General features: G+C 56.9%; 1 protein-coding gene across 1 annotated transcript; it reads left to right on the top strand.

Annotated features, from left to right (window-relative positions):
- The first annotated feature begins 6,668 nt into the window (after positions 1 to 6,668).
- On the top strand, positions 6,669 to 32,582 carry RIPK4 (receptor interacting serine/threonine kinase 4). The gene is made up of 8 exons (XM_008145690.3): positions 6,669 to 6,875; positions 16,880 to 17,171; positions 22,322 to 22,470; positions 24,312 to 24,361; positions 26,297 to 26,455; positions 27,258 to 27,361; positions 28,854 to 29,115; positions 30,185 to 32,582. Exons 1-8 carry the CDS (start codon positions 6,694 to 6,696, stop codon positions 31,342 to 31,344), a joined length of 2,358 nt encoding a protein of 785 aa, XP_008143912.2. The 5' UTR covers positions 6,669 to 6,693; the 3' UTR covers positions 31,345 to 32,582.
- The last annotated feature ends 32,170 nt before the right edge of the window (positions 32,583 to 64,752 follow it).

Here is a 64,752-nt window from a genome sequence, read left to right as displayed (position 1 = left end):
CAGCTGGAAGGCCCTGATCAGCCCTGATTGCCGGCCAGGCCTAGGGACCCTACCTGTGCACAAATTTCATGCACCGGGCCTCTAGTCTATAATAATAAAAGCGTAATATGCTAATTAGACCGGATGTCCTTCCAGACGACCTTCCGGACAAAGCCAGGGCTATGAGGGAAGCCTGGGTCCCGGGAGCCAGAGGGAAGCCGGCGCCGGAAGCCAGGGGAAGGAAGGCTTACTCTTGCACAAATTCCATGCATCGGGCCTCTAGTATGGTAATACTATGCTTAACTTTTTGAGGAACTGCCAACTGTTTCCCCATAAACACTTTTTAAGTTGTTTAATCCTAACTAACTCAATAAAGGAAGCTGTTGAGCATTCCTTTGGGCCTAGGGACACTGGGAAGATTACCGACATACCAACGGTGCCCTGTGTGGGAGGGGGCGTTTGGAAACCGCTTAGGGATCACTTGCTGTACCACCCAGGCACCACGGGGGGCGCTCTGGAGGCAACGCAAGCAGGCCTCTCCCTGGAGTAACTGAACCACCAGTGTTTTGAGGTGTCAGCAGAGAGGGGGTGGCATGGAGGTGGAGTGGATCAGTGCTGCTTTAGACAAGTCACCTGGGAAGCCGAGGTGAGGCAGTGGCATTGCTGCCTGGGGGTGGTCAATGATGAAGCTGGACAGGTGGGTGGGGTGGGGTCATACAAGCGCCTCTGCCCCCATGGGGCCCAGAGTGGAGGAGCCCCCAATGAACCCGATAATACAACAAGCACATGCTCCTGAGCCTGTAACAGAGGGATTTGACTGAGTCTGAGACTTCAGGGGGAGACAGAGAGATTTGCTGAGTGGGAGTAAGCCGATCATCAGCTGAACTTTCCAGACAGACAGGACAGCTTGTGCAAAGGCCCTGGGGAGCCTGAGTCAGAGGACCTGCGAGAAGCAGGGTGGGAGGGGCGGCCAGGAAACCTAGAGCAGCAGAGACGGGAGGATGAAGATAGAGAGACAGGCCCATTTCACCCTGAATGCGGTCAGATCTGTGTTTGACCCAGGCTGGAAATGACTGTGACTTAGGCCAGGGGCAGGCATGTGAGATGGAGTCCAGCAAGAGATTCCAAGGAGGGAAGAGCTGGTGTCTCGGTGACCAGACTGGTGACATTTTCGCCAGGGAAGGGTACAGATTGAGGCCAACGTGCCACATGTCTAAAATGTTTAAAGTTCTAAATCAAGCTAACAAAATCCTATATAATAAAAGCATAGTGTGCAAATTGTCCCCTCGTCCGGGAGGTCATCTGGGAGTTCAACCAGGGGGTGGGGCCAGCCGGGGGAAGAGAGGGAGTACTCGGCCGGTGGTGTTGGCAGGTGGCCAGGGGAGGGGCAGGAGGCCCTGGCCGGCAGCCAGCAGCCAGCAGTCACTAGGGACCCTACCAGTGCACAAATTTCGTGCACTGAGCCTCTAGTGTTAAATAAAAATGCATTCTGTCCTCCTGTTTTGACAAACACAACCTCACAACAACTTGGGAGCCAGACTCCAACTGGAATTCTCTGATTCCAGGTCCACTCGTGGGCATCCCAGCTCCATGTGGCAGCTCCACCCATGTCCCCTGCAAACGGCTTCCTCTGGCCACACCTTGGGCCTTGGGGTACTCACCCCAGCAGTGGGGTCACCCTTTGGATGATGAACCCAGGGAAGGGTTGGAATTGGGGCTAGGAATTCCAAGGTCACAGGTTCCTAGAGCGTGATCCAGGACAGTGAGCACCTCGTGGCCCTGTGTGGATGGGGAGGACTAGACTGGAGCCCTTGGAGTGTGGCCAGGGCAGGCCCGCCTCTTGTCCAGGTCTGGGGTGGGGCTGTTGGCTGTAGACTGGATCTCATGGGATGGAGTGTTTATGAGGTACTGCAGATGCTTTGGGGTTCCTGGCCTTCAGAATAGAAGATGGCTTATGCACAAAGATGGGGGGTGGGGGAGGGTCTCTGGAAAGAACTAGTTTGGGGATAAAAAACATAGGCTCCTCTCAAAAGTGTTAAGGAGCTGTTGAGACATCCATGTTGAATTTTGGGGTCTGGTGCTCAGAGGAGAGATCTGGCCTGGAGATATAAAGGTGGAGTCTTTGTTGAGTAGATGGAAACTGAGGCAGAGGCCTGGACAAGATGACCCCGGGGCAGAGTGGAAAGCAGCATGAGGAAGCAGGGGGCCTGGATTAAACACTCCCAGACCAGGACATGCAGATGAGGGGCAGAGGACCATAGAGCCAAGTATCACTCAACAACCACCTGCTCCGTGCTCTGTACAGCCATACTGTAAAAGCAATTCAACAACCACCTGCTCCGTGCTCTGTACAGCCATACTGTAAAAGCCATTCAACAAGCACCTGCTCCGTGCTCTGTACAGCCATACTGTAAAAGCAATTCCACAAGCACCTGCTCCGTGCTCTGTACAGCCATACTGTAACAGCAATTCAACAGCACCTGCTCTGTGCTCTGTACAGCCATACTGTAAAAGCCATTCAACAGCACCTGCTCTGTGCTCTGTACAGCCATACTGTAAAAGCCATTCAACAGCACCTGCTCCGTGCTCTGTACAGCCATACTGTAAAAGCAATTCCACAAGCACCTGCTCAGTGCCACGGCTGCAGGAGACCCGGAGCTTCCAGACGTGTGTCTCCAGGGCAGGGAACAAATGATCTTACAGGACGACACCCAGGGGGGGCAGATAGGGGACCACTGGGGCCCGAGAAGTGTCTCTGAAAAGGGAGGTTTGTGTTAAATATTTGCTTGAGAAAAGCAGAAGGTGGAACCAGTCCTTCCAACCCTCCCAAAACCGCCCCTCCCCCTTCCGCATTATAACTCCCCCAATACCAGGGGTGTTTCTGGAAATCCCTGCCAGGGACCAGGCTTCTGGTGCCCTGTTCTCTCAAGTCACTTTTTTCAGAATTAATGAGTGCAGACTCGCAGCACTGAACAAGGTATGTCCTTTGAGCAAATAACATTCAAATCAGGCAGGAATTTCTCAAAAGCAGTCTTGCGAGTTGCAGTAGGACAGTCCTTCCAGGACAGGGCTGGACCTGGAGGAGCGGCGGGCAGGGCGGGGCGGAGCCTGAAGAGGGGCGGGGCCTGGGGCGGAGGCGGGGCCTGAGGCAGAGGAAGGGCGGGGCCTGAGGAGGGGCGGGGCCTGAGGAGGGGGCGGGGCGCGAGCCGGCCGGGCCTCCACCGCGCAGTCGGGTGGGCTGATCCGGCGGGGGACCTGCAGGCACCGGCGTCATTACAGGCCCGGGAAGTCGGTCCGTCCTGGACTGGCTGCAGGGCCTACGTGACCATTCGCCCAGAGGCTGTGCCGGGACGCGCTGCTCCGGGAACCCTGAAGGGGACAGACGGGTCCCCCTTCACGCAGCAGCACACCCACCAGAAGGACAACCGGCGCTATCATCCCCGGGGGCCCGCCAAGCGCGCTGTCTCCTTGGAGCCCACGCCGTCCTGTGCAGGGACCCCGGCCCCCCATTTCAAGGACCCGCAAACTCGCCCATGGTCATGGTGCCGGGACCCCCACCCCCCCGCCGAGGAGGGTCCTCGCACCCGCCTTCCCCGTGGCCTGCGGGGCCGGGCCGGTCCCCACGCGGGGCGTAGAGGCTGCTCCCGCCCTCGCTGCTCCCAGGGCAGCGCGCGGAGCTGAAGGGCTGCGTGGAAAGGGGACACCCGCCCGCGCCGGGCACGCCCGGAGCCTCGGACAGCAGAGGCGCCCATCGCCATGCGCTGTCCCAGGGCGCGAGGCAGGAGGAAGCGGGTTTAGAAATTTGTAGGGAAAATGCCCGCAGAAGCCCAGGGGCCGGCATTCCCCCCTGCCGGGCCTCCCCTCCTCGCCCGCGCACCCCGCGGGGTAGCTGTCTCTCCTCTGAGCGTCTGGCCCCAACTCACCTGGCCCCGAGCCCCTGTGGGGTCCCCATCTGTCCTGACTACCTCGCACCGCCCATCCTGGCACTGGTCAGACGGGGTCGCATTCATTCATCCTCACCCTGGCCACCTCCCTCATCCGAGATTCAGAACTTGCACTATTACTCACCTAATATTTTCCTTTCACTGGGTCAACTTTTGTTTTTACCTAAAATGTATTAAAAGTGAAACTATGCTTTGATGAAAGCTTTCCATTCACACTGTAGTGAGCTCAATTATTTCAGAGAATATGCATGCTTACAAAATCATGTATACGTTTTTTGTTTATTAAGAAAATTGCTACAGCTCATTCAGATGGAAACTTCAATTTAATATCCAGTTTGTTTTATTTAGTATTCTGATAAGATTTATTGTATGTTAAAGGTAACATTGAAAGCTTTAAATTTTAATTTGTATGGGCCTAATCTCATACATAAACTGCTGTTAAGATTTATTTTTTTTAAAAGGTTACAAATAGTGAAACATCTTCACTTCAAAAATGACAGATCTTTATATTTTGTGTCTTTTAAATTATTTCAACTAAGTTATTTGCTGTGTCCATTTTAAATCTTTTCACCTACTTTGTCATTGCTGCTTGCTATGCTTCTATTAAATATTGCACAACAAAATAAGACTAAATCTTTTCTTCTCTTTTGACACTTTAATCTCATAAGTTAATGTAATACCAAGTGTTCTCTGTCAACCATAGGCCGGCATCTTCTATCGATTCCTTGGGGTTTCTTAGGTGGCCATAGAGAACTAACCATGAAGATTTAACCCCTGGGATTATAAAATAAATAATGCTAAAATAGCCATTAAAATATTACCACTGGGAGTTACTTCCATACTTGGAAAATACACCTTACCTGCCAATGACCAGTGACCATTAGCATAAATAACAATGACTGCTATAATCCCAGAGGGTTTAACCCTGCCTGATTTCACAGTCCCTGCAAGGACTTCCTTTTCCTTTGAGAGATTAGGAAACTGACCCTCACAGTGGGCTGAGTGGTCCTGGTGAGGAACATGGCCAAGTCTGGAGGAGGGGCCTGGCCAGTCCACCCAGCCCTGACCGTGATCTTTGTCCGGTGACCTTTGTCCCCTCTCCGACTGCAGTTGGGAGCTGGCTCTGGAGGCCTCTGTATGTATATCTGGTTCCCTGGCCCCAGAGCCCAATGCTGAGCCTACAACAGATAATTCATAAATATTTGTCAAGTGAAGCAGGCAGATGGTTAAATAAACGAAATTGGTGTGTCTTCTTACCAGGCTGGCGTGCACTGTTAGTCACCGATGCTTCTGAGACTGTTGAGTCTACAGGGCGTCTAGAGAAAAGTGCCCGGAGCTGAATCCAGGAAACAGCTCAAATGACTCATTTTCTAGTCCATTCATTTCCCCCCACTGAAATAGTGACGTTTACTGTCAAGTTATTTTTATATATTCAAAATCCCAATGATTTTTAAAATGTTGGTTTAAATGTTGGTCCCATTTGCTACAAACAAGCTTGAAATAACCACTGGGCACTCCAGTCTCAAGGAGGTCCGTTTTGATACCAAGATGATGTGGAAAAGGACGTGGCAGCCTGTTCTTCCTGAAAGGCCTGGGAACAAGCCCTGCCCTGTTCCCACCAATGAGTCCTCTCCGAAGGGAAGTCCCGGCTGTTTACAAAGCAGAAATGGGGCTCCATTATTGGCTGTGAAATAAGATGATCACGTGCCCAGTGGAAGGTAAGGGCTAGGATCAACCTCTGCTTTTCAGGTGACTAACGCAAAAATACAGTTAATATCATTAAAATGCTGCCTCTTTTATCTCCCCATCCTGCCCTCATAATTCATCTCTGTCGGCTAAGAATAAGCCTTTGCTCACCATACAGTCCTACAGGAATGAGTGGTTTTTAGCTGTGAACGTTTGCAATCACACTTCTCGACCTCTGACCCAGATGTCTTTTCAAGAGAGGGGTATATTCAGGCTGAGATTCCTCCTCCCCCGCACCACCAAAGGTGGAAAACATCTTTCCTTTTAAAGTGATTTGTTCTACGTAAAAAAGACACCGTTTTCTAGGAAAGGACGGGGAACTAACTCCTGCTGTCTTTGGAGCATTAGATTTGCTGTTGGAGCAATTACTAAAAAAAAAAAAAAAATTTACTTCCGAAGTGAAAACTTTGGCGTAAAAATAAAGCAACACATGCGTCCCCACGAATTATGCTGAGTGGAAAAAGCCAATTCCCAAAGACCCCACACTAGATGACTTCTGTGTGCAAATACAACATATTTTAAAATATCACCTTTTTAGAAATAGAGGAAAGATTAGTGAGAGCTAGGGCTTGGGAGTTCGGTTATAAAGGGACCACGGGAGTCCTTGCCTGATGGAATGTTCTATGTAAAGACACGAACCTACGCAGGTGATGACATTGTATAGAAGTTCATACACGCAAAAGAGGATGGGGAAATTTTAATAGGATCGGTGGATTGTACCGGAGTCAATATCTTGGTTATAATATATCTTTTCCTCTTTTTTGCAGTTTTGCGATGTGATAGCACTGGGGGGAAAACTGAATTATTACCTACCTCTGCCTGAATGATCTAAAAACTCAGTCTCTGCGCGCCCAGCCTTTTCCCACGTCCGTCCCTCGGTGGGGCTGCAGGGACAGGGCTGCAGGGGCGGGGCCGGCGAGGGCGGGGCTCGCGGCGGAAGTGACGTCAGGGGCGGGGCGCGCACCTGAGCACCTGGGCTGCGGCCGAGGCTCGGGCGGCTCGGGTTGGAGGCGAGAGGCGAGCGATGGAGGGCGACAGCGAGAGCCCTTGGGCCCTGGGGCTGCTGCGCACCTTCGACGCGGGCGAGTTCGCGGGCTGGGAGAAGGTCGGCTCGGGCGGCTTCGGGCAGGTGTACAAGGTGCGCCACGTCCACTGGAAGACGTGGCTCGCCATCAAGTGCTCGCCGAGTCTGCACGTCGACGACAGGTCAGCGGCCCGGGCGGGGGCGCCGCGGCGCCGGGGCGGGCGCCAGGGCAGGACTTGGGGTTGGGGTGCTTGGGTTCCCGGGGTCCCCTTCTCTCCACCTGCGTCGCTTACGGAGCAGCCTCGAGGGGGAAGTGGGGCGGGGGGGAACCGAGCGCCGGGCGAAGCCGTAAAGCCCCGCCGTGTCCGCGCGGGGTGCCTGCCCACAGTGGGCAGGTGTGGGGAGCTCCGGTCTCATTACGCACGCCGGTCCCCGAGCTGCGGCTCCGGGGAGCGGCTTCGTGAGCCCGCGTTTGCCCGGAACGTTGTCAAGTGCCCGGCGGGGCTCCCTGGCGTCCCGTGAAGCCCCGCATTTTTAGGGTCCGGAGCTCGACTTGCGCCGGGACCCGCTTCCCTGGGAGGCGCGTCCGGCCCTCCCGGGACCCGCCTGGCGCTGCGGTCTGCGCCCGGCTTAGCAAAATTGCCGTGTGGGGCTCTGGGCTTTGTGAGTTCGTTAGACTCCGTTTGACTCACGTACTAATTTACGCTGGAGCACAAATTGGTGTAAGACGGTAATTATTTCGGTCGGAAGCACCGGCTCGGCTGGGTCCTGGGCTGGGCCGGGCTTCCTGGGCGCCTGGGCCTGGCGGTGCGGCCGCCCCAGTTCCAGTTGGTGTGTCCATGGGGGGTCTGCAGAATTTGGGGGCGTAGGGGTGACGGGGGCGGGGGGCGGTCTTGAGAAGCAGCTCGTGTGTTTTATTTTCTTCTTCTCCATTTGCGTTTGCATTTTAATGATTTATATGCAGGCTTCAGCTGAGTCCATTTAAATACGTGACTTAACCTTGTGTTGCGGGTGTGCGCAGTAGGTCCTTTTGCTGCGGTGAAGTTGGCGCTCTCTGTGGAAGTTGTGTTTGCATTGCGTGTGGAGATCCCCCTTATACACTGAGCCGGGGACCCAGGAGACTCAGAAAAGCAGCGCCTTTTCACCCGCACCTCGCACCTCGCCTTTGCCGGCCCAGAGGCCTGGCTTCCGATCCTCCGCTTACCGGGGTGCTGGGGCCTCGTTTCACCTTAGGATGGTGGTGATGTTGCGGGTGACTGTGTGTCACTAAGGGACACAGACTGTAGTGTGTGCTTCCCCGGGGCCCGGTGCGCTCGCAGACTTTGTGTTTTCATCCTGGCCTTGGAGATAGATAATACAGTAGATCGGGGGCCTTTAGCTGAACACCTCTAACGCAGTGTTTTCTGGAAACTTCAGTAGAGGGGTGACATAAAAATACCTCACTGGGAGGGTCGGGGGCTTGTGAGGCTGTCTGTGCATGCTCTTTTCCCCTCGCTGTGCTGCAGTCCTGGGAACGGCTCAGGCCGGGAGGGGCGCTGTGGTTATTTTGACGACATGCAAACCCCACTTTGAATGCCAGCCAGTGGTTCGATCCCGAAAGGCAAGGCCCTCCCCCTCAGGGTGTTGGTACGCTCCTGGGGGCATCTGTCTGATGGCGTCTTCTGGTCCAAGTGTTGCATTCATCAGCGAGGGTTTTACCACCCGCTTCTGGTATTGGAGGAGGCAGATGCGTCAGCCTGCCTCCCAGGATGTGTTACCTCCAGCCCCTGGCCCTTGTTTCTCGGGTGGCCCTGCCGGAGGTGGGCTTTCTCCACGTGAAGCGGGTCGCGCAGGCTCCTGCATAGCCTGGTGGAAAAGTGTTTTGTCCTTTAACTGTAGCCTGCCCTGCCCTGCCCTAACCAGGCAGGTGGTGGCATGTCGAGGTCAGCATCGCCCCGCAGGAAGCGTGCACCGCCTGCACTCCGCCACGCCGAGCCGGCTGCCGCCGCTCTGTCTCTGCGGCACAGGTTTGAGCTCTCCAACTGAGAAGATGCCCAAACCCTTGCTCTTGGCCAGGAAAATTCTGGCTGAATTTACTGGATTCCGCCTGAGCCTCTCCTTGGGATTTGTGTCTCTCACGCTGCCGGGCAGCTCCAAGGGTCGGGAACCTGTTTTCTGCCAAGCGCCATTTGGATATGTATGACATCATTTGAGAGCCGTACAAAATTATCAACTTAACAGTGAGCCTGCTACATGTGGTCAAACATTAATTAACTCACCCGAATGCCTGGGCAGGGCCAGGCCCAGCGATATACGGCCCACGGGCCAGACGTCCCCGCCCCTGAGCGAGACCTTCTCATTGTTTCGTTAGGATTGGCAGGTTGTCCCCGTTGCTTTTTAAAAATATCATTTATTTATTTTCGGTTAATCCTCGCCTTAGGGTATTTTCCCTTTAATTTTTAGAGGGAGTGGAAGGGAGGGAGAGAGACAGAGAGAAACATCGATGTGTGAGAGACACATTGATTGTACCCCAATCGGGGCCAAGGATTGAGCCTGCAATCGAGGTACATGCCCTTGACCAGGAATTGAACCGTCACCCCCTCAGTCCTTAGACCTTATTGCCTTTATTTAAAAAAATATATATTTTTATTGATTTCAGAGAGGAAGGGAGAAGGAGAGAGCGATAAAACATCATTGATGAGAGAGAATCATTGATCGGCTACCTGCTGCCTGCCCCCCCACCTGCATGCGGGGATTGAACCCGCAACCGGGCCATGTGCTCTCGCCGGGAATAGAGCCATGGCCTCCTGGTTCATAGGTCCACGCTCAACTATTGAGCCACACCGGCCGGGCCTCAGTGCCTTTTTGATGAGCTGCCTCCCACCCGCACCCTGCTATGTGCGAGCTGTTCCCGAGTAGGAAACAGGCTTTTCCTGGGTGCAGCCCCGGCCCTGTACTCCTCTGGGCTACGGCTTGACTCACCTGTTTGAAGGGCAGCACCTCTAGCTCCTGCCAAGGGGGCCTGGGTGCTGGGTTGCAGCCCCCTCAGGAGCTCCCCACGAATAATCTAAAATGGGCCCCGTACACGGAGGGCAGGGAGAGGCTGGAGGGACAAGGGAGACCACTCCAGATGGGGCAGGGGCAGGTTTCACGTGAAACAAGGGACAGTGCAGCTTGTCTTGGGTGACTTCAAGACAAGTCGTTGTCAGCACCTGCCCCCCAAATCTTAAAAGGGAATGCAGAGGCCGTATGGAGTCAGTCAGGAGCCCTGGTCTTCTTGATGGCCTCCCCTAGCTCTGGGCCTTCCCTTCCCCTCCACGTGTTACATCAGGACCCACCACAGGTGCCGGTGTGGGCCAGGCTGGTTTTCACTGGCTGCTTGTACCTCCAGGCAGGCTGGGGTCTCCTGGCTGCACCTTCATACCACCCCTTAGCGGCCAGGCGTCCTCAGACTACGGCCCGCGGGCCACATGCGGGTGTTTTTGCCGTTTTGTTTTTGTACTTCAAAATAAGATATGTGCAGTGTGCATAGGAATTTGTTCATAGTGGTTTTTTTTAAACTATAGTCCGGCCCTCCAACGGTCTGAGGGACAGCGAACTGGCCCCCTGTTTAAAAAGTTTGAGGACCCCTGCCTTAGCCCTCAGCCACCGCAGGGCCTGATCCCCAGCAGCGCCCTGGGCTCCACAGAGCAGCAGAGGCCCCAGCCCTGGGAGCCTGCACTTCATTACGGGAAGGTGGGGGCTGCCCAGACCCAGACACCCCTCGGAGGGGGGGGACTGGCGGGGAGGGGGCAGGTGGTGCGTCCTAGATCCGTGTTTCCTGCTCCTTAGGGCTGACCGTCTTTAGGGGGCCCTGGGCGCCTGGGTAGAGTCTGGGGATGGGGGTGTTTCCATTAGACCAGAAGTGGTGACTCCAGGGGCCCCTTCCTCCAGCCCAGCCCTCAGGCCAGGAGGAAGCCCTGAGTAAGGGAGCGCCTGGCTGGGCACCGGCCCAGCAGCTAATGCTCCATGGGCACCGGCTCGTCAGGGCGAGCCCGAGCAGCCCCCGGGTCTGTAAGTACAGGGCCGACAAGCCGGCAAGCCCGTTTCTTGTCAGCTTTAAAAATAGCAGTGTGGGAACCCTGGCAGGCTCCCTGGGAAAGGAATCGGGTTGGTGCGAGGCGAGAAAGCCGTGCTGGGAGCGTCAGCTAACGAGTGATGACAGCCTTTTCCCGCTGCCTTTTCCCAAACCTGGTTCCAGGTCCCCCCCTCCGAGGAGCGCTTTGTTAGGGAACACTTTTCACCTCCCCCGTCCCGGCCCGTCTTCCCGGAGCCTTGACTGCTTCTCCGCCCGGGGAGGGCCCAGGGCCGCCCCGTCCCCGTTCCCAGGAAGGGAGGGAAGCCGCAGGAGGCCTTTGGTCTAGGCCAGTGGTCGGCAAACCCATTAGTCCACAGAGCCAAATATCAGCAGTACAACGATGGAAATTTCTTCTGAGAGCCACATTTTTAAACTTAAACTTCTTCTAACGCCACTTCTTCAAAATAGTCTCGCCCAGGCTGTGGTATTTTGTGGAAGAGCCACACTCAAGGGGCCAAAGAGCCGCATGTGGCTCGCGAGCCACCGTTTGCCGACCACGGGGCTTGGGGATTCCTGAGCGTGGAGGCTTCTCCGGCCAGCGTCTTAGAAATGATCCGCCTGATCTTACTGCTCTTTCTCTCCACCCAGTTCCCTTCTTGGGATTGGTGGTGGTGGTGGTGGTGGTGGTGGTGGTGGTGGTGGTGGGCTACGCTTTGACTAGCTCTAAATGAGGAAAAAAAAAAAGGAATTAATGTAATTGCTGTTGAGAAAGGATCTTTAACCCGTCGAAGCTCAACTGGGTTCTGTTAATGCCCAGAGAGTTTCCATCCAGGACCAAGGGGGATCCTGGGGGTGGGGGATGGAAGTTGCAATCCTTCCCCAAATGGCGAAGGAGGAGACGCTTTGAAATGATTACGGGAGAGAAACACGACGCCGGTCCTCCTGAGCCGTGCCTAACCGGCGCCGGGCCTCCTGAGCCGTGCCTAACCGGCGCCGGGCCTCCTGAGCCGTGCCTAACGGATGCCGGGCCTCCTGAGCAGCACAGGTTTCAGGGGGTTTTACGTGAGACCGATGTCAGTGGATTCGGGTGGCGCGGGACTTCACTCCCAGCAGGGAAGAATGGGGTGACCCTGACCGAGGCTTGGCACCGTGGAGGTTGGGGCACTCCTCGGCCCCGCCCAGCTTTGGGGCCTAGGGACTGTCCTGAAAAATCCCTTGGGGTCCTAGAATAATCGTAATAACAACAATAGAGCTACGGTTCCTTTCGTGTTGTCCACCTGACCCAGAAGCAGTGCTTTGAGGGAAAGCGGTTAAAGAATAATGGCTGTGGACAGGAAACAATTGGTGGTTTCTTTCCGTAGGAGGGTCCCTTTTTCCATCCTTTCCAGCGGCTCCCCCAGGCCCCTTTCAGGCTTATTGAGTTGCAAATGTCGCTTAGACACCCGATCCGATCCCATCCCATCCGGGAAGGGCTGTAGCTTCCCTAGGCTGGGGGTGGTCCTTGGGGCTTCCCAGCAGGGGTGGGGTGCCCCAGGAGCAACTGAAGGAAGACCTAGAGCGTGGGGCCATTTGGATTTGGGTTTGGTAGTTACTGAAATATGAACGGGATGAGCTTTTTTGGGGTTGATCCTTTAGGGGGTGCTGGCCAGCCCTCCTCCCAGGCCTGTGCCCCCCGCTGACCTCTGAGGCCCCTGGAACCTGCTGCTGGGCGGTCCCGGCTCCTCTTCCTCGGCTGCCCCGAGAAGGTGATCCCTGCCTGGAAACTGTGGCTTCGTTTGCAGGAGACCTGGTTTTCTCTGCAGCAGTGTCCCGTGTCGTTTGTGCCTGGATTCCAAAGAGGACACGGGCTCTCTGAGAACGTTCTAGCTCTGATCCGCCTTCTGGAGCAAACCGGCAGTGGCTCTATTTGAGTTTTTGAAACTGCGGTGAACGGGGTCTCAGTCTGGTGAAGGGCCGGGGCGAGAGCCACGAACTGGCTGAACTCGAGGTGGGAGGGAGGAGTGATGTGTTAATGAGCTCAGCGATCAGAAGCCACCCGGGTTTTAGGTTTTAAGCCCTTTGGGCAAATGGAAGAAATCGTTCTTTGCAGAGTGGCTGGGAGCTTTTGCTCCATCAGACCTTCAGCCTTTGGATAGTTGGCGTTGCCCTCACACGGGTTTGCTCTCCGTCGGGTTTGGCAGAGGGGACTCATGTAAGCATGTCTGTGATGGTGGGAAATGGTCCTCCGCGGGGCCAGCCTGCGGACACCTGCGCTCCAGACCCGCCCGGTGCCCTGGAAGCGGGTCTCCGCATCCTGCAGCGGGGCCCGTGCCAGTGCCCGTGGGCACGGGGCCCCAGGAAGGGCCCACCAGGAAATAGGAGCAGACGGGTCACAGAGCCGGTTCTTTTTTTTTTTTTATTTAATGTATTTTATTGATTTTTTACAGAGAGGAAGGGAGAAGGATAGAGAGTTAGAAACATCGATGAGAGAGAAACACCGATCAGCTGCCTCCTGCACACCCCGTACTGCGGATGTGCCCGCAACCAAGGCACATGCCCTTGACCGGAATCGAACCTGGGACCTTTCAGTCCGCAGGCTGACACTCTATGCAGTTAGGGCAGAGCTGGTTCTTAACGAAGGGAGGGAGTAGCAGCACATGCAGACCCCCAGCTGCACAGCAGGGAGTGCGTGTCCTTAGCGGTGTCGTGGGGCCAGTGTCGTGTAGATAACAAACCTCCCCGCCCCGCCCCCCCCCCGGGCGGAGAAAGGAGCCGGCTCAGGGGTGTCGTTTTCTCTCTCCTTCTTAAGTGACCAGCTTCCTTTTAAATGATGCTTGACCTTCGTGCCAGTCCTTCCCCCTTTCAGATGGCACAGGGTTAGGGGTGGGTGTCTGTGTCACCCCCAAGCCTGGCTCTGTGCTAGGCCGCAGGGAGGGGCTGGCTGGCCCGGGCCAGGCAGGGACCCTACTGAGGTCCTGCCAAAGTGGGGGAGCAGCTCACAGCCCTGCCCGGGGGCCCCGCAAGCTGGCAGGGCCCTCTGTGGACGTCTTGCTCTCCATGAACTGGCTGGGTCTGTGATGTGAGCAGAGCGCTAAGGACGCACGTCAGGCTGAACTCTGTTCTGTTTTGTAGCGATGTCATGGTGCACTCCCCATTCGTGCTGCACTTGTTTCTAAGGCCAGTGGGGTTCTTCTCCACTCCAGAGCCTGTTAAACACCAAACTCTCGACCCCTCCATCCCCCCCTTCCCCCCTCGGCTGCTGCATCATACATGGGGAACCCCAGGAGATCAGGGTGGCCCTTGCTGCCTCGCTCCCCGACATCCAGTCAGTCTTGGAGTCTGAAGGATTCTCCCCAGCCTGGGATTGGAGCAGGTCGCCGCCCATCTGAGTCCCTCATGAGCCCTCGCTGCCCTTCCCCCGCTCTGGTCAGGGGCCACCTCTATAAAGTCTCCCCTGGGCCCTGCACCTCCTCTTCACAGTGCTCCGGTTCTCAGCCATGATTCTTGATCTGGTGTCATTTTCCATCTTCTCCCTGGAAGGTGAGCCTGGTGAAGGCCGGGAAGGGCTCTCTTTATCATCAGTTCTAATACAGAGGAGGTGCTCAGCAATTACTAGTCAGTAAGTGCATTTTAATTAGAGACGGATTAAAGTTCAAGGAAGTGCTGGGCGTGTTTAAGTGGGTGACTCCAGACTCGTGGCTCATTTTAAATTTGGCTGACAAAGCATTGACTTGGTCTGTGCCGGGGTTCTCAGACGGCACCGTCGGCACTTGTGTCTTGGGGGCTGACCTGTGCCTTGAAGGGTGCTGAGCAGCATCCCTGGCGGCCTGCGCCCACTGGATGCCAGGATCAGCCCCCATTTGTGACACCCAGATGTCTCCAGAGAGTGCCCATGGTCCCCTGCGGGCGAGGTCGTCCCTGGGTGAGCATCACAGGTCTGCACACAGGGATCCTTCCCCAGACCCCACCACGCAGCCCCTTGGCGTGTGCTCCCGGGCGCTCTCATGGGGCTCGGCTCCCAGCGGGTTTGGACAGGTGGGCGGGCAGAGGGGCTGAGCTCCTGCCGAGCCCCGGGGCCTGAATGGGAGTGTCCCCGGGAGAGCTGAGTGCCGGCTGAGCTCGGGTGCTGCAGCCTTTGGTAAACAGTGTGATCCTGGCCCCTCCTTGCTGGCCGCCTCCTCCCTGGGCAGTGCTTTCCTAACTGTCGGGGACGCCTGGGAGCGTGTGGTGGTCCCAAAGGGGCGGCAGATCCATAAGAAACGGACTCTCCAGCAGGACCCTGTAGTAGGCCAGGGAGTGGGGAGGGGGCAGGTGACGGGCAGGTGCAGCCAAGCTCTGGAAGAGCCTGTGGTGGGAACTAGCCTGTTTTGGGTTAGGGGCAGGGCTGCTTGTATTGGAGTCTGCATTCTGGGGGGTCCTCGAGGCCGCCCCAGCCTGCTGCCTGCGTGCTCCCAGCTCCGCGTGGCACGTCTGGGCTTGTGGTTCTGGGCTTTTTCCTTAGGAGCGTATTGGGAAGGCGGGCTCCCCAGCACCCACCCAGGACCCATTCTCCAGGACCTGGGCTTGGGAACCCCCAACCTGCATCACCTGTGGTCAAGCCCTGTCCTCGTAGGATTTGGCCTCTTTCCTGGATGCGCTCTGAGCCTTTGACCTAAAATGCTAACACCCACCAAGGCCTGGGAGCTAGTCTGAAACTCCGCAGGCTGCTCCAGGCAGTGACCTTAGCCCAGGGGTTGCACACCTTCTGGAAGGCCTGGAGAGTCAGTGTTTCGGGCTACGTAGGCCGCGGGGTCTGTGTCGCAACTGCTCACCTCTGCCTGGGGTGCGCATGCAGCCACAGCCACATGAATGGTGAGACTGCCTTCCGGGAAGACGAGCAGGCTCTGGACAGCTGTTTGGCAGATTCTCAAAAGGCTAAACATAGAACCACCACATGACCCAACAGTTCACTCCTAGATGTGTATCCGAAGTGAAAGCCGGCACTCGAACAGATACTTGTCCATCACGCCTTCCCAGCAGCGTTAGTCACTGTAGCCCGGGGCGGGGAGCCTTTTCCTGCCAAGGGCCATTGGGATATTTATAACACCCTTCCCAGGCCACACAGAATTACCAGCTTAAAAACGAGCCTGCTGTCGTTGGTCAAACGTTTAATTACGTCACCCTCCGTGCCTCGGCAGGGCCGGACCAAATGATCTCGCCAGGCCTCCTACGGCCCGCGGGCCTGATGTTCCCCATCCCTGCAATAGCCGAAAGGCGGGCACCACACGGGGGTCCATCCGTAGGGGAGTGGATCGACGCGATGGGGGTGTTCCTGCGATGGAATATCATGCAGCCATGAAAAGAGTGGAGTTTTGGTATGCGCCACAGCACAGGTGGACCTCAGTTGAAAGCATTGTGATTAGTGAAACAGGCCCAGTTACTGAAATACTGTATGATTCCACTGCTGAGGTCCCTAGAGTAGGCAAACTCCTAGAGACAGAAAGCAGGGAAGTGGTTGGCAGGGTGGGTGCTGGGAGGAAGTGTTACGTTGCATGGGTGCAGAATTTCTTCTGGGGATAATGCAAAAGTTTTGCGTGTAGATAGTGGTGAGAGTTGTACAGCATGGCTACTGTATGTGATGCCTTTGTGTTATACGCCTATGAATGGTTAAAACAACACAGAGTATATTGTGTATATTTTACTATACATTTAAAAAATGGTTTACAAAAAGTGGTTCTTGGGCAGCATTCTGCAGCCCCTGCTTTAGACGGATGTGCCATTGGTTTAAGTTTGGGGTTGGACTTAGGAATAGCTGGGCCACCTAAATGGCTGGCCTCAACAAAAAAGGTGGGATAGATTCTTCATGTGGGTAGTTTGTTGCAGCTTTCAGTGGAGCCTAAACTTCTCCTCCCTCGTCCAACAGAAGGGATTCCCAGCACCCACCTCCTCCCTCGGTCCCGGCGCGGGCACTGGCTCCGTGCTGCCTGTGGCTTTCCGATAATAATCAGGTGTGCTGGGATAGCTGAAGGTCTTGGGCAGCCCAGCACTTAATCCCGCCACATTAAAGCGAGCTCCTGTGCATGTGTTAGTAATCTGTCAGCTCTGTGGACCTGCTTCTTTCTCTGGCCGCGGTGCTCTGTGCGGTGGCCAGGTGACCAGCGTGCGTTGCTCATGCCATTGACCCTTTTTCAGGGAGCGCTTGGAGCTCTTGGAAGAAGCCAAGAAGATGGAGATGGCCAAGTTCCGATACATCCTGCCTGTGTACGGCATTTGCCGCGATCCTGTTGGCCTGGTCATGGAGTTCATGGAGACGGGCTCCCTGGAGAAGCTGCTGGCCTCGGAGCCGTTGCCGTGGGACCTGCGCTTCCGCATCATCCACGAGACGGCGGTGGGCATGAACTTCCTGCACTGCATGTCCCCGCCGCTGCTGCACCTGGACCTCAAGCCCGCAAACATCCTGCTGGACGCGCACTACCACGTCAAGGTAGGGCCTCCCGTGGGGCCTGGGGTGAGGCGGTGAGTGCCGGAAGAGCGCAGGGGGACTCGGGGTTCGGGGGAACCTTCGGGCAGTGTGAGGGCGGACGAGGATGTGGTCCTCGTGGAAGAGAGCATGAGCAGAGAGGCCTCTCTTAGCCCGAGGATGTCTGGAATCCCCTGTCTTGTCATGGCTGGTGTGAGTGGACTCAACACGGGTCACACCCCCAAATCCTGGAACCTGGCTCTAAATTCTGCACACCCCGGCAAAAGAGATTGTGGATTTGCGGATCTGGTCTTAGTGGATGTCCTCTAGGAAATGGGGTGAGAGATCGGGGCGTGGGGGGGTTGGCCATCTCTGTGTGAGATGTAGTTTCAGGCTGTACCCCCTCGCTGGTTGCAGGGGCGGGCGGAGGGGATGAGGGGTGCTCTGAGATGGAGCTGCAGTCCTGGCACGGGGCTCTGATGGGGCTCATTCTGTTCTAGTGACGTGAGGCCTGTGAGGGCTGCTCTTTTTCATTCTGTTTCTGGTGAGCTTATAAAACAAAAGTAGGAAGAAGAGCAGAACTAGAACCCAGAGGCCAGCCACCTGGAGTTGGTAGTCAGGTGACGAATGTGCCTGATTCAGCAGGAGTCACAGAGAAGCTGCCACTCGAGCCTTTCGGGGTGCCCTGGGCGTGGAAGCAGCAGCGACACCTCGCTCTCCCTGTCACGGAGACAAGTCCACGCAGGCTCCACCCCACTCCCGGCTCAGCCATCCTAGGCTCCTAATAAGGCCCCACTCTTGAAGGAATTGTGTGTCTGGGGTGAGGCGGTGAGTGCCGGAAGAGCGCAGGGGGACTCGGGGTTCGGGGGAACCTTCGGGCAGTGTGAGGGCGGACGAGGATGTGGTCCTCGTGGAAGAGAGCGTGAGCAGAGAGGCCTCTCTTAGCCCGAGGATGTCTGGAATCCCCTGTCTTGTCATGGCTGGTGTGAGTGGACTCAACACGGGTCACACCCCCAAATCCTGGAACCTGGCTCTAAATTCTGCACACCCCGGCAAAAGAGATTGTGGATTTGCGGATCTGGTCTTAGTGGATGTCCTCTAGGAAATGGGGTGAGAGATCGGGGCGTGGGGGGGTTGGCCGTGTTGTCTGTTGTGTGTCAGGTTGTGTGTCTGTGACTGTGTCTCTGGCAGGCCTTCGTGTGCTGGGTTCTTCATGGTTTCCCCACACGGGGATGCTCACCTGCTCGGGAGGCCCTTCCCCCTCATCCCGCACGAGTGAGAGGATTCATCCACACTGGCCTGCGTCCTCTGGTTCACGCTGGGGCCGGGCGAAGGGACTCAGCTGTGTGCTCTGACACGTGGCTGATCTGCTGCGCTCGCAGGACCCCTGCCTGTTGGCCTGAGGAGGAGGGACCCCATTCAGTCCCGCCCTGCCCCTGGCTTCCTCGTCTTTCTCCCCTGTGACAGGTCAGTGGCACTGGGTGGCCCACACACGGCCGCTCCCTGGGCCAGTCTACACAGCAGACACCTGTCCGGGCTGAGCCAGCCCGAGGCCGTGGGGAAATGCTGTTTTCACTTTGCACACTGATTACAAGCTGTCCCTTAAGTAGGTGTCGCTCGTAACAAGGTTTTAGCTGGGACGGAAGCTGCCCTGTCCGGTTTCCTTGTGGTCAGTGGCGCAGCCTGCACATACGGACATGACAGTTCTCACTAGCGTGTGCGATCCCGTGGGGGCCAGTGCAGATGACACCGTAGCTCGCAAACGTGACCGCATACAGGAAAGGGAAGGTGGTGACAGGCCCCCGCTGTGTGCCAGAGGCCCTGCCTGCCGGAGCTGCCCCGATGGTCAAAGCGGGGGACCGAGTGGGCGGTGGCCCCCAGCTCCCGCCGAGCTGAGGCTCAGAGGGTTAAGTCATGGCCAGGCTCACCCAGCTTGGGGTGGGGCCGAGTCTCCATAGAGCATCAGACTTCTCTGCTGTCGGCAGCGGGGTGCAGGCAGAAGAGCCTTTAGGTGGAGGAAGCAGCCCAAGAAAAATCGGAAATGCTGGGTTTTGGGGGAACAGGAGGAGTAGGGGGGTGGGGAGGCCTTTCCCGCACGCAGCGTTCATGACTGCTGAGTGGTGTTGTGCTGGAGGCTGCTGGGAACATGCTTTTCTTAGGGCTGGCGGGCGGGCACCCGGAACTCGGACAGGTGTGTCTGCAGCACGTGCCTTTGAGGTGGCCCCAGAGTCCCGGGCCCTAATGGGCCTGGCTGGGCTTTCCTATCAACCCGCTCCCTCCCACCCTCCTAACAGTTGTGTGGAATGTGTGGGCATCCCTAGACAGCCCCAGTGACCCCTTCCTTCCGAGTGTCCTCCTCAGCACAGCCCTCCTCCCGGGCTGTCCCCTGACGGGTGGGGTCAGACCTCCCTATTGTGAGGGGTCAGTGCTTGGCCCGCGGAAGTGCTCCTGAGGGTTGGTGTCGTTGGTGTCGGCATTTTGGGGGCCAGTAGGTAGTCATCTTCCCACGTCTGGGACGTTGCCATGTATCTAGGGAGGGTCCCCCGCCGGGTCTACGGCAGGCACCTCATGCCGGCTCGGTGAGGAGCTGAGTGGGGTGTCGGCTGTCCGGCACCGTGGCCTTGCTGTCCCTGTAGGTCATTTCTGCACTGGCTCTCCCGGGGCCCGTGTGACCTTTCCTCTCTCTCCTGATAAGCACCTGGCTTGGCGGGCCTGGCGTGGTCTGCCAGTTTACTAGGTGAGGGAGGATTCCTTCAAGAGTGGGGCCTTATTAGGAGCCTAGGATGGCTGAGCCGGGAGTGGGGTGGAGCCTGCGTGGACTTGTCTCCGTGCAGGGAGAGCGAGGTGTCGCTGCTGCTTCCACGCCCAGGGCACCCCGAAAGGCCCGAGTGGCAGCTTCTCTGTGACTCCTGCTGAATCAGGCACATTCGTCACCTTGCACAGCCCCAAACAAACAGAAAACTGGACTTACATAACTCGCACCTTGCATTCTCAGAAATCGATAATAGGGTGTGGGAGGGCACGGGGCCTTGTTTGAGCTTCTAAGACATTGCCTGGCCAGTTGGGCACTTTGCAGTGGTGGTAATTTGAAGCAATAAACCTTTATTCTAGAATCCTGAAATGAGATAAGGTGTCAGCCTGCCCTGGGGCCCCGAAGGCGACCTTTTGTCCACAGATAGGGTGATCCGAGCGGGAGATCTCACAGCAGCCATCTGCTTTGCTAAGTGTATTAGAGACGCTATTCAATTAATACTTGATAATAATGTTAATTAAATAATATTAACTAAATAATATTAACATGCTATTTCTGATGTATGAGGAGTAGACCCATTTCAAGCTGAAGACGAAATAACTTTGTTTAAAGCCTCAGGCTCGCCTCTGCCCCAGTTTGCCCAGACGAGACTATATTCCGGAAGATTCTGAGGGTCCTGGTCCCCTTGGTCTACAGGGCCTTTCTCAGGCAGCACAGCCCTGGCCACGCCCCGCATGGGTCCGGTCCAGCTGGACGGGTGTTTGCCATTCACAGGGGTGGCCCCTACCCGCTGTTGAGGAAGCAGGGGGTGGGTGGGGGAGCACAGGCCAGGCAGGCCCTGCACGGCAGGTGGAAAAGGGCAGGGGGCGCGGGGAGAACTCTGCAGGCGGAGGGTCAGCGGCCATCAGGGAATTCTGATTTCTGAGTCTGCATTTTGATGTCAGAGCTTTCAACATAGAATTTATGCTAATTTTCCTCCACCAAGTGCGCTTAAAGCTGTTGGCTATGTGGGAAAGTGGCAGACATGATGCGAAAAGGCTGCCCGTGAGGTGGGGCGGTGGGTGCCAAGGTGCCGGCATGGGGCATGGCCGTGAGCTGCTATGGCTCTGCAGGGTCGGGGTGATGGGTTCATTCTGGGGAACTGGCGCTTCCTTTCCAGAGTGGGGACTTTCTTGAAGGCCAGGGAACGGACAGCTGCCAGGGGCCCAGAAATGCCCAGGCTGGCTGCCCTTGTGGACCCAGGCCCGGCACAGCCTGGCCACAGAAACAGAGGGCGGGTCCACTCTTGCAGGCTTTCTTCCCATCACCTCCCTGCAGAGGTGGTCAGAGGACCCTGAGGGGTCGGGCCGCCGGTCCTGGCTTCTCCCTGCCTTCCGCGGTGATGATGCCATCGGGACATTGGCTCACCCGTGAGCTGGCACAGTGAGCCCAGAGTTAAGTCCTGGCTCAGCCCCAGTTCCTGTCGCTCCACAGGCGTGTTTGGGGAGGAGCCTGGAGCTGACTGGGAGGCTTACAGGACTCGATACACCTCGAAGGAGAACATAAAGGGGCTGTTTTCCATGTGGATTCTGAGCCCCTTAATGCCAGCGCCTGTGGCCCACACACAGCGCTTCAGCGGCTTCCGAGGATGTGGGGGCCTGAGGGGCAGCGAGGGTCCCCCCAGGAGTCTGTGTGGCTTCACTTCCTCCAGTGGGGGGTCTGGGAGCTGTCGGGACCCCTTTGTGCAAAGGAGACGAGGAGGTGCAGGTGGGCCCAGTGGCTGGGCTCCCGGCGCCCCGCCAGGCGGGTAGCCCCTGGGACGGAGGAGACGTGTTTCCGTCCTTGATTTGGGTGCCACGTTTGGTGGAGGAGTCCGCAGCGTCTGTTGATCACAGAACGTTCCGGTGGAGGAGGGTTTTGTGGTGTGTGCTCTGCTCGCTTTAAAGGGCTCCTGAAGGCGCAGTTCCCTTTAAAGAGCCTGCTGCCACTTGCCCGCCTGCCCAGCTGGCCCGGTTGTGGAACCGGATTGCTGAGCACCAGCCTGGTCAGCCTCGCTTTCCTGTGTCGTCTGCAAACCCGGAAACGCTAAGCGTTGCCTTTTGCCCTCATGCCGACGTGGGCTGTCGACCACAGCGGCAGCGTGCTGCCTGGCAGAGGCAGGCGACGATTCTCCTGGTTTCTTGCTCCCGGTGAATTCCTTCCTCAAAGCGTCATTTCCCCCCACCCATCAGCTGCTAACGGCTTCAGACCTGGTCTTCCTAAGCCTCCGTGCCCGCCCACCCGCCGAGGGAGCACCGGTCATGGCTCGCTCCCAGGGTGTCAGGGACCCGGACGGTCAGACGTGGCGGGGATGTTGACCAGGCCTCTGAAGTGGCAGCCGCAGGGCAGCGCCCGGCACGGCGCCCCGGCGCCTGCTGAGCCGCCTCTGCCCGCTCTGTTGCAGATTTCTGACTTTGGGCTGGCCAAGTGCAACGGGCTGTCCCACTCACACGACCTCAGCATGGACGGCCTGTTCGGGACCATCGCCTACCTGCCTCCCGAGCGCATCCGAGAGAAGAGCCGGCTCTTTGACACCAAGCACGACGTGTACAGGTGTGTACAGCTGTGCAGCCCCTGCCCCATGCGTGTCAGGCCGCGGGGTCTCTCTGCCCCCATTCTTCATGCTCTGAAGGGCAGTTTTCCCAGAGACTCCTTGCTACCATCAGATACGAGCTTCAGTCCAAATGAAAGGGTTTGGGGTTGTTAGCCGGTGGGTATAGGCCGCCCCAGGTACACAGGCTGCCCCGGGTACACAGACTCTCCTGGGAACACAGGATGTGCCTGATGCTGGCCAAGGGCGGAGGATGTGAATGGCTGGTGCCACTGGGGCCAGTTACATAACAGGCCGACAACTTCCGCGCTGGAAACTCGCTTTAAACCGTGGGTTGTGCATCTTGTCTGTGGAAAGAACCTGCTGCTGTAAGTGTCTGTGATTCAGGCTCTCCTACACCCGGTCCCTGGGGCCCAGCAGCCTGCACCTCCTAGCGTCACTTACCTTCGCCAGGGACAGCGACAGCCACGGCCTGTTTGTAGACGAGGTCAGTGCATCGTGCACCAGAGCAGCGACCTCCAGCCTTTCTCCCCTCGGGGCACAGACACTTAATTACTAAAATTCTGCGGCACACCCCAAAATAGGTGTTTTTGCCATTCTGACAAAAACATGGGTATCGTTTTGATCCGTTCACACCGAATGGCTATTGTTGCATTGGCTGTTGTTGTTTTTTAATCTGACACTCAGAGGGAGAAGAGGTCAGTGTCCCTGACTACATAGGCAGGTATTGCCTGTGTTAAACATTCTTGTGCACACAGGTCCCGAGTCGTTCGGGCCTCCCCGTTCCAAATTGTAAAGGTCCTGATGACAAAGGTTCTGGGAGAAGAAAAGCGGGAGGGAGGCCGCACGCAGGCACGTAAGCCCCTCATTGTGGCTGCTGTCTGACGCACGGTGACTGTGGCCCCAGGCCCCGCAGCGCCCGAGCTTTCCCTTTTGTCCCTGTCCCTGCCCGAGCCCTGGCGGACTGGTTTGACAATAAAACCATTGTGCGTGCGCTGAGCAGGCTCGGAGCTGCAGGCTGCTGGCGAATGGCACGGGGGTGCTTGCCACAGCTTGCAGGGTTCAGGGGAATCCGATTATTTATTTTAGAGCGGGGAGTTTCAAAGTCTGAATGCCTAGGTTTTCATTAATATTCAATGGAGACTTCTTGTCAACAGCTGCTGTCCACGCAGGGCGGGGTGGGGCTCAGGGTTTGGACTCCTGTTTTTTTCATAGACGTATTTTTTTAAATTTAGCTTGAGCTATTTGTTGGTGTCTCCAGAGTACTTTTTTAAATTATGTATACAGGGTGGGGCAAAAAGAGGCTTACTGTTGTTCGTATAAAAAAATAGCACAGTGATTAATAAACAATAATACAAGAATAAGCCGTTCTGCCGACTCACAACTGTGAGCCTTTGGCCACACCCCGTGCATGGTTTCCAGCAACCAGGAAGGGCTCAGGAGGGCTCGTGGTTGCCGGCATGTTTTCCCTGCCCTTTCTCGGCCCTGGATGGACCCTCATGGGCAAGCCGCGCCAGGCCCAGAGCCGCAGTCGGCACGGGGCGCCCAGGGTTGGCAGGAAGGTCGTGGTGCAGTCAGCCGGCACGGGCCCCTCTGCCCACGAGCTGACGGGGGCAGTGTTTTGGGGGCTCCCGCGTGGTGTTGGAACGTACAGCTTCGCTGGCTGAACATCCGAGCCACCAGTGGGACGTGTGCCCCGGCCGTGTGCCTGTTTAAAATAAACCGCGAGAAGCGTCTGGTGCCGTCTCTCTTTTGTGAAGGCCGGAGGGGCTCTCTTCACACGAATTGCTTCGCGCGAGCGCTGTCGCTCTATCACAGACACTAACCTGCGGTTTCCCCGCAGCTTCGCCATCGTGGTCTGGGGCGTGCTGACGCAGAAGAAGCCGTTTGCAGGTGAGCGGACGTAGTTTGGGGGGCGGTGCCGCTGTCTCCCCCGGGACAGTGGCGGCAGGCTGTGCGGCTCGTTCTCCACCTTAGCCGTGCCCGTGGTCACATGCCCCCGGGGGGCTGCCCCGAGGGAGCGGGGCTGCTCTGTCCTGCCCACCAGGTGGTCCGGCGTGCCCACAAAGTGTTCTGGGGGTGTCATCCGTGTGCAGGAAGAGGCACAGACCCCAAGGGCGGTGCTCAGTGGGGTTTTCAGGTGTCAGCGAATTCTTTGCGTGTGTGATGTACTACACACACATAAAACCGATCGTCTTAACCACTTAAAGTGTACAGTTCAGTGGCATTTATTGGCCCATTCAGTGTTGTGCAGTCACCGCTACTATCTAGTTCCAGAACATTCTCATCCCCCAAAGGAACCCTGTGCCCATTAAGCAGTCACTCCGCCGCCCCCACCCCAGCCCCCAGCGCCTGCTCATCTGCTGCCTGCCTGCGCATTGGCCGGTTGTGGTTATTTCCAGCCAGTTCTTTTCCTTTTTTAACATTTTCTAAGTTTTAATTGTGATAAAATACACATAACGTGAAATTGACCACCTTAACCATGTTTAAATGCACGGTTTGCTCACGTGAAGTCCATTCATAGTGCTGGGCCCCCGGTGCCAGGATCACTGAGTGGTTTTGACACAAATGGGTGACCCGGGTCACCAGCACCCGCTCCGGAGCCGAAGTGCTTTCCCCGCTTGTCAACGCTGATCTGCTTTCTGTCCTCAGAGCTTTAGCGCCTCGACTTGGTGCCACACTGACTGTAAAAGTCAGGCACTTTTTTGCCTCGTTGGAGAGTTTCTTTTCCTCTGTAAGCGTATCTGGGCCACTCTTAATATTGTGGCCTGACCAATAATTCCCAAAAGGGCAGGTCACAGTCACCCTGGGGCCCCAGGTCCCTTTGCCGGTTGAGACGCAGACGAGGCCGTTGTAGGATCCTGGCCATATTGTCCTTCCACCCGGCACCCGGTCTCCTAACGCCCCTCCTCTGGGAGGTCCATGGTCTGGATTACTTATGGGTGGCAGCGAGCTAGTCTGGCCTGAAATTATCTGGTGGAGGTGACACCCAAGGCCAGGTGCCTGATGTTGACATCGGGAGGCCAGGCCCGCGTGCTCTATTGCTTGGTAGATAGGCGAGTTCAAGGTGCGGGAGCAGAAGGCGTCTGGTGGACTTTTCCCATCTGCGTGGGAGCGGGACATCCTCCAGGTGTTTAGTTTACGCTGGGTTTTTGGAAGTCTGAGTTCTCATGGAAATAATGTGTAGGAACCTGAGAGAGTTGTTGCACAAGACGTAACGGGGAAGTGGAACAAAACATCAGAGCCGGATCCTAGCAGCGGTCGGGACGTCGGGCCAATTTTCCACACCTGCTGATCTGCCCGGACGCGGACTCGGGCGCTCCGTGGGAAAGCGGAGAGCTGTGGGGGTGGGAGGTCAGGCGGGGGCCAGACTCCTGGAATCCAGCTTCACGGACTGGATGTAGGATGAGCAGAGAAAGGAATCTGACCCGCTGAGGGTCCCCTGGGGCCCCTCAGCCTGTGACCAGGATGATGATGATGATGATATGCTAATGAGCCCAAGTGTGTCTCTAAAGGATGTTGGAAAGGTGGACAGGTGGGGCCCCATGTTATGAATTTTGGGGGAAAAGGCTCCTATTTGCACACCCCAGGGTGTGAAACTGACCATTGCTGGGTCATTTCTAAATGCTGGGAGGGAAGAACAGACGTGCCCCGAGAACATAAGGTTAACGGAAGCCCTGCGCTCTCAGAAGAATCGAGGGGTCTCCAGGCCACGGCCTGAGGAGGTGCAGGGACAGGCCCCAGACATGCCCCTTGGCGCTTCCCACAGCTGTGTTCCCTCCAGATAAGGGCCCGCTCCGCCCTGACGCGTGTGCCTTTCCCTTGCAGACGAGAAGAACATCCTGCACATCATGGTGAAGGTGGTGAAGGGCCACCGCCCGGAGCTGCCGCCCGTCTGCAGAGCCAGGCCGCGGGCCTGCAGCCACCTGCTGCGCCTCATGCAGAGATGCTGGCACGGGGACCCCCGCGAGCGGCCCACCTTCCAAGGTGAGGCCGGAGACGGCGCCCGGTGCAGCGCTCCCAGACGTGGCTGCTCGGTCCAGCTGCTGGTGTCCCAGGAGAGAGGACCAGGACGGGGCTGGGGAGAGGGCCAGGGGAGGAGGCCGTGCAGAGACGGTGTCCCCAGCAAGCCCTGCAGCATCGGCTTGGCCTTGGCACCTGCCCCCGGCCCTCGGTGCCAGGGCCGGGATGGGCAACTGGAACATGCACGTCAGCTCTAGCCGCCCACCCCCGCTGCAGCCCGGGGCGGGGCCTGCTGCCCAGGGGCGCCTGTGCTTGGTATTTCAGGTTCACACACAGCGGTGCCTCTTTTAGGGGTGGGGTGACTTCCGGCCTTGCCCTTTTTCGGGGTCTTGTCCCCAGGGAACGGGTGTGTCGTCTGGTTGGGAAGAGATCCTGATGGAATGGAAACTGACCATTGCATTGAAAGCACAGGGGGACACACAAATGGGGGGGGGCTCATGTGCCGGGTGCTGGGGGGGCTTGCACTCTCCCCTCCCCACTCTTGAAGGCTTCTTTGGGGATCTGGAACCCCTGGACTCCTCCTCGAGTCAGGTGAGACCTGCAGAAGTTGCTGACGGAGGCCCCGGTTTGGTCCGTGTGGAGGCCCTGTGGGCTCAGCCGGGGCCAGCAGTGGAGAGACCAGTGCTGCCCGGGTCCCTGAGTTGTGGATGCCCTGGGGCGTCACCTCTTTTGTCCCCGTCCCTTCCTTGAGGTGGCACGTTCGTATGGAGTGTATGCGGAGGTCATTGTCCAGGTGACAAGCCCTTCTTTGTTTTCTCCCCAAAAGAAATCACGTCGGAGACGGAGGACCTGTGTGAGAAACCCGACGACGAGGTGAAAGAGGCAACGCAGGACCTGGATGTGAAAGACCCTCCGGAGCCCAAGACTGAGGTACGGGGACTCCCGAGGGGGCCTCTGTGCTGCGTGGGGATTGACTTTTCCAACCCAAGGCCTCTTTTCCACAAACCCCCCTGCCGGCCTGGGCCCTCGTGCCCTCAATCTGCGGCCCGGCCTCCCTGGGAGCCCCACTCACCTCAGTCGGTCCCGGGAGTCCCGTGCCCAGTGACAGGACGGCCCGTCCCCTGGCAGGCTCGGTGCCCCAGACGCTTCCTGCCTGACTGGGTCCCGTCCCCACCGCCTGTCTGGTTACCAATGAACTGTGCCATTGGAAAGCGAATGCCGCCAGGTGGATGTCCTTTGACCCAGCCCTGCCGGGCCCTGTTGGCTGGGGGTGGGGTGGCGCCCCTGGGCTCTGGGATCTGCCTGTCTTGCAGCCCTGTCTTGGGGATCTTCTCACGAATGAATGATTTGTTCTGTGAGTGCCACACGGGTGATGTAAGATGTGATAAGGAGCTCCAAGGCCAGGTCACCCTAAGTGCACGCAGATACTAGACTTGTGAGGCGAAGCCTGGTAATAACTAACCTTACAGTGCGTTATCCGCTGTTGGGCAGTGCACCCCCGGCCGCTGGTGTGAGTTGGGGTGCAAGTGAGCGTTTATGGTGTGCGTTTCCGCTGTCTGAACGGCATGGGCGTGAGGTTGGGGAGCAAAGGTGTCCCGGGGAGGCAGCCAGGCCCTCCCCACCCCACAAGGAGAAGAAAGGCATCCAGCAAGCGGGTGTGACTCCGCGCACCAAACACCAGCTCCGAGCACATCAGCAGTTCCCGGAAGAGGGAGGGTTTGGGGTCACATGGGCCCGGTGTGGGAAGAGTCCTGAGTCGCCCCAGACTCTGATCACTCACCAGAAATCTGCCCTGTCCCTGTTAGAGGAGGCCATATAGAGCAGCGGTCGCCAGCCGGTGGTCGGCGGAACACGGGTGGTCCGTGAGGTCTGAAAGGTTGGCGACGGCTGCTGTAGAGGGTGTGTCACAGCGTTGTCACTGTCGCTGGCCCCGCCCCGCCCTTGTCCAGACCGGGCCCCCAGCCAGACTGGCACAGCTCAAAGGAGAGGTCGCAGGTTGCAGACAATGTGGGGAGAGCTGGGGGAGCCCCAGTCCCAGTCCCACCCCTTTCCTTTGTTTCTTGCCAGCACTGCCCTGTTCTGATGGACACGGCCCAGCAGCCAGCTTCACGCTTCAGCCTGTCCACGTGCCCACGCTCCATCTTTTGTCCCAGTCACGCTGGGTGCCATACCCTGTGCGGACGGGGTCCAGGGCAGCCTGGCGCTGGACTTCCGGTTTTTGGTCCAGCCAGTCTTTCCTTACCAGGTCTTCCCACCCCTGGGCCAGTGCGGTGTCATTGGGCTCCAGGGGGCCATGTGTATGACAGCACGAGTTACATTCCCAGTGTGACAAGCCAGGACCGCATTTCCCCCTCCCTTCCTCTGCCTCCCCCCTGGGGTGGCGGACGCAGCCTCACCCACCTCCCTGTGCTCGTCCTCGCAGGCGCCTGTGTCCACGCCCCTCAAGCGAGCCTCGGCCCCGGCCTTCGACAAGGACTACAGCCTCTCGGAGCTGCTGTCCCAGCTGGACTCCGGCATCTCCCAGACGCTCGAGGGGCCCGACGAGCTCAGCCGCAGCTCCTCCGAATCCAAGCTCCCATCGGCCAACAGCGGCAAGCGGCTGTCGGGCGTGTCCTCGGTCGATTCTGCCTTCTCCTCCAGAGGGTCCTTGTCCCTGTCTTTCGAGCGGGAGCCTTCCACGGGCGGTGAGTGGGGGCCCTGTGCCCTGGGAGATCGTGAGCGTGATTATGGGGCTGGCGGTGGGCGGGGTGTGGGGATGGATGTCCCTGAACCACTACAAGAGTGAGGCGTCCTGGTTCTTGGCTTGACAGTAACTCCTCGTTCTCTCCATCCCACCACCGATCGGTTCCGGGTGTCCGTGGCGTGGTTGGCTCCCTGAGCCCAAACCCAGAGGGGGGCGCTGGCCCAACCGGTGCCCCTTCATGTTGATTGATGGGCCACACACCTGGCCGTGCGGGAGGGTCTGACCTGGGCGGCACCGGTGCAGGGGCGGACCTCAGGTTTCCACATTGAAAACCCCGAGTTGCATCCAGAACCAGCAGACAAATCGAACCCCACACCCTGGATCTCTCTTGGGGAGGCCAGCCCTATGCCCCCGTTCCTAGTGCTGGGTAAATACCCCCATACTTCTTGTTCACCGGCTCCCCATTCACTGTGGCCACGCATTATAATGAGGAGTTATCCTTGGAGCTTATAACACCTGCCTGTTGGAGGGGCGCGTCTCAGCTCTTCTTATCTCTTGATGTTAATTTTGGTGGGTTTTTGTTTTAGAGGGTGCTTTTCCCGGCCCCGGCCCCTGCCCCGGCCCCTGCTCTGGGTGCTGGTTTGTGGGTGTCGGGGCTGGTCTGCCACTCCCTCACTGTCCCCAGCCTCCCAGCCCCCCCCCTTCCTCCCTCCCTCCCTCCCTCCCTCCCTTCCTCCCTCCCTCCCTCCCTCCCGTTAGCCATCACTGCCATTTCTGACAGCCAGCGGGGGCCTGAGTTTTACATCCTTTGTCTAAGCAGCGTGGCTAGAATGATGTTTATTTTGCAAATCGACACAAGTCCCTTGGGGTCACTCATTGACCTGCGCGGGGTCTGCCCACTAGATCTAAAATTAAACCAGCAGGGACCACACGACACGTAAGCCATTTCGGGTAACACGCGACCTGGAGGCCGTGGGGAGGAGTGGGCGGCGTCAGGACACCAGCCGGGCTTCGAGAAAGACGCCTGCGGGCACGGCCTCGTCTGACCCCCGCACCCGCTCTCCCCGCAGATCTTGGCACGACGGACGTCCAGAAGAGGAAGCTGGTGGATGCCATCGTGAGCGGGGACACCAGCCGGCTGATGAAGATCCTGCAGCCGCAGGACGTGGACCTGGTGCTGGAGGGCGGCGCCAGCCTGCTGCACGTGGCCGTGGAGGCGGGGCAGGAGGAGTGCGTCAAGTGGCTCCTCCTCAACAACGCCAACCCCAACCTGACCAACCGGAAGGGCTCCACGCCGCTGCACGTGGCCGTGGAGAAGAGGGCGCGCGGCGTCGTGGAGCTCCTGCTGGCCCGGAAGATCAGCGTCAACGCCGCGGACGAGGACCGGTGGACGGCCCTGCACTTCGCGGCCCAGAACGGGGACGAGTGCAGCACGCGGCTGCTGCTGGAGAAGAACGCCTCCATCAACGAGGCGGACTGCGAGGGCCGCACGCCCGTGCACGTGGCCTGCCAGCACGGCCAGGAGAGCGTCGTGCGCATCCTGCTGCGCCGGGGCGTCGACGTGGGCCTGCAGGGGAAGGACGCCTGGCTGCCGCTGCACTACGCCGCCTGGCAGGGCCACCTGCCCATCGTCAAGCTGCTGGCCAAGCAGCCGGGCGTGAGCGTGAACGCCCAGACGCTGGACGGGAGGACGCCCCTGCACCTGGCCGCCCAGCGCGGGCACTACCGCGTGGCCCGCGTCCTCATCGACCTGCGCTCCGACGTCAACCTCTGCGGCCTGCTCGAGCAGACGCCCCTGCACGTGGCGGCGGAGACCGGGCACACGAGCACCGCCAGGCTGCTCTTGCACCGGGGGGCCAGCAGGGAGGCGGTGACGGCAGAGGGCTGCACCGCCCTGCACCTGGCTGCTCGGCACGGGCACCTGGCGACCGTCAAGCTGCTGGTGGAGGAGAAGGCCAACGTGCTGGCTCGGGGGCCCCGGAACCAGACGGCGCTGCACCTGGCGGCCGCCGGCGGGCACTCGGAGGTGGTGGAGGAGCTGGTCAGCGCCGACGTGCTCAACCTGTCCGACGAGCAGGGGCTCAGCGCGTTGCACCTGGCCGCCCGGGGCCGGCACGCCAAGACGGTGGAGACGCTGCTCAAGCACGGGGCGCACGTCAACCTGCAGAGCCTCAAGTTCCAGGGCGGCCACAGCCCCGCCGCCACGCTGCTCCGCCGGAGCAAGACCTAGTGCGCCGGCCTGGGAGACCGGCCCCGTGCGGGGTGTTCGTCCCGTGGTCGTGTTCCGCGGCGGGGACAGGCTGGGGCCGTGCTGGTCGGCACCCCCCACCTTGTTGATGGGCTGGCGGCACTTGGACCGAACAGGCCGTCGGGAAGCGGCTGACCCTCGGTGCGTGCCGGAGTCGGTGTGGGCGGGTTACCCTCCGAATGAAGGTGTCAGAAGGTGCTGATCCATCCGCCCATCCGTGTGCCGGCGTCAGAGGGACGATGGGTTGAAATCATTTCGCTGTACTCCTGCTCCTGAGGTCGGTTCCTGGAGCCGGCCCGCCTCGGGCCGAGGGGTGGGAGGAGCCGTGTCTTCCATCTTCATTTGCAGCGGCGGACGAGGCCGCCTGTTTCAGAAGGTTTTCGTGGAACCCTTGTGTGATGGGACATTGTCCCTCGACGAACACAGTGTCGACCGTGGCTTTAAACCTTTGAAAAAGATGTTCATGTCCTTCGGGGGTCTGGTGTGTGAGCAACGCGTGTGAAGTGGTAAGGTTGGTGTTACACAGCGCCGCGGCCGGACCCGCTCTGCCGGGCTCAGGATGCTCTCCGCCGGCCTTGTGGCGACCACGGGCCTCCCAGCAGCTGATTGCTCTCATGCATTTCCTGTGGCATAAAATGTGTTTTGAACTCTAGAGCCAACTATGCAAGAGTCATTTAAAAATTCACTTGTAACCTCAGTTTCGGACTCTAAGCAGTATTACCTGGTCAGGTGGACCACCGAGCTCGCCGGCCCCTTTCCAGCTCCGGTGTTCGGTCAGGAGGTCGTCTGTGAGGAGCGCTGCCGTTTGGGGGGTGTCAGAGGGGCCCTCTGACCCTTTACAAACCTCTGAGCTGTGGAACCCCCAGGGCGGCTCCGGGAGACCCCCAGGCACGCGTGGCTATAAAAGATGTGGTGATCTGGCCCTCTTGGTCATTGTCCTGTGTGTGCCACGTGGGGCCCCCCTCCCCAATACTGTTCTTAGAGTGAATTTGCTGCAGGAGGTGGTCCTGTGTGCAAACGTGTCTGTGGTGTATGATACAGAGATTGATGTTAATATACCGTGTATGTTAACGTGAATCTGTGGTCTGGGTACTTCCTTTCTGTGACAGGAGCTATCCAGACGGCTGCGAGCTGGCTATGTTTTAATATGCCTCATGCTTTTACTGTGCTGTGTGTGCTGCTGTTGTACCGATGTCAATAAAGCTGAGTTCTTTTCTGCTCTCGTGGACGTCGGCGAGGCTGCTTTCTCTTAGCCACAAGCTCGAATAGTCTGATTTCTGAAAACCAGAGGTTGAGACGGTCATGGGGGCGGGGCCGGGGGGAGGGAGGGGGGAGATGCTCCTCCATAAAGCCATCGTGGGCAGGCACTCAATTAGCCAGGGACACGCAGGGATGAAGGAGGGGAAGGCGGACCAGGCCTCCTGCCTCCGACCTGGGCCCTGCCACCTGTGTGTGAACCGGCAGCGAGACGGTCTGGTCTTGGTAGAAGAAGCTCCCAACACCAACGTCTGTGTCTCCTTTTCCGCGCTTAGAATCCTTGCTTCCATTTGTTCACTTGACGTCCTGAAATAATTTTCAAGTATAGGGAAGGTAGGAGACGAGTACAAAAAACGCGGTGTACCCTTCACCTAGATTCCCCATCCCTTTACATTTCAGCTCATTTGCTCCGTCTGTCCATCCATCCACCCACCCACCTACCCGTCCACCCATCTGTTTAGGTTGTAGACACTGTGCCCATGACCCCAAACACTTGTGTGTGTTTCCTAAAAACAAGGACTTCCTACTGTATGGCCATAGTGCACCCATCAGAATCAAGAAATTAACATAAAGGTGCTACTACCATATGATCCATAAGTCCGTTTTAAATTTTACTGTCTCAGAATGTCCTTTATAGGGAAGAAACCACAGCAGCAGTAACAACCGACTTCCTTTCCTCCTGCCTGGCCCAGGACCTACTGTGCGCAGCCGTCAGGAGTCTCAGCCTCTGTCCCTCAGTCTTCTTCCTCATGGCCTTGCCTTTTTTTAAGGAAGGACTGGCAGTTATTGTGCAGCATGTCCTTGAGATGTGTCTTAATTCCACCCAGGATTTGATTTAGGTAACATACTTGGGGCAGAAATACCACAGACGTGATAATGTATAAAAATACAGCTCTCCCTTCTCCCCTTGAAGTTACTTGTTTCATGTGCCTGGTTTTATAGTGCGTCACGGAAGGAAAGCGCCAGGCCTCTCCCATGGTGCCCCGGGGCTGGGGCCCAGGAAGGACTAGCGGAGGGTGTGCTGCCGGACTCCTGGCCCCAGAGCAACAGACGGCACATCAACCGTAAGACTCACTTTCATTTCCTCCCAGGGAAAAGGAGACAGTTTTGACCCAAAGTGGAAGGTCTCCGAGCAAAGTTCATGCAGTCCTCAAACCAGAAGGTGCTCTTGAACGGAAAAGCGTGGAATGGGGGTCAGCGGGAAAAGAGGAAATGCAGATTTCCTGGGGAGCGAAGAAAAACCGTAACGTTAGCCTGTTGCTATCTCCAGGAAGAAAGGGAAATGATGGAGGGGCCCAATGGAAAGGGGGGAGTTAAGCCAAAGGGCAGAGCTTTAGGGAGGAAAGGGTCATAGGTCTTGATGCCTGGCACAAAAGGCTTTTCTTTAAAAGGAAAGAAAAGCGAACGTGTCTTATTTCACAGACCAGGGAACTCACCAGGCGCACGGCTGGGCACCAGGCTGGCACAGCCCGTGTGAGGGACGCTGGCCGAGGCCACCAGCGGGGCAGGGGGGTTCCTTGTACACACGGGGATGGGTCGGTTGTGCACACATGGTGAGGATGATGGGACCAACCTCCTGGCAGAGGAAGTGGACACAATATGGATCACCTGGCACCACCCTGGGGCGTTAATCTGTGGCGGAAGGCATTGGTGTGAAGCCGTGGTCCGTAATGGAAGGTGGGCGTGTACATCCTCGCGGGTTACACGCTTCCCAGGCCTGTCTGCTGGGAGGGCCTGGAAGCAGTGAGGCCCGGGAACAGTGTGCACACCCAGCGCCAGGGTGTCACGGCTCCGTGTGCTGCCCAGGGTAGGGACTTGGGTGCAGCGTGCTCCGAAGTCCCCGTGGCGCAGAGGGCAGCGCAGCCAGCCTCCTGGGCTCTCACCTTGATGGTGGGCAGCACGTGGCCCTGCGTTCTCCAGGCTTCCTCGCAGACAGCAGCTTCACCACCAGGCTGCTCCTCTCCCGCGCCGAGGAGCCAAGAGTTGCCATCTTCTTCCAGGTCACTGAACCCCATTCCGGTTCTCTGGGCCTTGGTTTGCCACGGGCATTTCGCGGTGCCAAGCATGAGCTACTTACTTCAGCAACGTGGGTGTGGTGGGCGGTGTTGCCAAGGCAGCCGCTGGCCCCGCAGCAGAAAGGAGGCGGCAGGCATTTTGGGAGTTGCCATTCAGAGGAGGGAATCCTCGATCCTGAGTTCCCATTGTGGTGGCTGCTTCTGGAGGCCCTCGGCCCCTCGTCCTGGACCGTTTCCTCTCCCTGCTGTGCACCAACGCGTGGCCAGGGGGACAGTGGCACCGGTGACTGGGTGAGGAGGGACGCTAGATGAGCAGCCTGTCCCACGCAGTGATACTAGTCACTGCTTTAGGCCCCATGGCGAAGAAAAGGGACAGTGTCAGGAATGGCTGGATCTAGGCGCTCACACGTCACCTGTCCTCGGTGTTGGTTTCACTAATGGACAGACCCCGTGGACAATGGCCTTGACATCTCCAAGCTTAAATAGCCTCCGCTGGAGGGTCCCGGTGGAAAGGGAGCTCCCCCCTTTCCGAAACCCCAAATGAAACAGAATTCATAGATTCTTAGACTCTTTTTTCTTCCTGCAGTTTTATAGCTGAGAGTCATGGCTTCTTTCCATCCAAATGGGCATCATTTTTTTGCTCTTGAAGATGCTTTAGGTAACGATGCATTTCATAACTCATGGCAGCTCTGAACTGATGCAGGATGGTTGCCTGTCGGCCTGGCTGTGCCCGTTCCCAAACCATGTGTGGGAAGAGAATGTTCTGGTCGACCAGGCTGGGGAGGCAGTGGATTCACCCCTGGATGTGGAGGTGGTGGTTTCCTAAAGGAACATCAGGATGCTCTTCCTGGAAAGGGGAGAAGCTGGTGTGTGTGTGTGGGGGGGGGGGGGGTGGTAAGAGCCACGGCTGTTCTCACACGGGGCCCTCAGTGGAGAGCCCACTGGGAGCTGGGACAACGGAAACAACTGGAGTTGTGTGTGGACCGTGTGTCCGCGTTTTCTCAGGAAAACGGACAGGGGGCCCCTCTTGGGCCCGGGGAGAAGGGCGGTGGTGTTCTGGAAGGACCAGCCGTGGAGACGTTGCCAGTGGCTGTGAAGACACCGTGGGTGGGTCAGAGAGAGACTCTGGGGGCCCCTGCTAGAGGCAGCAGCACAGGAGAACCCTGCTCCAGGGCCCAGGGAAGCCCCAGACCAACTCTGGAGCAAGGAAGAGAGTCATGTCCAGTCACTCAGTGGCCCCTGAAAGAGGAGGCACAGACCCAGGGTCCCCCACAGACCCAGGGTCCCCCACAGACCCAGGGTCCCCACAGAGCCAGGGTCCCCCACAGACCCAGGGTCCCCACAGAGCCAGGGTCCCCCACAGACCCAGGGTCCCCACAGACCCAGGGTCCTCCATTCAGACAGGGTCCCCACAGACCCAGGGTCCCCACAGACCCAGGGTCCTCCATTCAGACAGGGTCCCCACAGACCCAGGGTCCTCCATTCAGACAGGGTCCCCACAGACCCAGGGTCCCCCATTCAGACAGGGTCCCCCACAGACCCAGGGTCCCCACAGAGCCAGGGTCCCCACAGACCCAGGGTCCTCCATTCAGACAGGGTCCCCACAGACCCAGGGTCCCCACAGACCCAGGGTCCCCACAGACCCAGGGTCCTTCATAGAGACAGGGTCCCCACAGACCCAGGGTCCTCCATTCAGACAGGGTCCCCACAGAGCCAGGGTCCTGACAGAGCCAGGGTCCTGACAGAGCCAGGGTCCCCCACAGAGCCAGGATCCCTAACCAAGGAGAGTGGGGGCACCTGTGTGTTCCTAAGCCACAAGGGACCTAAGAAAGCACCCACCTAACCGAAGGGGATGAAGCCACCGATAACGGGAAAATGCTTGCCGAACAGTCCCCTTGCTGGGTGGCCACCCAGCTGACTGCAGGAGGGGAAGGTTCTGGAGCTGCCCAGGCAACTGGGATGAAGAAAGAGGCCAGCAAAGAGGGCGTTGTCTCCCTGGCTCATGGAAAGTGCTAGGATCGTTAGCACAGATGTTTGCACCGAAAGAAGCAAGCTCAACGTTTAAAGAAAGTGCTCAGACGCTGGGTTCGGTGCGGAAAACTGCAGTAGGAGGTGAGCAGCCCGCAGGCCGGGGACCTCTGCCTCTCGTCCCCACGCGGGACTGTGCGTGGGCCAAGGCTGAGGACACAGGGCGTGGAGCTCTTCAGTAAGACGCTCCCCAGGAGTGGTGCTGCCCAGGGCGTGGGCCCGGGGTGCTGGGGGACCCTGCTTTTCGTATAACAAGATCTGGGTTGGATGCTGTCGCTTGGAACAGAGCCTGGAGGTTTCCACAAGCCTCCGACCCTCTGTGGCAACTACAAAGAATTCCGTCTCCCTGCGGTGTCTTGCCTGCTTGAGTCACTGCCTGGACCCAGTGGTGCCACCGGAAAAACGAGACCTGGGGGAGGTGGCACCTGGCGGGACCCTGAGTGAGGCCGGTGGGGAGGTGGCACCTGATGGGACCGTGAGCGAGGCCGGTGGGGAGGTGGCACCTGGCGGGACCCTGAGCGAGGCCGGTGGGGAGGTGGCACCTTGCGGTGGGGAGGTGGCCTGGCTCTGGAGAAAGCTAACCGGGGGCGGCAGCTGCCTCCTCCCCGGGTGGCACGGGACCGCCTGTCTCGCTGTCTTTCCTGGGAGGCTGAGGGGGATGAGCCGCGCAGTGGCCGCCTGGGGGTGAATGGAGGCCCACCCGCTGCCCGGGAGGAGGGTTCTCCCTGCCTCTGCCTCTCCTGCGCCTCCCAGGAACACAGCGCATGGAGGACGCAAGACTCGCCACGGGAGGGCTGCCCGGGGGCACGGGGAAGGGCACAGAGCCACGTGAGACCCCACCTTGGCCTTTGGGGGGAGGAGAGAGGCAAATGATGTTGGATGGCGCCGGAGGACCCGTGCTGGTGGCGTGCCCAACACGAGGTGCCCAACCAGGAGGCGTGGTCCCAGCTGGTCTTTCCAGGGTGGACGGGAAGGGCCGATAGAGGAGCAAAGGCCTTCGTCCTGAAGGGAGGAGCTGGGGAGGGAGGACAGAGGGCGGGCACCGAGGACGTGTCCCAAGGAGGGACTTGCAAACACCCTTCACAGTAACGGCAGGGGTGGGCGTCCGGGCTTCCCTTCACCCCGTGACGGGGCACAGGTGGGTTGTGAGGAGGTCACCTGGCCCACGTGCTGAGGCGGTTCCCAGCTTGATGGGCAGTTTCTGGAAGTTGTCACCCGTGGGCCAGCCGGGCCTGGTTGACACTTACGTGGAGAGATGTGTGCCGGCCACGTGGCCGGTGAACTGTTTTTTCCTGGTCCCCAACGAGAGAAGCACAGAAACTGAGAACATGCACTTGGAACATTGGTGGCCATGTGATAGAGGAATGTATGATGGCTGAGTCTGACAATAATGACGTGACTCTTTGGGGTGAAGGCACCAGACTCTGAAGGGAGAAGAGAAGATGGGAGAGAAATGGGACCGCTGACCGTCTCCACCAGGAGCAGGGAGACCAGGCCTCTCCCCCGCTGCCCAGCTGGCTCTCCCGCCCTGCCCCTACTCCATCAAAGCCGGTCAAGTTTGAATCAGCCATGCCTGGGCTTGATGGCTGCAGGCGTGGTGTGGGGAAGGAGCTCAGTAGGAGGAATTAGGTTGATTCCATGTACTTGAAGGTGAGAACTGAGCCACCCACACCCTGCAGCCTTTCTCCCTTCTCTCAGCACCCAGCACCTCCAAGCAGGAAGACGCCTGCAGCCCTGACACTTAAAGGTCCCACCCCCAGCATCCTGCAGTAACACTCACCCATTGATGAGCCTCACCCATTGATGAGCCTCACCCATGCACACGGGATTTCCAAACATCTGCTACTAACTCGTGGCTGGAAAATGAACAGTGATCCCACTAGACACAGAGAAGGCCCCTCCCATGAAAGACCAAGACACCGTCCCCAACCAACCCAATGAGCAGAGGAAAAAAATCAGAGAACAAAGGATTTAAAATAAATGGGAACCGAACCAGAGAGAGAGAGAGAGTGTGTGTGTGTGTGTGTGTGTGTGTGTGTGTACATTTAGAGACTAGAAATTGGAAAAAAATTAATATGAGAGAAATAAAACTTTTAAAAGATGGGAAGAAGGTCAGAATCATTCCAGGAGGCCCACCATCCCAATGCTGGGAGTTCCAGGAACAGAGAAAGAAGGCATCCTCAAACGAAAGGACACAAGTCTCAGTTGTGTGCGATGACATGAGGATGGTGCCCTGGAATGTCAGACCTGGGACGGAGAGGCAGGCCTGGAACGTCAGGACGGGTATGGAGAGGTGACCTTAGAGCTTCCAGGGGGTGGAGGGGGATGATCTGAGGCCTCAGACTCAGCACAGCCAAGGAGAAGCTGGAAGACCAGAGAATGACGCCATCAGCACTCGGAGAAAGTGATTTTTCTCTCCAGAACTCCTTTCATCTTCTCTTTCAGTTCTCAACTTCCTGTAGATTCCCATCTTTTTACCTCCCTGGGCTACTTTCTGCATAACTGACTTGCAGCAGGAGCTATGTCTTCTAGTTGCTGAGTGGGGCTGACTGTGGGACACCGAGGCTGCCTCTACCTGCACATAATGTACCGTCCAGATTGTTACTTCACTCGCCATTGTTTTCATTTCTAAAATCTGCACTTCATTGCTTCTGAATCGGCCTATTTGCCCCCAGCAGTGTCTGTGTTCAAGTCCTTGTTTTACATCTACACTAATAAAAGAGAAAAGATGCAAATTGACCGTACCTTCGCGACACCCACCAGTCAATCAGTAGTGAGTATGCAAATTATCCCAACAAAGATGGCAGGTTAATTTGCATACACAGGCGCCGAGCGGCCATGGGCCAGGTGGGACGCTTGCATAGTCACCATGGTGACGATGCAGGCATTCCACACTGCCCCAGCTGCTCAGGGTCTCTGGGCAGTGTGGGAAGGCGGGGCCGGAGCAGAAAGGTGGTGCCGGCAGCCAGGGAAAGGAAGGCCCATTCTTGCACAAATCTTTGTGCATCGGGCTCCTAGTCTATAATAATTTTAAACATGCCTGTTTAAGCCATAATCTAGTAGTCCTGTTGCCTGAGGTTCTTAGGGGCCTCTTTTCTCTGTTTATTGGGTCTGCTAGGGGATTGTTTCCTTGTGTTTTACGGTTTTGGATTGCGAGCTCATTTTCAGCAGGGTTCTACCTGTGGGAATCTTTCATGTCCGGGCTGAGGATATCCCTTCACCGTGAGAGGTTGGGTTTGGAAGATTCCCGGCTGCATTGCCAGCCTGTCACCGCTTTCCTGCTGGTTTCTGGGTTGCGTGGTGTCAGACTACAGACTAAGTAGGTTGTATACATTATAATCCCAAACCTGAAGAGGACGGGTCATCCCTACAAATTTCTCAAGGTTTTTTTTTTGGTGTTTTTTTTTTGTTTTGTTTTTCCAGCCATGGCCCAGGCTGAGATAGACACCGTTTTGGGTCTTCTCATTTTTGCTGGTAGGTGGCTATATTCTCTCTGGGGACCCTTCAGGGGTGTCACATAGCCACAGCCTTATGTCCTGCCCCTGGGATGTTCAACCCGAGCTCCGCTGGTAGAGACCAGTGCAGTCTCACGGTCTGAAGCACGGTATTCCCCAGGCTGGGCTTCCTTTCCCTCTTCTCCGTTGGCCCCTGGAGATTTCCTTCCCACTCTTCCCGGTGTGTTTATCTAGCCATTTAAAAGAATTCTCACGTTTTATGTGACATTTCCAGCTGTGTAGTAGGAAAGTTTTCACTGTAGTGCACACAGGCAAGGGGTGGGTCTGATCATGCTGACCTAGTCACAGTGATGTATATGATAAATAGTGAATTTTTATTTCATTGTCAACGATGGCATAACTATGCTGGTGGCTGTGGGTGTGGGTGGGGTCATGGGGAAAGAGCTACAGCTCCACCTTCCACTGCCGGAACGCAATACCTGAAGCAGGCCGACGGCAGTGCAGGCACGTGCTGGGTGAACACCGGGGGCAAGGGCTGCAAGCTCTGAGTGTGGCTGCCCCGCGGGGTGGGAGCTGGATGAGGGCGGTGGGCAACCAGGTCTGTTTTCTTGACTTTTTGTCTTTTTACACGGCGTGTTCTCGCTGATGTAATTAAAAAGCAAGCACATTCATGTAAGAGAGACTGAACATGCTGCCTACGCTTGTTTGGCTGCTGATGGGATGCAAAAGGAGGGACAGGGAGGGTGTGATGGCGGGAGACCCTTTTCTCTGATGGATCCCAAGTTATAGGAATCACAGGGCTCTGCCTTGGCCTTTTAGGGCAGCTGCCTTGAGTTCCAACATCAGTTCAACATTCTATGGCAGGTGACTGGGCTGGGTACTGATGCACAACTTCACGGACCCCGAAGACCTGCTCCATTGATTTGAAATTGAAGGGTTGGCTTAGGAATTACTCCACACCGATTTCTCTTTCCACGCAGATAAACATCAGAGGCCTGTGGTGGCTTCTTGGGAAGGCAGCGTAACCAGGGAATGTTCCTTCTCGTTCCTTTAGCCCCGAGTGGGAATAATCAATGTTTGCTTGGCGCTGAGTAACCGGGTGGGGCCTCCCTAATGAGCTTGTTCCTCCTGCTCGCTGCCCTCCACCCAGACTCCGGATTAGCCTCCCAAGGAAGCAAAGGCCTCTGACCACAGGAGACTTGAATCCTGACCTCTCTCTGAGGCCCTGACCAGGTTCCCTCCAGCTGCCCCCATGTAACCAGGCAAACCCAGCTATTTCTGGTGGCCGTGCTGGGCAGTGGGAAGCGATTGGCCCCACCTCTGACAATGCTGCCTGAGGTCTGGCCTGGTGGGTGGTGCCCCACCTGCCGAGGTGAATGGACCACACCTTCCATTTCCTGCCATGGGACCTTTCTCATCATAGAGAGATCTGAGCCTCAGGTCTGGCCTGTTTGCACCATCCTCCTGTCTGTCACCCAGAGGCCACGTGAGCCCTGACTTTCCAGGCTGGGACCTCTAGGCCTTCTCCCTTTCACTCTCCTCGAGGCCGGTTCCCTCCATCACCCACCATCCTTCACAGAGGGACAGAGAAGGCGGTGGACCTGCGGGCACTGTCCTTTATAAACAAGAGAACAGTAAGTGACCAACACTGCTTGGCGGGAACATGGCCCTGGGCAGTAAACATCATTCAAAACACTGAGGAAATGAATGGATGAAAGAATGAATGAATGCTTTAGTCTGACTCCTTCACACCACATAGCTGCGTTCCATGACTTTACTACATCCACGGGAGTAACTGGCAAGCTCTGGCTGGTGTGGCTCAGTTGGTTGGGTGTCATCCCGTACAATGAGATGTTGCTCGTTCAATTCCTGGTCAGGGCACATGCCCAGGTCTGGGGTCAACCCTCTGGACAGGGTGGGCAGAAGGCAGCCAATTGATGGATTGCTTTCACATAGATGTTCCTCTCCCTCTCCCTTCCTCTCTCTAAAAACCCAGTAAAAATATTTTTAAAAAAACAACTGGCAAATCAAAACACAAGAAAAACTCAGTGTGAAAAGTGGGGGCCTGTGGCTGGTTTCCCAGGGTGAGCCGCTTACCCCCCGCCCCCCTTTGTTGGTGGGACTGCGAGAGTGAACAAGCAGCTGTTTGCTTGTGTTACCTCAGGTCCTGGCAGCCGTAGGACTTGCCTCTGTTGGGGAATCAATGAAAAAAACACGTACTGAGGCGAAATGCACACCATATAAAATAAGCCATTGTAAGAGCACAGCCAGAGCGTTTAGTACATTTGCAAAGCGGTGCGACCACCTCTATCTAGCTCCACAGCATTTTCACTGCCCCCCCCCCCCCACCTCCCACCCCTGCAACCAGTCTGCCTCATGGATGTGCCTGTCCTGGCATTCCATGGAAATGAAGTCGTACAGTGGGTGACCTTTTGTGTGTGTCGTCTTTCCCTGAGCATAGCAACGCAGAGGTTCTCCCACGCTGTAGGAGGCATCCGTGCTGCCTTCCTGTTCATGGCTGAATACTATTCCACGGGCTGGCGGGACCACATTTTGTGTGTCCATTCATGCAGTGATGGGCATTGGGTTGCTTTCACTTTGGGCTGTTGTGACTGGTGCTGCTATGAGCATGGTGTACATGTACTTATTCCAACCCCTGCGTGCACATCTTTTGGGTATATACTGAGTGGCCAGATTATTATGATCTCTGAACGCATAATAATCTGGCCACTCAGTGTACTTCCCTTGAGTACCTCACTTAATTTGATATCAAATATACTATAAACCGTGCACCTGATCCGTTTTCCCCTTTGCACTGGCTGATAGAAAGCTCAGGGCAAAGAGGTGGTTGATCTCCAACAAAAGTCTGGAATACTTTTGGTACCCATTGGAGATACAAATACACTGAGTGGCCAGATTAGTATGCGTTCAGAGATCATAGTAACCTGGCCACTCAGTGTATACCACTGATACTTTTTATAGTTCATAAAACTTTGGACTCCATCCATTTTCAGGCATCGTGACTTGACCAAGGGCAGCGGGTCAGGAACTGCTTTACTTGAAGTCCAGTGTTTTAGGGGTTAATCTCATCCACAACACCCGCATAGTAACATCAGAATAGTGCCTGACAAATGTCTGGGCACCGAGGCCCGACAGAGCTGACACACAGTTAACCGTCCCTTTGCCCTTTCCCGACCAAGAGCCGTGGGCACTGTGGACTCACAGGGTCACTAAATTACCCCACCCAGGCTCCCACTGAACTCCTCTTGCTGTTGGGGTCAGTGTCATTGACTCCACTTAGCATCCAGGTAAGCTCAGAGGACCAGCTTCCCCTGAGAGACACAGCGTTGGGGTCCCTCGGGTGCTGGCCGGGCTCCTGATCCGGAGAGGAGACATTGGGAGGGACGGAGTTAACGCAGCCACACAGCGCTGAGGCTGCCCAGTCACCAGAACCGCTTCTACTTCTCCGGGCACATTTTTCCTTCATTCATCAAAGCCAGCAGCAGCCTGTTGGGACCTGCCACCGGAAACCGTCACCCGGGCCGACCCGAGCGCGGCCTTCCTGGGCCTGGAGGCCTCCACCTTGCAGGTGGCCTCCTTCTGCCTTCACAGCTGCCTCTCCCTCCACCTTCAGCCCGGGGGAAGGGCGGCCTGTGGTCCCACCGCCCTGGATGGAAGCTCCCGGGCCTGCTGGAGCCCGGGCCGATGTGCCCTGACCTTGTTCCTCAGAACTGAGCCAATGCCGCCACTCCCGGGTGATTAGGAGGAGGTGGGCATCCCGTCCGTGTTTGCTGAAGAGCAGGGGAGGGCTGGGCGCTGGGCCTTGGCTTCTTCCCGCACATGAGCAGAGGCATTCATCACCTTCCAGGGCTGCTCAGAAGTCTGAACTGGCCTCGCTGGGGGTGAATCCAGGTTGTCAGCGCGGCTGGTTCCCCCGGAGTCTAAGGAAGAATTCTTTCCTTGCATTTCCCAGCTTTAGGGGCCTCGCACATTCCTTGGCTTTCAGCCCCTTCCCCCATCTTCAAAGCCAGCAATTGCATCATTTCGACCTCTGCTTTCATGTGGTCACCCCTCTCCTTCTCTGACTCCCTCCCTCCCTCTGATAAGGACCCTGTGAGGACATCAGCCCCACGGGGATAGGAAAGGATCATCTCACCAGCTTGAGAGCCTTCACCGAACCATATAACGTAAGACACACAGGTTCCCAGTGTTGGGTGTCATCATCCCTGGGGGGCCCTGTTCTGCCCACCACCTGTGAGCAGAGAAATGGCACATGGAAGATGCTTGATGAATCCGTGTTGAGTGGCAGAACAAGTGGCTGGATGAAGCCCAGTCTAGGCTCCCTGGTCCGTCCAGGACAGGTGATGAGAGCTCTGCTTCCGAGGGGGGGGGGGACAGTGCATCCTGGGGGTGCCTCATGGGCGTTCCTGCCCACCTGCCTGCTGCGTTGCATGGAGTCAGCAGGTCTGAGAGTTCTAGAAATGGACCTTGTTTTGTGCACCTCTGGCCCTGCTGCCCAGGTCCAATCGCATGGGGTGGGGGGACTGGGTGCCACCTTGTGCCCCTGGGAGTGCTGCGTATGCCTCACCTCTCCCCTGGGGCCTCCCAGCCAGGTGTGCTGAGGCACACCCAGGGGCCAATGGGAAAACCTGGGGAGATAAGGAAGGTAGCCCCAGGCAGGCCTGTCTCCCTGCCATTAGGTAAAAAGTATGCATGCATATAAGCATAACCAATGGACACAAGACACTGGGGAGGGGGGGGGGGGGCTGTGCGGGGGGGGGGGGGGGTAAGGGAGGCCAGGGGAAGGTCAATGCGGGTGGAGGGGGGGGGGGAAGGAGACATATGTACTACTATTTGTAATACTTTAAACAATAAAATAAAAATTTTAAAAAAGTTAGTGACTGGACTGCTGTGTGTGAATGATATTAATTAGGCCATTAAAGAGAAGGCCCTGCGAGTCTGCCTCCCCACCCCCTACCCCCAGGACCGAACCTTGAACCCCACAGAAGCTCCACCTCCACTGCCTCCACTGCAGGTGTCCTGGTCTCCGTGGAAACCAGGAATCATTTCACAAACAGAAGGTTATGGCCCCCGGGGAATGGGGAGATGAGGACATTTCAAGGGGCAAAGTTTTCATTTATAGCAGCTTGGTCTGCAGGTGTCAGGTCGGGTGTCAAAGCCAAATTCTACCCAGAATGACTAAGGGCAGAGAGCGAGAACACACAATCTGGCCTCCCGGCTTTCTGCCATCAGCAGAATGGCTCTGGTCATAGAGTTCTGTGGTTAGGATGCTTTTGGCCACAAATAGAATTTCTATCTCTCAGAGGTTGAAAAAGTATCATATATATAACTGATTTGAGAGAGAGAGAGAGAGAGAAACACATCAATGTGAGAGGGAAACATTGATCAGTTGCCTCCAGCATGCATCCCAAAAGGAGACTGAACACGCCACTTGGGCATGTGCCCTGGCTGGGAATTGAACCCACCATTATTGGTGTACGGGACGATGCTCCAACCAGCTGAGCCACGACGGCCAGGACTGAAACAGTATTTCTCATTTCCTCATAAAGTCTGGAGGCAGGGCATTGAGTTGGTGAGGTTTTCATGGCTTCCCCCTCGGTGGCGACATAGCTTCAGGGGCTCCAGGCAGCACATCCTTCCAGGACAATCCAATGCAGGAAGAAGGGGCAGGTGGCCAAGGGGCATCCCTATCACAGCTCCTCGTCACAGAAAGCTGCCTCGTCCAGAAGCCCTGAGCGACGTCCCCTTACTTCTTATTGGCCGGGCTGAGTCTCACAGCCACTCCTGGACACCCACCTCCCAGTTGAAGGGAAGGGTTTTGGCAAGGACCGAGAGCCAAGATACCCTCCACCCACGCCTTCCAAAAAGACAGAGCAGGAAGCCTGTTGGGTGGGAGCGGAGCTCGAGGCCACGGGGCCGTGACTGCAATGCTGGAGGCAGATGCCGCCCCAGGCAGAGAGCTTCTCCCTTCTGCCCTCCAGCTGGCCAGCGCCCCCCTTGTCCCAGCCCGGCCACAGCCAGCCGGCGGGCTGCCTGGGAGACCCAGGGTGCAGGGCTCAGCCCCTGTGATGAGCGGCAAGGGCGGCTTCAAGGACAGACACAGCGCAAACCTGCCAGCCGTCAGCCAAGTGCACGTGCCGTGGGCCTTGCACGTTCTGTGAGCGGCAGCATTTAGACGTTGTACTTGGCTGCGGAGTATGTTGGACTGTAGAGCCCTCGGCCATTCCAGGAGCGTGTGCTCTCTTGGGGACGACTTTGGTGGGTTTGTGCAGTTTATTATCATTCACACTCAGTGGCCCATCCTGGTTTCCTAGTCAGAGGCGGCTCCTCGTGCACAGGCTCCGGGGTTGGGGAGAGGCCACTTCTCGCCCTTAACCTCGAATGAGCACTTCCCTCTCCCCTGGGAAGGTCGCCGACCTCGGGTGTGCTGGCTCTCCACGTGCTGGGCAGTCCACCAGCCAGCATTGCTATTCCAGGGTCACTGACCCACCTAGAACTTGGCCCAGACAGAGAGGTGCCTGGACTGGGGTTAGCTCCCAATTGCCTCACAAACAAACCTCAGAAAGGTGTCTTCTGCACTGAACACTCTGCCCGCTGCCGTCTGGCAGGGCCGTGATGTTGTGCCCTCGCTCTGCCCGTTAATGCCCTGTGATCTGTCTGCCCGGCGTGTTTTATGGACTCACACCACAGAAATGACCCGGGCGGGCCTGGGGCAGGCAGGCCTCCTTCGCCTTCCTGCTGCTCTCTCTCCCCTCTCCTCTCCTCTCCTCCCCCACTGGGCACTGGGCAGAGCTATGGGTTGAGTTATGTGCCCCCCAAAAGATACGTGAGGATTCTGATCCCCGAACCTCAGAATGTGATTTTATTTGGAGACAGAGTCTTTACAGAGGTGACAAAATGCAAATGAAGTCTCGAGGGTGGTCCTCACCCAATACGATTTGCATTCTTATAAAAAGGGGAAATGTGGACAGAGACAGACGTATGCAGAGGGGGCCGATGGGAAAGCACAGGGAAGATGGCAGCCATGTGACTGCAGTCCCATCTGCAAGCTGAGGGTGCACGAAGAGGCAAGGCAGGACGCCCCCAAAGCTGTCAGGGAGTGTCTGGCCCGGCCGGCACCCTGGTTTGGGAGTTCTGGTCTCTAGATCGGAGGGTACATTTCTGTGGTCTAAACTCCTGGTTTGGGCCACTTATTAAGGCAGCCCTGGGAAACGAACCCCGGGGGTGTTAATGCAGCAGGCGTGGGGGGTGGCTTTCAAACACTACCTTGAACAGGGGATAGTATCTGTCTAGCTCCGTGGTCAGCAAACTGCGGCTCGCGAGCCACATGGGGCTCTTTGGCCCCTTGAGTGTGGCTCTTCCACAAAATACCACGGCCTGGGCGAGTCTATTTTGAAGAAGTGGCATTAGAAGTTTAAGTTTAAAAAATTGGGCTCTCCAAAGAAATGTCAATTGTTGTACTGCTGATATTTGGCTCTGTTGACTAATGAGTTTGCCGACCACTGGTCTAGCTTATCTGTCTAGTTTATGAGACAGTGGCTCGTCCATCCAAATTTTGAGTATGTTCTCAGGACTCAAAAGGTTTGCTTGCTGAGAATTTGTCTTACAAATAAAGAATCCCTTTGTAGACCATGTTCGTAGACTTAATTTACCTATGTTATCACTGATTTGATTTGAAACAACAAACACGTGAATTTCAGAGCTACGCGTTTTAAAACACGCATTGGGTTAGCTCCTCTCCTGGGACTGAGCTGTGATCATGGGTCAGCCCTCCTGCCACGGGCAAGCGTGTGGAAGCCGCGGTGGGAATTCCAGCAGCCACAGCCAGCATCGAGAACTTCCCTCTGCCCGCAGAAGGCTGCGTGGGGAGATTGTGGCAGTCAATGATTCCATTGTCCACCTGTGCTGATACCTGGTGTGGAAAGTATGATGGTATTGATTCTGGCTGCGGGCCGGAACTATTTTTAGCAGCAGCCCTGGCCAGCCCGAGCCCTCAGGGCTGTCTCCATGTAGAGTGGGGGAGGTGCAGGGTCTCCCCTTGGAGGCCTCCAGTGAGGAAAGAGCACCCACACGTTGGCTGGCACCTTCCTTGGCAGCTGGAATGTGTGTGAGCATTTCCCATGGGGGCTGAGTCACCCCCTAACTGTGCTTGGAAGGGCGATGAAGTGGGACGTGAACACGGGCTGATACCACTGGGCAAGTGGTCCAAACCCTGGGAGGGATGGTTCTGTCCTATCTGGTCCTGGTCCTTGACTCTGCACTTGGCCGGCGGAGGGGCCGAAGGGAGTATGTTGGAATCCTGGCTTTGCCACCTCACTACGCATGGAGATGACACCACAGCTCCTTCACGGGGGCCTTGTGAAACAGACACATGCTACTTAGCCCACGAGTAAGTGACCAACCGGTGCTCCCTTCGTGCTGATGACCGGGGTCCCTTGGCTGGCATCAGGCTCTGAGGGTAGGGCCGGCACTGATCCCAGGGAGCTCAGTGTCCCTCCCCTTGAGAGAGAGAGCTGCCTTTCCCAGTGGGTGTGGTCCCACATGTGGCCTGCCCTCCTTCCCCGTGACCTGGGCTGGGGAAGACCTGAGTCAGTACGTGAAGGTGGTAGAGGGGGCGGCCCTCCACAAGGGAACTGAAGTACCAAGGCCGATAACCACTTCCCCGAGTCAGCCATTCCAGACACAGACAGGAGAGCCAAGGGCTCCGGAGCGGATCTGTCCACGGGAAAAATAAGCAGCAACAGAACAAAGGGAAAATGAATGTTTGACTTCTGATGAATTTTCCAGCTTTGTCAGATAATTTGGGGAATAATTGCTCAGTGGTATATCAAAAATTTAAGTGTATGAAAAAGTGAGGCAATTGTTAACTGCAGGAAAAACAAAAAGTTGCACAAGAAAGGAAAGATAATCTCAGTGTCCTAAGTGGCTCAGTTGCAAGAACATTTAAGGAGTCATAATGATGTCAACACTAAACATTGATTTGGCCAAAGATTTGATGCAAGTGAATTTTGAAAATGGTGGGTAGAGTGAAAGGGGCTGAGGGGTGGGGTACATGAGCTAAAAACAAATACCCAGAAACAATAGGATAATTATATTAGTTTAAGTGAGGAGGTAATGATTAAAAAACAGAGACCTGAAAGTAGGGGGGGCTGCAGGGAGAGGGAATTGGAGGTACGAAGGGGTGCAATGATAACCTCTTTATCATAAGCCTTGCAACACTATTTGACTTTTAAAGCAATATTATAAAATTAGATCTAAGAAGGAAGAAATAATAGTCTGAAAGTGACATTCCCTCCTCTCAGGAGAAATTCAGCACAAGCACTTTGTGCCGAGTTGATTTGAGAAAGGCAAGCCCAGTGTGCGCACCCCAGGTGGCTGAGCTCCCTGCCACTGTGTCGGCGGCTCGTGCCCTGGTCCCTGAGCAGGCTCAAGTCTGAGCACAGGCGGCCGTGACTCAGGCAGAATCATCTCCTGCCTTTGGCAGGTTTGTGAGTCGGTACAGGTGGATTTATTGCTACACAGCCAGCCACCAATTAACAAGTGAGGGGTTCCAACAGGCCGGACTGGCGACAGACAGCGGGGGAGATGGAGACTGCTCATCTGGCCCCGATCTCTTCCTGCAGTCTTCTTCAGACTCTTGTTTTCTTTCCCAGTGGAACCAAATGCTGGCGTTTAAGCAGCAAAGGAGCTTGGGAGCTTTCTCCCGCCATAAGCTGGGTCCCGCCCCTCACTTCCTGTCCTGTTCACACACGGCAACATGCCTCCTTCGGGTGTGGAATGGGGTTCTCCTGCAGCCAGGCCCCCACAGGGCCCCTCAGGGCCCCGCTGCTCCGGGGGGAGTGTGGAGGGAAGGGAGGCCTGCTCTCAGGCAGACTCATCCCTCGCCTCAACCACAGGACACATCCGCTTTGTGTCCAACTCCAAGAAATTGGAAGCGAGCTGTTCCCCTCTGCCTTGGCACACTGTGGCTGTCACAACCAATTCTACCACCGTGGAGGCTTAACAACGGAAATGTTATTCTCTCCCAGTCTGGAGGCCAGAAATAAAAACTGAGGTGTGGGCAGGGCCGTGCTCCTTCTGAAGGACCTGGGGGAACCTTCATGCCTCACCCCCAATGTCTGGGTTGCTGGCACTCCTTGGCTCATAGCCGGCTCGGCACCTCTGTCCCCGTCTCCACCCGCCTCTCCCTGGATGTCTCCTCAAGTCGTCCCCGCTGTGTGCGTGTCTGTGTCACATTCCCTTTTCACTTACGGCCACCAGTCGTACTGGATGTAGGGCCCACACCAATCCCAACCTGATGACATCTGTGAAGACCCAAGGTCGCACTCCGGGCCCTGGAGGTGAGGAGATGGGCAGGTATCTGGAGGGACACAACTTAATACCCTCCTGGCTGGTCCCGCCCTCAGGCTGCCAGGGGTCCACACCCTGAAAGACCCCTTCCTTTGCTGCGGTCCTGGAAGCTGTGCTCCTGCCATTGTCTCCTCCCGCACCAAACGCGTCTCTGCTTTCCCATCAGCACCATCACCCCATCCTGCTTTCTCCGGAAACCCTCATCCCGGCTTTGCTGCACTCCTGCACCCCGCCCGGCACACTGCTCCCCGCTCAGGGTGGCCCCGCCTCCTGCTGGTGGCCTTCTCCTGGGACAGGCAGTTCTGTGTCCCCTGCAGTGCTCAGCCAGGGGCCGGACAGACCACTGGGAACCTGATCTAAGTCAACCCATTCTTCCGGAGCCATGGTTTGGGGTGGGACTCCCACTGGTCAGAAGGCGCTGCCACTCTCACAAGCACCTGAGTCTCTCTGGTGGAGCTTTGCTTCCAGAGCCAGTGTGGGAGCTACGCTGACAGCCTGGACCCTTGCTCACGTGTGTGTGCGTATGTGTGTGCGCGCGTGTGTGTATGTGTTTGTCTGTGTGTCTCTGTGTGTGTGTATGTGTCTCTGTGTGTGTTTGTGTCTGCGTGTGTGTATGTCTGTGTGTGTGTCTATGTGTGTGCGCGTGTCTGTCTCTGTGTGTGACTGTGTGTGTGTGTGTGTGTGTGTGTCTGTGTGTGTATGGGTCTGTGTGTGTGTATATGTGTGTGTGTCTGTGTGTGCGCGTGTGTGTGTGTGTGAATCCTCACCTGAGGATATTTTTTCCATTGAGTTTTAGAGAGAGTGGAAGGTATGGGGGAGGTGGGGAGAGAGTGAAACATCGATGTGAGAAAGACACATCGATTGGTTGCCTCCCACATGCACCCCGACTGGTCTGGGGATTGAACCTGCAACCCAGGTATGTGCCCTTGACCAGAATCAAAACCATAACCCTCTGGTGTGTGGGCGGACGCTCTAACCACTGAGGAATGCTGGCCAGGGCACATCTCACTTGTTTTAGTTGTGCTTTTGAACGCACAACAATATCGTGTAGCTGGATCACCCACCTGCCTTGGCTCTGAACAGCTTTTGTGTACTTCCCAAGGGCAGAGGTCAAACCATTGTGTTAGCGACTGAGGAGGGGCCCCGGAGTGGGGAGGCTTTCCAACCAACTGACTGATGCTGGGTGGGTCACATGACCTTTTGAAACCTCATCTTTCTCATCTGGGAAGTGGGGGTGGGGGTGTCCTCCTCACTGGGAGGCTGTGGGAGTGAAATATCACAAGTAGAGTACATGCAGTACAGACACATAGTAAGAGCCCAATAAATAATACCTATCATGATGCATTAAGGTTAGTTTTCCAATGAGCAGTGGCCTCCGAGGTGTCCCTGGGAGCCCTGTGGCGTGTGCTCTGGGTCAGTTCCTGGGCTGACAGGCACACCTCGGTTACTCATGTTCTGCAGGGCTATTTCAGGAGCCTCGTGTAAGTGGAATCACACAGAATTGGTTTTATTTCACTCAGCGTAATGTCCTCAAGGCTCATGCATGTTGTAGCCTGTGTCAGAAGGTCCTTCCTCTTCACGGCTGAATAATATCGCATTGTGTGTAGATGCCACACGTTGTTCACCCGCTCACCTGCTCAGGGCACTTGGGTCGCTTCCACCTTTCGGCTGCTGTGAAGAACGCTGCTATGACGGTGGGTGTGCAAGTACCTGTCCCGGTCTCCGCTTTCAGTTGTTCTGAGCGTGTCCGCAGAGGTGACGGTGCTGGACCGTATGGTGACCCCGTGTTTCATTTCTCTGAGGAACGATGAATGCTGCATTTTCAATCAAGGGTTTAAGAAGACGGTGTCAAAAGTAAGCCCCATCGGGCAGAAGGGAAGCAGCGCCCGATCTTGTCAACCCAGACAGACCGGGCCCGGAATCCTTGCTGTTGGTGATGACCACCGAGTTACTTCGCTTCTCAGAGCCTTGATGTTCTTGCCTGTGAAATGGAGGTGATACCATCCATCTCACATCTGCAGGGTTTTGGGAAGATCTGAGTTAATTCGCAAAGTGCCAAAGCTAGAGGCTTAGAGCCAGCAAAAGTCACCCCTGCACCTGGTTTGTGCCCCAAGAGCCAGACACCATTTTTATATTTTTCAAGGTCAAGGATGGCAGAGGCATTTGTGGCCGCAGAGCCCAGTCCTTCATGGAAGATGCTTGCGAGGCCGCTTCACTTGTGTGGGTGGTGGGCCCTGTGGTCAGAATACTTGGGCGCAATGAGCCTGGTGACCTGGGCACACCTGTGCCCCGGTCTCCCCATCTATAAAGTGGGATAATACCCCCTGTGGCTCGTGGTCTAACCGCCCTGAGCTTCTGCTCATCACGACCACACGGGGCTGCGTCTAGCACATGCCACAGGGGCAGGGATTTCATATGCTTCATTTGCTGCTGTTTCCCGTGTGCTTGGAACCGAACTTCGCAGAGAGCAGGCACTCAGTACACACTTGCTGAGCCAAGTCAGACGTCACTGGGTTAGGTGAGAACCAAAGGAGTTGGTCCAGGAAATTCACTGAGCCGGTGCCGGGACGGGTGAGCGCCGTGTGCAGTCGCTGCCGAGGGGGCAGGAGGCCCACCGGGCAGGTTCTCGGGGCATCTGCTCTGCCCACCGCCTGTGCCCGGTGTAGCGTGTGGATAACATGGTCGGAGACACAGCAGAACAGGCCGGTGAGCCTCCCGGAGGCTGACACTCGGGGTGTGGACCAGCTGGTGATCCAAGGCCAACAGTCAGCTTCCTGGGGACCTGCCTGACTGGTCCCCACACCTTCCTGAGCATCCCCAGCAGGTGGCCACAGGCGGCGAATCGGCAGGCCCTGCTTGGTGCAGTGTGTGCTGGGAGCCGAGCCACCCTCTGCAGAAGCCTTTCCCCATCAAGACCCCTCTGCCCTGGGGCCCTGAGGGTAACGCCCAGGGAAGGAGTCCTCCCCAGGGAAGGAGTCCTCCCCGTTTCATAGGTGACGGCTGAGGCGCTCACTCAGCTCACTGTTACCATGGAGCGTTGCCAGGACCTGACCCCAGGCAGGTAACCACGGGGCTCCTGCCGTGCAGAGAATGGGGGCCTTGAAGATGCTGGAGGACCCAAGGATGGGGGGGGGGGGTTCTTTTCGAGCTGAGGCCCAAGGTGGGGGCAGGGCTGGGAGGCGGGGCCTGACTTCCTGCTGTGAAGATGGTTCTGCACTGTGGGTGCCCCTCCTGCCCCTGCCCCTGCCCCTGCCCCTGCCCCGGGGGGACAGAGGGCTTCAGATGTCAAACCCCAAAGCGTTAAAGAGCTTGTTTACTGAGCTCCATGAATCGCCAGGGCCTTTCCCCTGGGCCACTCGGGCCGGGCCGGCTCCACCCCGCCAATGTGCTGACCTGGTTTCTGTCCCACGTGTCCCCAGCACCGGGCCGCGGCTGGGCTGCAGGGTGGAGGGAAGGGGCGGGCGGAGGAGGGTGGAGGAGCAGGTATGCGTGGCTCTGTTGACAGAAAAGTGAAATGATGTCATGGAACAAGTGTCTCCCTCAACCAGAAACGCGAGCTGAGCGGCATGCCCGCAGCGCAAGGACTGCCAGCAACCCGCTAGGAGGCTAACAGGAGGGCGTCCAGGCAGCGAAGGAGGTGGGGGACGCCGCCCCCCGTCAGGCGTAGAGGCGGAAAGTGGACTCTGTGGGGGACAGAGGGACACGCAGAGAGGCCTGTGGACGGGAGCCCCCGGCCCGCACACCTCCCGCGCCCACGCAGAGGAGAGGCAGCTACCGGAAAAGGAGGCGCAGGAACAGGCTCCTCCGCCCGCCAAGACGACAGCCCTCGGGCTTTCCCCTGTCACCTGGCAACACCAGGCAATGGGAATTACGACTTTATTTTATTCTATTTTTTTGCAGATAAGGAATTCTAAACCTGCAGGAGGGGAGTGAAAAGTGAGCAGCCCAGCCGGTGAGCGGCAGCGTGGAGAGGCCTGGGAGGGCTCCGTGTGCCAGGCCGCACCGCCTCACCCGCAAGGGCATTTCTGGGTAACTAATGGAGGATGCAGGAAGCCTTGGCCTACTGGTCACTTGGAAGAAAGGAAGGAAACCCCACTTTAAAGAGCTTGCTTACTGAGCATGTGCTTCCAGTTCGGCACCCGCTGGATCCTGTGGGTGCGCTGTCTCAGTCCATCTTCCTCCGGACCCTGAGCCGGAGCTTCCGTGGCCCAATTTAATATTTTTATTGATTTCAGAGAGAGGAAGGGAGGAAGGGGAGGGGGAAGAGAGAGAGAGAGAGAGAGAGAGAGAGAGAGAGAGAGATCAATGATGAGAGAGAATCATTGATCGGCTGCCTCCTGCACACCCTCACCCCCCCCCATCCCCCCACTGGAGACTGGGCCCACAACCCAGGCATATGCCCTGACCGGGAATTGAACCATGACCTCCTGGTTCATAGGTCGATGCTCAACCACTGAGCCATGCTGGCCTGGCTTGTGGCCCAATTTAGACAGAGGAAGTAGAGGACATAGAAGAAGCGGATCCGTGTGGCAGTGAGAGGCAGACCAGGGACCCCACATCCGCTCTGCCTGAAGCCAAAGCTGCTTTCCATGCTGTTCAGAGAGGCTGACGTAGGGGCGACTCCTAATCTGCTTTTGGGTTCTGAGACCTGGCGCCCGCGGTGCTGAAAGGTGGGGGCCGGTCGTGGAGATGAGCCCTCAGCCCCTGGCTGTTGCACGTCTCCTTCTTCCGAGGGAAGGCTCAGGGTAGGGACTGACGGCCGGCATGGCCCACCGTTACTAACTGACCTGGCCGTGGCTGCTGGAGGAGCTGGTCAGTGACAGCAGCCTCAGGCCCCCTCAGGCCACCTTACAGGAACCCCCGCCCCCCCCCCCCCCAGTGGCCTTTGCAGCTTGGGGACCCTGGGCCAACTTGGGAGTAAGCGGAAGGCCCAGGTACGGCAGGCATGCCACTGGGGTGCTCCCTCTGCAGGGGCCCAAGGCCAAAGGGCGGCTTTGTACAAGGAACAGGGTGACCCAGAGAGAAGAGGAAGGGACACGTGGGAGGGCTTTTGGCGAAAGAGAAAGAGCAGCCCACCCGGCCAAGGACAATGACTGGTGTTCGGAAAGAAGGCGGATTGCACTGCCTTTGCGCCTGTGCAGCCCCGGCGAGCCGGGAGCAGTGACGAGCAAGGGGTACCTGTGGGGAGTGTGCAGTCAGCACCGTGAGTTCTTCAACTCTGCGCGCCCCTATGGGGCCCCAGTGGGTGGTTGACTGTCAGATCCCAGGCTCATCTCTTACGTTGGCACTAGTCTGCCCCTCCTCTCCCCTCCCTGGTGCAGTCTAGGTCGGCTCATCCACCTTTCATCCGGCCCTTGCTTTGGCTAAGCTGGTCTCACTCAGCCCTTCAGCTGGGCTTCATCGCAGGCTGACCTTGGGCGAGTTACTTAGACTCCAGCTTATGCGTCAGTTTCCTCATTGGGTGGGGATGAGGCTTGGATGAGTCAGCACGTGCTGAGGGCTTTGACCAGAGCCCCACACACAGTAAACACCAAACACAGATTAGCCATTTTTATGGTTCCTGTTGTTCTTCCTGCCAGCAAAGCTCCTTAAAAACATACCTTATCATGTCACCTCCTGCTTTTAAATCCATAAAGAAGGATTATTATCCAAATGGTGTTGCGAACAGATTGGGTTAGATCCTCCCTACTAACTGAAACCAAAATAGTCTGGCTGTGAATATAAGAGATAAACCTAAGAATCAAAATTAGTTTTTAAAAATGGAAAAAAATGTATTTAATTGCTCTCAGTTCTGGGAAGGAATTGTTGACATAAAATTACTGGAAGGAATCATAAACGTAGGAGTATGTTTGTCCACATAAAATAAAAATCTCCTGGAGTAAAAATAATGCAAGGTAAAAATAAGTGGTAAACGTAAAAAAAAAAAAAAAATCTGCATAAGTATGGGCAAGCAAAGGGATGACCTTCTTAATATATAAAAGAGCTCTTATAAATTAACGTGAAAAATACACTCCAGTAGAAAAACAGCGAAAAAGCAGGCTTAGATACCCATGAGGGCATTGTTTATGGAGCTCCCGAGTTCCAGGGAATCCTCGCAAGGGCTCCGCGTGGTGGGCCCCAGCTGACTCCCCATTTGCAGATGGACACAGGGGCTTGGATGGGTTACGGATCTTCCCCAAGTCTCCAGGTTCTGATCCACAGCAAAGCCTTTAACCACTGCGCTGTATGAATAAACTTAGAAAAATAAGCTAATTTTGTTCGGTTGGTGTGGCTCAGTGGTTGAGTATTGACCTATGAACCAGAAGGACACGGTTCAATTCCTGGTCAGGTCACATGCCTGGATTGTGGGCTCGATCCCCAGTGTGGGGCGTGTAGGAGACAGCCGATCAATGCTTCTCTCTCATCATTGATGTTTCTATCTCTCTCCCTTTCTAAAATAAATTTTTAAAAAAGCTAAATTTTATCAACTCAATCTTCCTAACAGTCAAAGAAATGCCAATGAAAACAGTGCAGAAGTAGCCTCCTCGCTGGCCATCAGACCACGCGTGCCCTTGGAAACACTGATGATGCTCCATTTCTGTGAGGCTGGGGGTGGGGCGGGCGCGCCCACACGCCGGTGCGGAGCGCAAGTTGTGCACCCTGTTTGGAAAGCAATTTTGAAAAATGTAGGAAGAGCCTTAAAACCGCTCTCTGGCCTCGTGGTTTTATGTCTAGAAGGTGTTCATGTAAAAACATGCAAACCGGTAAAGCATTTTTTTGAGTTTATTTGAGCCAAACTGTTGACAATTGCGAGAAAGCAGAATCTCAACGGATTGGGATAAAGCTCCAGAGAATGGCGGTTTTTCATCCATTTTTATACATTGTAATCCAAGGAGGAACATAGGTGGGTTACCTGAAATCCACTGGTGATAGATTAGGGAGGCGGGAGAAAGCAAAGCGGGGGTGGAGGTGGGGGAACCTCTGGGATTGGATAAAGAGTAAAATGATAGACACATTACTTAGGTGGGTACAGCATAATTAACAGTCAACAATTAACATGATAACAATAACAATGAAGGAATTTGTGTCTCTGTCCTGGCGCCCAGGACATTTGGTTGTGCCCCGAGGACTCTAGAAAAAGGGAAGTTACAAGTTACCCTGACATTTCAATGGAATGTTACGGTAGATGCAAAAAGACAATAAGCTCAGTTGAGGTAAAGGTTGACCTTGTCAGGGAAGATACCGGCCTAGGAGGTGACTACCCACCATCACTGCTTTTAGTTCAAGTTTAATTTCAGACCATCCTTTGTGGTGACTTTAGGTCTCTGAGTTTGCAAGACCGCCACGCAGGCCTCCCCCGAGCTTGTCAGGTCAGCATGTGGCCCCTGCGTCCACAAAGGCTACTGCCAGGAAGCAGAGATACGATCAAAAATGAAGAATGAGAAGGCTTTCGCCAGCATCATGTACAATATAATACCACCGGCGGACACATACACCGTGGCCGGAGCATACACGGTTAGAGAAAGACCCGCAACCTCTGCAGCTTACAGCGGCCGGGACTTGGTCAGTGAGTGCCAGCTCCGCTGATTTGTATTCTCTCTGCTGAGGACTAACCAGAGGCAGTCAAACACGCTCCGCTAACCAATGACAGAGGACGGCCCACGTCCGTGAGCCTGCCCCGGCTTCCTGGGAGGGTGCCTCCGCCAGGGCACCCAAGGCCTGTAGCCTTCCTGGTTTTCCCCGACGAAGCTTTCCCAGTGGCCGCCTGCCTGTGAGTCTGCACCAGCACGAGTGATGGGGCCACTCCCCGTGTACAACAAACTCAGGGATGCAGCCCTGGCTTGTGTTCATTTGCGTGGTCCTCGTTCATTCCCACCGCGGGGAGACCGGTCGCTTCGTGCTTCATCCACGTCAGGCTCTGCAGGTCACTGCTGTCCTGCTTTGGAGCCGGAGACTCATCAGAGGCTCCTCCTCCGCCCACAAGGAACTGGAGACAATTGGGAAGATGTAAACATCCTTGTACAGTGACCGCTCAGCAGAGACACGCCGAGGAGCAGGGCAAGGGCTGGCTGCCCCCGGGAGTGGAAGGAGCCAGCAGTTTGGCAGCGAGACACAGGGAAGCTTCCACGGGCCGGGCTCTGGATTCGGAGCTGGGTCCAGTCCCAGCCGTGCCCGTCGGGCCTGGTAGCAGCGCCGGTCCCCCAGGACCCCTGTGGACTGGAAGGAGGCACAGGCTGAGACCTGGAGGGCTGAGTAAGGCAGGCAGCTGTCACTCACTGTTCCTCTCGCCCATCACCCTCCCTGGCAAGGCCATGGCTCCGGGCGAGGGCTGAGCCTGGGAAAGGCATTTCGAAAGTGGCTCCCGAGTGAAGTGGGCGCTTTGGGGAGTGAAGATCAATAGTGATTATCTGCCCACGTGGGGAAGGGAAGGAAGCTGCCAGGCCTTGCCGCAGGGAAGAGATAAGGGGGGGAGTGGAAAAGGTCTGGAAGGCTCAAGACCCCCCAACCCCCAGCCTCACCTCCGGCTGCATGTTAGCACGTGGCCCCTTTCGTCCACAAAGGCTACTGGCACAGCCTGGGAGGGCCTGGGTGGCAGCGCCATGGCAGGGAGCTCCTAATGCTTTTGTGCCCTGAGGCTGCTCCCGGGTTCTGACACCTGTGCGTGGCCTGGCCACACACACAGCTTCTCTGGACCCCTCTCCCCTCCCCTCTGTGAGAGGAGGGCCCCTCCGGCCGCCCTCCAGTGAGCAGGTGGCTGAAGAGTGAGGGAAACTGGTGTGAAAATGGCATGCGGGTGTGAGATTCTTGTTGCCACCCAGGGGGTCCCTTTGCACCCAGGTGTGGTGAGGCTGTCAGAGGGTGAGTCCAGGCGTTCTGCTGCCCGCTTGGAGGGGCTCAATGCACTCTGCCCCCTCTTGTGTCCCCCTTGCTTTTAGCAAAACTCCCCTTGGGGGAGGCATCTGTTTAGCACTGAGCAGGCACCCTCCACCTACTAGGTGAATTGTCATCCTGCCAGAAGCCGCTGAGCAGGGGTCCCCAGGTGGGAGGGGCTCGGTAACTTTGTCTGCGACTTTGTTGTCACCAGGGGGGAGGATGGTTTCAAAGCTGATGGAGAGGCTGCATCTCCCGTCAGCCCTCACTGGCCCGTGTATGAAACTCTCCAGCGGCCCCTGCTAAGCCTCAACGCCGGCCACAGCACACATTGATTCTCTTAGAGTTCTGGAAGCCAGAAGGCCAAAATGCGTCTTAACAGCTCCTGCCGGGGTGTGGAGGGCTGGTCCGCTCCGAAGCTCCAGGGGAGAGAGCCTTTTCCAGCTTCCAGAGGCTCGTGGCTGCACCACCCCAGTCCCTGCTCCGGCTGTCACTTTGCCTTCTTGTAACCCAGGAATGGGTCCGTGGTTTGGCCCTGGGGCTGGTGTGCAAACGCGAGGACCCATGGACTGGGAATCCGTTCGACGATGGATAGCGTCGAATGCACTTGTCCTCCCCTTCCGGGAAGCAGCCATGATTGCTGGCCGACAAGGTGGTGGTTAGGTTCAGGGCAGTGGCTGCACCTGTGGCAGCAATTTAACGTCCGAAGCAGCCTCCCACCTGCCAGCTGCTAATTACAGAGGAGAGGAGCCAGACAGTTAACCCGGTGCCTGCTCCGGGCTCTGCGGGCCTGTGGCGGCGTCCCCGGGTGCTGGCTGACAGCGTGAACACAGGACGGCTCTCGCTGGGAAGACCCGCACTGCTGCTCCTGTCCTGAGGGCCGAGGCGGGTCCCCGCAGATGAGCGAGTAGCCGGCGGGCAGATACTCCCCACGGTCTTCCTGCCCACGAGCCACCCTCACATCGTGGGCCCACGAGCCCATGAGCTTCCATCACCATCTCCCCTCCCGCTCCTGAGGTGAGCTTAGCCAGGACTGTGTGTTGGCCCGTGGGTGGATCCCAGGTCCCACCGAGACGCCAGGTGTGTAGAAGGAGTGTCCAGGTGCAGAAGAGAGGAAGATGCTGGAGCAGCCCTGTGGTTGGCAAAGTGGGGTCCCAGGGAGAGGTTGGGAGGCCATCCTGGCAGCTGCACAAAGCGAGAGGCCGGGCCAGCTGGTGGAGGGCAATAGGAGATGTTGGGGGGCCGGCAGGAAGGAGTTGTCGTCTGGGAGGTGTGCTGGGAAGTGGGAAAAATTCCACAGGCCTGGTGCTCATGGCCGGCCCCACTGCCTAGAAAGGCTTAAACTTAAGCCTTAAAGCATCCGGTGAGGATTGGGGAGCCAGGGAGTTTGGGTCTGGACAAGCAGCGGTTCCTGGCGGGGTTACAGGCACGGGGAACATCTGTGGGGGTGGGTGCTAGGTCACATATCAGATGGGGCTTCTTAAGAGGAATGTGGGTCAGAACTGAATGCTCAGTTGATGTGGCACTGCTGGGCTAAGCCGAGGAGCCCTTACTACCCTCTTCTTCCCCCAACTCAGGGGTGAGCCCTGTGTTCAGCTGAGCAATGGCCCCCAAAGACAACCTCATCACAACTTCTGGAACCTGTGAATATGACCTTTATGGCAAAAGAGGATTTCGCACACGTGATCACATTGAAGATCTTGGAATGGGCTGATGATCCGGCATTATCCAGGTGGGCCTGAGTGCCACCACAAGGGTCCTCATAAGAGGGAAGCAGATGACGAGGCAGCCATGTGACCAGGGAGGCAGAGGCTGGAGTGATGTGGCTGCAAGCCAAGGAACCCGGGCCGCCACCGGAAGCTGGATGAGGAACAAAGGATGCTCCCCTAGCGTCTCCAGAAGGAGCCGTCCCCGCTGTCACTCTGACTTTAGCGCCTTAAGACGCATTTTGCACTTCTGGTCCCTCAAACTGCAAGGGAACACATTTGTGTTCTTCTGAACCACTAAGTTCGTGATATTTGTTACAGCAGCCACAGGAAACTCATACAGTCCCAGGCAGAGGGCGGCGGGCTCCCGGAGGGGCTTGGGGACCCCAAGTTGCTGTCAGAGTGGCTGGAGCTGAAAGTCAGGCCTGTGGCCCCCTGGTATCTCAGAGCGGAGACTATGTGGGCAACACTGAGGGGCTGGGGCAGGGAGAGTGTCTCCCCTTCATTTTGTACCTTCCTGTACTGCTTGTCTTCTACCACTGAATGTCTTTATTTTTTAAAATGCCATTAGAGTTATCAGTGAGGGGAGATTTTGTGTTTCCTTGTTTGTACTTGTCTAAGGTAGAAGAGAAACTCTCTCACCCAACACCTAGAGGATATGTTCTGGATTCTCTCCTGGGGGATCTGCCTCGTGAGCCACTCCTGGCTGCTCCCTCCTCCTCCTCCCCTCTCTCTCCCCTCCACTCTTCCTACCAGTTCTCCTTGTCTGGAGAACTGCTCTCTTGTCTATGGGCATCCAGGTCCTCGGGTGCCTTTTTAAGGGTGTATTTTCCTAAATAAAGATGATCCGGCCCGGCTGGCGTGGCTCAGTGGTTGAGCATGGACCTATGAACCAGGAGGTCACGGTTCGATTCCCGGGCAGGGCATATGCCCAGGTTACAGGCTTGATTCCCCAGTGTGGGGTGTACAGGAGGCAGCAGATCAATGATTCTCTCTCATCATTGATGTTTCTATCTCTCCCTCTCCCTTCCTCTCTGAAATCAATAAAAATATTTTTTATTTTAAAAAGATGATCCGTTTCTTACCTGAGTGTCCTGTCCCCTGTCCGCTTGGTGTGTTTTCACCTCGTTGCCCACATTGGTTGCACACGTATTTCACACCATGCCATGTGTTCAGGGCTTCACTATTATCCTGTCTTCACGGTCATTTCATAAAGTGGCTGGTAGTTCCCGGTTTTAAAGATGAGAGAACGAACTGTGGGAAGTTTGGAGACGGGCCCGAATCAACACAGCCAGTCCTGGCTGACCAGGCTGCTCTCAAGGTCACCACACCCAGGCGGACGCTGCCTGCCGAGGGAGATGGGCAGCTGGCCCGACACCCCGGGGCTCTGGGGTGGCTGAAACCCTCGAGGGGGGACTCCCTCTACTCCTCCCCCCATTCCCTCAGCGGGGCACAGACGGAGGCCAGAACCACCTCTGGGGAGGGCACTAGCTGGTTCTGATGGGCCCGGCGTAGGCACAGGATTTGGGTGCGTTTCCTGTTTTAGAAACTGACCTTGGGGAAGGACAGCTCCCGTTGAGCCCCAGCTTTCACTCCCACTGCAGCTTAAGGTCGTTTTTCTCTCTTGCCCTCAAATCAGAGGTGGAGAGTACTGGGTCTCCTCCATCACCGTGGTTTGAGTGTAGGGGGCTGCATGCGGACTTGTGCTCATGGGCACACGTATGGGCCATGAATTACCGTCAGTCTTGCACTCCTGAGCCTGAACTAACCTCTGATGTGTGAAAACTTGAAGCAAAAAAGACAAAACCTAGGTGCTTGTGGTTTGGGATTATAACACGTGTGTGTGTGTGCGCACATATGCCTGTGTGTGGTGCGTGTTTGTGCATGTGTACATGTGTGTATATATGTGTGTCTGTGGGCTGTTTGATCTCTGCCCCCAATGCAGTTCCTGAGCCTCACAGAGTGAGCGGGACCCCAGCAGCCCCTCACGGGTGCAGGCTGTCGCCCTGTAACTCAGGTGAGCAGTCAGGTAGGGTGGTTTCCGATTTCCCCGTCTCCAAGGGACCCATTTCTTTCTCAGCCCACTGACAAGTATTGGATGCCTTCTGAAGAAAACACAGCGGGCGGAGGGTGACAAGTGAGAGGGGCCCTGTCCACCCAGCCCCGGTCCCCAAGAAGAAAAACAGACCCATGTCAGCCACCCTCAGGCCAAACCACAGGACCCATGCCTGTCTGAGTGGCGCCTGCCTCCTCGGCAGCCTGGACATGTCAAACCTAAGGTGTTAGCCCATCCAAACCAAGAACAGTCTAGTCTGGAGGGCAGGCCCAGGTGCCTCCTAATGAGAAGTCAAGAGAAAGGAATGTTCTAGAACAGATGCAGAAAGCACTGGCTGGGGAGGGGCCTGGGAGCCAGGACGGCTGCCCTCGGTTGTGGAAATGCGTGGTCTGACCGCCCTCCCTGCGCTTTGGCTTCGGATAGGTTTCCTGCCTGTTGAAGTCGTGAGTAGGTCGCCCTCCTGGCCGCCTGGTGTGTGGTTTTTCTAATTCTCAAAAGCTGAGTTCTCTCTATGCCCCGGTCTCTGGTGGGCGTGCCTCTGCCTGGCTCCTCTTACTCCTCTGAGTCAGAGGTTAGACCCATTTTGCAGATAAGGGATCAGAGGCTCTGGGAGGTGAACTCACTTGCCTCAGCTCGTTGGTGAAGCTGGAATGGGGTGCAGGTGGTCAGAGCCCAGAGCCCATCTCGCGAGCAGCGAGCAGTGAGCAGCGTGTGAGCGAGTTGCCCAAATCTGATGAGGCTCGAGTTTCAGGGCCGGGCTGTGTGGGGAACAGAGGGCTCATTGTGGAGGCTTCTGCTCCCAGGGGCTCAGTGAGGGAGCCAGACATGTGAGCAGGGACTGTCTGCACCAGGGCCGGGGTGCAGTTACATAAGCAGCGGTGGACACAGCACAGGGTGGTGGCTGAGAGATGCGTGTGGCCATCAGACTTCTTAGAAGCAGGCTCCCTGGGAGGCTGGCCTGGGGCGTCTGCAGGTGGACAGGTGCAGAAGGGAACAGCAGGTGCGAAGGCTTGGAGGTGGGCAGCACCCGGATGTATGATGCCCCCAAAGGAGAGGAGATGGGGACAGAGGGTGTGGGAGGGTGGGGCTGGCTTATGAGGAGCCATGTGGGGGGCACTGAACACTGTTGACGATGGCTACGGGGTCTCTGTTCCAGAGAGTTCTCCAGCGGCTCTGTGGGGTTTTGTGGAGAAAGGAAGGATGAAGGGAGAGAGATGTGCAGGGGAAGCTCTGGGTCCCAGGCTGGCGAGGAGCACCAAGCACACAGAAAGAAAGGGCTTCATTTCTCCAGGGGGATCCCCAGTCAGCAAAGTGGGCGCAGCTGACCCGGGGGGAGGTTGACCACCTGGCCTTGCCCTGGACCCTGCTCCTCAGAGCAGAGACTTCCGGGAGGGTGGCCAAGGGAGTGTGCAGGTGACGGGGGAAAGGTATAGGTGTGGGACCCTCGACTCCTTTGCAAACAGATCAAGTGTGCTCCGTGCCACCTCCTTACAGCTGCCCTGGGCTCGGCTCACTTTCCGCCCCTCCCCCTTTCAGGCCCCAGCATTTATCCTGCACCCAGAGGAACTGGCTCTCCCGGTTCTGTAAGTGCAGGTGAGTGAAGCCCTGGCCTAGGAGTCTCAACTTGACCTTGAGATCAAGCAGGGCTGGGA

The sequence above is a fragment of the Eptesicus fuscus genome, chromosome 3, assembly GCF_027574615.1.
Source record: "Eptesicus fuscus isolate TK198812 chromosome 3, DD_ASM_mEF_20220401, whole genome shotgun sequence".
Taxonomy (NCBI): Eukaryota; Metazoa; Chordata; class Mammalia; order Chiroptera; family Vespertilionidae; genus Eptesicus; species Eptesicus fuscus.
Note: the sequence above shows the minus strand (reverse complement) of the source record. Positions and strands in the feature narration are given on the sequence as shown.

Coding starts and splice junctions, on each gene's coding strand:
- RIPK4 (XM_008145690.3), top strand. CDS start 6,694: ATGGAGGGCGACAGCGAGAGCCCTTGGGCCCTGGGGCTGCTGCGCACC. Junction 17,172..22,321: donor ACGCGCACTACCACGTCAAG/GTAGGGCCTCCC, acceptor GCTCTGTTGCAG/ATTTCTGACTTTGGGCTGGC. Junction 27,362..28,853: donor CTCCGGAGCCCAAGACTGAG/GTACGGGGACTC, acceptor TCGTCCTCGCAG/GCGCCTGTGTCCACGCCCCT.